The sequence below is a fragment of the Anabrus simplex genome, chromosome 5 (assembly GCF_040414725.1).
Source record: "Anabrus simplex isolate iqAnaSimp1 chromosome 5, ASM4041472v1, whole genome shotgun sequence".
In the NCBI taxonomy this organism is placed as follows: Eukaryota; Metazoa; Arthropoda; class Insecta; order Orthoptera; family Tettigoniidae; genus Anabrus; species Anabrus simplex.
Window position 1 is genome coordinate 352923556 of NC_090269.1, and position 72089 is coordinate 352995644.

The 72089-nt window shown below is 40.5% G+C and overlaps 1 protein-coding gene across 1 annotated transcript; it reads right to left on the bottom strand.

The window, feature by feature from the left end:
• Nucleotides 1–17889: 17889 nt before the first annotated feature.
• Nucleotides 17890–46071, bottom strand: LOC136874900 (uncharacterized). The gene is made up of 3 exons (XM_067148603.2): nt 45924–46071; nt 28304–28493; nt 17890–18162 (listed from the first exon to the last, which is right to left on the bottom strand). The coding sequence occupies exons 1-3, from the start codon at nt 46041–46043 to the stop codon at nt 17936–17938; spliced, it is 537 nt and encodes a 178-aa protein (XP_067004704.2). The 5' UTR covers nt 46044–46071; the 3' UTR covers nt 17890–17935.
• Nucleotides 46072–72089: the final 26018 nt, after the last annotated feature.

Sequence of the window (72089 nt, forward strand, 5' to 3'; positions counted from 1 at the left end):
CCTATTTTATTCCATTGTTTGCAACTTACTTGGATTTTTTCCATAATTTTCTTAATGCTTTTATTATTATTTTCACTGTATATTATTTTAATTTACTTGCATTATTTTGAAATTATTTTCTAAATAACTATTTTATTTTGCAATTTTATTTTATTATTTTACAATTTACTTGTATTTTCTGCTAAAATTTTCTAAATAATGGTTTGATTTTGCATTTACTTCTATTCTTTTGAAACTTAATTATTTATCAATAATTTGTTAATTACTTGTATTATTTCGCAATAATTTGCTCAATACACACTTTATTTGCGATTTTCTTGTGTTATTTTATAATTTACTTGTACTTTTGTAAAATTTTCTAAATAATTATAGTATTTTGCAATTTACTTGTATTTTTGCAATAATTACCTCATTGTATTATTTTTATTTACATGTATTTTTCTAAATATGTGTATTCTTTTGCAATATATTGTATTATGTAACAATTGTTATGTAGCCATTTACTTGTATTACTTTGAAATTTACTTGTATTATTTAGTAATAATTTGATAAATGCTTGTATTATTTTGAATTTACTTGTATTGTTGAGCAATAATTTGCTAAATACTTGCACTCTTTAGCAGTTTACTTGTAATGTTTAGCAATAAGTTGATAAATGCTTGTATTATTTTGAATTTACTTGTATTGTTGAGCAATAATTTGCTAAATACTTGCACTCTTTAGCAGTTTACTTGTAATGTTTAGCAATAAGTTGATAAATGCTCGTATAATTTTAAAGTACTTGATCCCAGTGTCTGTCCGTTGTCAGATATAGTGTGGTTTGATCTTCGTGGGCACATAACTGTGCTAACAAGTAATATTGGACTACAGGAAAGCCGAATTTAATCCATGAGTAATCGCTTCATGACAAGAAATTACAGGTAAGATATTTTGAAGTTCATTAGAAGTTTTTTCATTTTGCTCCCTTGTTGCCGACCACAGCCTCAGCCTCGCCTCAGCTGCGGCTCTGAGTTAATGGGATGACTTTTCCCATGTTCAAAGCATCCATAGCTGCCTCGGTGGATGAGTAGTGGAATGTCTGACTCACAATTCCAGGTTTGTGGGTTCGATCCCAACTTGTGAAGGCGTTTTATGAAGGATGGCCAAAATCTTGGCAGTCCATGTCATTGTTGTCGTCGTGCTGAAATCTCTGGTGTTGTACTCAGTGTATCCAGTCCAAATTCATTGAACACAGCCATAATGCCCCTTCAATTGAATTCTGCTTTCATTGCCAGATGGCAGAACAATCTAAATGGCAAAAGTGATTTGCTGGCCATCTAGATGGCACCGCTTCAGAGGATCTGCTTCATGGTATCTGAGGCCGTGAAGTTATTATTATTATTATTATTATTATTATTATTATTATTATTATTATTAATCTGTTTTTAATCCGTTACCCTCCAGGGTTCGTTTTTCCCTCGGACTGAGCGAGGGATCCCTCATCAAGGGCAGTGTCCTGGAGCGTGAGCCTTTCAGTCGGGGTTGTACAACTGAGAAAGGGAACAGTACCTCGCACAGGCTGAACAGCGGCCTTCTGGAGAGGGATGGGGAGATTGGAAGGGATAGACAAGGAAGAGGGAAGTAAGGTGTCGTGGCCATAAGTTAGTACTGCGCGTTCCCGCGTCCAGGTCGAGCCGCATGAGATCCAAATTTCTCAAAATTTATGGGCTATGGGTTCCGCATTCAAGAAAAGATCGCCGGCTTATGCTTGCAGGAAAGACCTTATCTACGTAGTGGACGTCTCCTACCCGTAATTTGATAAGTTTCCGCATTTGGCTCATGAAAATATAAAATAACCATCACTTACATCTAATACTTATTCTAAGAAGTCATTGAAAGAAAGTTTTACAATACAATATGTATTTGAAAATGAAAATAAAACTTGAGGAGAATAATTAAATGTTGAATTCTTCTTCGAGAAAGTAGATAAGAAATAACTGACTTGATGTCATATAAATTAAACAAAAAAACATATATAATATCTCGAAAATATCTTGGAAATATTAGATTGAATGACTGTCAGATATAGATAATAGTACCATATTATGACATAGATAAGCACTTAAATTAATTAAGACTTACTAAGAAAACAATTTGAGTAATTTTTAGGCATTATATTTTGATCTTGGCAGACTGATATGTAATAGCAACTTCTGGCTCGGTGAGGAAAGCAACTGGAAACTACCTCACTCCTCATTTCCCTAGTACGCCTCTTCAGTGATGCCTAGGCCATTTATGACAGCTGATGGCGGAGCTGTTGAGGGTCCAACCAGCCTTCGGGCTGAGGACTAAACATACATACATACATACATACATATTTTGATCATATTTTTTCTGAAGGATATAATAACTGAATGGGTTATCTTTCTCTACAAGAAGAAAGCGCTAAGAATGTTGAAAGAATGTTAGAAAAGTGTAATACATGTTGAATATTTTTATGGTTTCTGAACACATTTTCTCATGAATAACCTGTTGTCCGTAAATGAACATGAACAGTTACAATCAAGCGAAATCGTTGCACTGTGATGGAATTAGCAAGTGAACGACGAAAATACAAGAATGCTAGAAATGAAGAGGGCAGAAAAGAATACAGGCGATTAAAGAATCAAGTGGATAGAAAGCGCAAGGTTGCTAAGGAAGAATGGCTGAAGGAGAAGTGCAAGGATGTCGAAGGTTGTATGGTCCTGGGAAAGGTAGATGCTGCATACAGGAAAATCAAGGAAACCTTTGGAGAAAGGAAATCTAGGTGTATGAATATTAAGAGCTCAGATGGAAAGCCGCTTCTAGGGAAAGAAGACAAAGCAGAAAGATGGCAGAAGCATATCCAACAGTTGTATCAAGGTAAAGATGTAGATAATTTGGCTCTGGAACATGAAGAGGCTGTTGATGCTGATGAAATGGGAGACCCAATTTTGAGGTCAGAGTTTGACTGAGCTGTGAGTGACCTAAATAGGAACAAGGCACCTGGAATTGATGACATTCCCTCTGAATTACTGACTGCCTTAGGAGAAACAAGCACGGCAAGGTTATTTCATTTGGTGTGCAAGATGTATGAGACAGGAGAAGTCCCATCTGATTTTCGGCAGAATGTTGTTATACCTATTCCCAAGAAAGTCGGTGCTGACAGGTGTGAAAACTACCGCACCATTAGTTTAGTATCTCATGTCTGAAAAATTTTAACACGTATTATTTACAGAAGAATGGAAAAACAAGTTGAAGCTGAGTTGGGAGAAGATCTATTTGGCTTCAGAAGAAATGTAGGAACACGTGAAGCAATCCTGACTTTACGTCTGATCTTAGAGGATCGAATCAAGAAGGACAAGCCCACGTACATGGCATTCGTAGATCTAGAAAAGGCATTCGATAATTTTGATTGGACCAAGCTATTTATGATGCTGAAGATGATAGGGATCAGATACCGAGAACGAAGAATTATCTACAATCTGTAGAAAAATCAGTCTGCAGTGATAAGAATCGAGGGCTTTGAAAAAGAAGCAGCAATCCAGAAAGGAGTGAGGCAACGCTGCAGTTTGTCCCCTCTCCTTTTTAATGTTTACATAGAACAGGCAGTAAAGGAAATCAAAGAGAAATTTGGAAAGGGAATCACAGTCCACGGAGAGGAAATTAAAACCTTGAGATTTGCCGATGATATTGTTATTTTATCTGAGACTGCAGAAGATCTCGAGAAGTTGCAGAATGGTATGAATGAAGTCTTGGGTAAGGAGTACAAGATGAAAATAAATAAGTCCAAAACAAAAGTAATGGAGTGCAGTCGAACGAAGGCAGGTGACGTAGGAAATATTAGAATAGGAAAGGAAGTCTTAAAGGAAGTAGATGAATATTGTTACTTGGGTAGTAAAATAACTAACGATGGCAGAAGTAAGGAGGACATAAAATGCAGACTAGCACAAGCAGGGAAGAGCTTTCTTAAGAAAATAAATTTGCTCACTTCAAACATTGATATCGGAATTAGAAAGATGTTTTTGAAGACTTTCGTGTGGAGCGTGGCTTTGTATGGAAGTGAAACATGGACGATAACTAGCTCAGAAAGAAAGAGAATAGAAGCTTTTGAAATGTGGTGTTACAGAAGAATGCTGAAGGTGAGATGGATAGATCGAATCACGAATGAAGAGATACTGAATTGAATTGGTGAGAGGAGATCGATTTGGCTAAATTTGACGAGAAGAAGAGATAGAATGATAGGACACATCTTAAGACACCCAGGACTTGTTCAGTTGGTTTTTGAATGAAGTGTAGGTGGTAAGAACGGTAGGGGTAGACCAAGGTATGAATATGACAAGCAGATTATAGCAGGTGTAGGATGCAATAGTTACGTAGAAATGAAAAGGTTAGCAGAGGATTGGGTGGTATGGAGAGCTGCATCAAACCAGTCTATGGACTGATGACTCAAACAACAACAACGAAGACTCTATCGATTATTAACTATCTTCAATTGTGAAGAAAAATTACCAGTGATATTGGATAAAGCAGTAAAATAAGCTTCCTAACTGTGCTAACCTGGGTGAGAATTCTTGTGGTTAGAAGAAACACATGAAAATAGGCTATGTAACCGTACAACAGGGTTACAGATTCCATTCTGTATTTATTATTATTATTATTATTATTATTATTATTATTATTATTATTATTATTATTATTATTATTAACCCGATTCATTAGATTTTATATATTCTGTTTCTCATCATTTAGACTGTAATAATTAGGTATCACGTATATTATTGTATTTAATTATAGGTTAAGTGAAATTTATTTGTAATTATTCTGTATTGTAGTAAGTGAGATTTGTTGGTTTCATATTGTCATGCTGTGGCTTGTAACTCTGGCTGGATGAGCTGGCATAGTATTTTGCAATCGAGGCTATGTTTAACTGTGCAAGTAGATTTTCCGGTGACGCATTCAGCTTAGTCATTCTCAAGCCGCTTGGGTACGCTTAGACAACACTTGACTGATGACATCAGTGCGTGGGCACGTGATTGCGACCAAGTGTCAGTATTCGCCAGCTACTGTATGTTGAAGTGGAAGGGATGGACAGTGAGTAGGGAGATGAGTCGTCATCGCGAGGTGATATAAGTCGAGGCGACGGTGGGGAGAGGTATTCTGTTCTTATTCAGTTCATAGTACTCAGTTCATAGTATTCAGATCATATTGTGCAGATCATATGAAACAGTCAGATGTATCAAATGGAAGAAGTGGTCTTAGTGTGATGATCAGAGCTAAGAGTTGTGTTTTCAAGAGGTCTGGTAATAATCGAGGAGGTCTACAAGTGGTGGTTGTATCCGAGCAGAGACGGGTACTATGCTGATAAAGAAACATCATCTTCTTGTGAGGATGGACTTCACAAGATGTTTCAATAATATTTTCCAATTATTTATAATATATTGAGTGGACGTAATTACATTGGAGCTCCCTACACGCGTACATGGTATGTAGGCCAACTCCTTATTATATAAGAAGATAACAGCAGACGGCTCCCGACTTCAGCTCACAGGTTTTCCCAAGAATTTCAAGTTCAACAGCGGTGTATGCAGACAACAGGTAATTAAAGCATCAGACATGTTATGCAGTCATAACATGAAGAAGAGTGTAATCAGCGGCGATATCACATCTCACTTCAAGTTTATGCCAATAGCTTTTTTTTGTTTAGATTAAATTTTCCTTTTCTTAGTACCGCAAATCTCACGATATATTTCTTTTGTTAAATTAAAAGACGTCAATGATTGTTCATTGTGACGTAAATTATAGTCATAAACTCAGTTTTATTTTAATTATAATAAGTGATTCCAGTTCCATGTACAATACTCAATTGTGGAAATGCAACAGTAATTTAATATTTTCCTGATCCATATCCCTGTATATTGCCAGATATGTGAGTTTATCACCTCACGCCTTGAGATAATTGATATAAGAGATATGCTCTACCGAATTTTGTTGTTTTTCTTAAAAAAGCAACTGGCGCTCAAACAAATGTTATTTATATTGTGTGGAAGATATGAAGGTATAAGAGTAGTGGTTGGAGTAGCCACAGCTATTTCTATGTTATCCCTCTTATTAGGAATTATTCGACGATCTATCTACTGAATATGAATATAAGAACGTTACCGATATCGTATTCTACGCTATGTGTGGCTTATTCAGGGATCAAGGGTCGATTGAAAACAAATTGTAATCATCCATCATCTCAAAAATACGCAAATTGAAACAATATCATCGCTAAAATAAACAAAAACTTCACCTGCAATGAAACAATAAATATCACCAAAAATTATTCATCATAATCTCTTACCATTACTCGCATACAAAACCATCACTTCACATTATTCATCTCATATAACATTCTACATTACCTTAAACACATCAATTCATTTCAACCTGACGTATATTATTATGCCATCATTGACCATTCACCTGATCATTCCGTTGTATTCTCAATCTTGAATAAATTCATAAATATCACCACATTTTACTATTAAGCCCTCAAAATCTTATATACGATCTCATTTCCACTCAATTTCATGTCACATGTTCTTCTACAAACCTCGTGACTACCACAACGTCGTATATCATTCACCTAAAGGAGAAACTTTACCTCTTTTCACTTAATATTGACAGCATTACGAACGGAATACCTAATTATCACTGGTTAACTGCCTTCTATATATGGATTTGACGGTTATGTCAGATTATTACCTACCAACCTCTAACCTATTTATAAAAGTCGTCTTCTCATATGCTATTACTCCTACGATATTAATTAAGATAGCTCTTTCAAAAGAAATGAATTTCATTTACAATAATAACTCCAATGACTTATCTATCTCTGTATTACCTCGCTGTCATCACATGTCTCGGTGGATAGACATGCAGGCTTGATTCACGGCATTTCCCTCATCTATTTGGGAACTCCTGGGACAGTCCCGGTCGGTTATCGATCATCATGGGTTGGATCCCGTCATCTCGTATCGCCATAATCTAGGTAGCTGTCCTCCTCTTCCTAAGTGCATGATGTTCTTGGTCTCTTGCGCAATCCAAACGGAACAATACGTCAGCATGGTTAATTTCGTCATCTTACACGTATAGCCTCCTATAATCTATATATCATATGGGAATACTGCTTCTTAAAAATTATCTTTGGGTTACTCTAAAACTTGTAATGTATCTACGAATATTTCAATTGAGTTCTGGTAGTAAACGTTTTTCTTTTCTCTTTCGCTATGCTGATATCACTGCTATGTGGCCTCTCAAAGTCAATTATACCGGCTAACACGTCGTTTTATAAAGATATCGTGACGTAGTAGTGCGGAAGTCTTTTTTACTCTGTAGGGACAGTTTCAGTTTTCGAAGTGAAATATTATTCAGCGTCGATATCTCGCAAAATAATTCGTGGGCAGTAACCCTTATCTATCTAATGTCTTAAACTTTGTCTAGACGATATTGTTCTTCCTCTCGAGTAGTTCTGGATGAGGTTCTCCTTCTGTACCTTTAGTGCGAATCGAATGTTATATTCCAATAATAAATTCGAACAATCTTCTTGCGTCTTTCTTTACCACCGCCTTCTATGCTCCTTTCTCATCAAGTAGCTGACGAAAACAGTACTCCTTTGACATGTAGGAATATTCTGACGCTTTATCTCATTGATTATCTCATTGATAAGTATACCAGGCAAAGTATTCACTGGCATCTTGGAAAGGAGGGTGCGATCAGTCGTTGAGAGGAAGTTGGATGAAAACCAGTGTGGTTTCAGACCACAGAGAGGCTGTCAGGATCAGATTTTCAGTATGCGCCAGGTAATTGAAAAATGCTACGAGAGGAATAGGCAGTTGTGTTTATGTTTCGTAGATCTAGAGAAAGCATATGACAGGGTACCGAGGGAAAAGATGTTCGCTATACTGAGGGACTATGGAATTAAAGGTAGATTATTAAAATCAATCAAAGGCATTTATGTTGACAATTGGGCTTCAGTGAGAATTGATGGTAGAATGAGTTCTTGGTTCAGGGTACTTACAGGAGTTAGACAAGGCTGTAATCTTTCACCTTTGCTGTTTGTAGTTTACATGGATCATATGCTGAAAGGTATAAAATGGCAGGGAGGGATTCACTTAGGTGGAAATGTAGTAAGCAGTTTGGCCTATGCTGACGACTTGGTCTTAATGGAAGACTGTGCCGAAAGCCTGCAGTCTAACATCTTGGAACTTGAAAATAAGTGCAATGAGTATGGTATGAAAATTAGCCTCTCGAAGACTAAATTAATGTCAGTAGGTAAGAAATTCAACAGAATTGAATGTCAGATTGGTGATACAAAGCTAGAACAGGTCGATAATTTCAACTATTTAGGTTGTGTGTTTTCCCAGGATGGTAATATGGTAAGAGAGGTTGAATCAAGGTGTAGTAAAGCTAATGCAGTGAGCTCGCAGTTGCGATCAGCAGTATTCTGTAAGAAGGAAGTCAGCTCTCAGACGAAACTATCTTTACATCGGTCTGTTTTCAGACCAACTTTGCTTTACGGGAGCGAAAGCTGGGTGGACTCAGGATATCTTATTCATAAGTTAGAAGTAACAGACATGAAAGTAGCAAGAATGATTGCTGGTACAAACAGGTGGGAACAATGACAGGAGGGAACTCGGAATGAGGAGATAAAGGCTAATTTAGGAATGAACTCGATGGATGAAGCTGTACGCATAAACCGGCTTCGGTGGTGGGGTCATGTGAGGCGAATGGAGGAGGATAGGTTACCTAGGAGAATAATGGACTGTGTTATGGAGGGTAAGAGAAGTAGAGGGAGACCAAGACGAAGATGGTTAGACTCTGTTTCTAACGATTTAAAGATAAGAGGTATAGAACTGAATGGGGCCACAACACTAGTTGCAAATCGAGGATTGTGGCGACGTTTAGTAAATTCTCAGAGGCTTGCAGACTGAACGCTGAAAGGCATAACAGTCTATAATGATAATGTATGTATGTATGTATGTATGTATGTATGTATGTATGTATGTATGTATGTATGTATGTATGTATGTATGTATGTATGTATGTATGTATGTATGTATGTTTACCAATGACGTTCTCATGGCTCAAACTCCATATTTGTTCCAATTAGAGCTGCTTGGGAACAGTGAAATGGCACAGTACTATCTCAGCATTTGACGGGAAAATGAGTGGAAACCAAGGAGAACAACTTCGAGAATAGCCGAGGTAGGAATCGAACCCTCATCCACTCAGTTGACCTCTCGAGGCTCAGTGAACCCTGTTTCAGCCCTCATAGCACTTTGGAAATTTTGTAGCAGAGCCGAGAATCGAGCGCAGGCCTCTAGGGGAGGCAGCTAATCACACTAACCACTACACCACAGAGGCGAACTATTATTATCTTAAAATGTTACTATCAACGAATATAGCACTTTTTTATAAATGGTAATAAATAAAATTTTTGAGCGCCCATGTACGCATCCACAAAATAAGCACAGACTGCATGTTACGGTAACCATGTTACCACTCCGATAACACAGTAGAATTTGCCTGCTGCCATTTCTTGATGGATACAGTACTTTTGTACCCATCTCTTGGCACAGGCCAGAGTAAAGTGTAGCTTTCACCGAAGTCGCAGTCTTATCCATGGCTGTGACAATATGGAAGCTGCTGGGGTGTGGGTGATGCTGAGTAATGACATTCAGAGCACGACTAGTGCATCTGAGTGTTATGAAAGTTGTTGCTCATAGGGTCAGTCGTGCTGCAATAGCACGTTATGACCCAGTGAGGAAAGCAATGGCAAACTACCTCACTCCTCGTCTTGCCTAGTACGCCTCATTTTGGTGCTGCCATTGGTTTTTGCGGTTTCCTTATAATCGCATAACCTTTGGTGGTGCTATTTGAGGATCCAAACAGCCTCTGGGCTGATGACCTAACAGACAACACAGTAGAAATGAGGATAATTTCCAAGAGAGTGTCTAACAATGGTAAAATCGCCATGCCGCCGTCAAGTATCAATAAGAATAAAGTTCGATCCAAAGTGTTCGCGAGGGTATGTTTACCTGCTTGCACTTCCCGCTTAAAACAATAATCACCATCATCATCGATGTCTTCGAGAGCTAATTAGGTCATCAGGTTACAGTGGCAACGTCTGGTAACGTCAGGTTCATGGCTAGGCGCACACCGCGAGCACTTAATGGATCGCATGGCCTTTCAGCGTCCAGTTAGACACCGGTACTTTTCTGCTCAAAGCGAACATGTACAGGTATTGCCGACTATCGAACAAGTCGAATCTGACAGTCAGGAGAACTAATTGGGAGATAGATTACATACTTCCCGACAGACGGTCCGATTGTTCAGTATGACCTGTGTTCTTGGAACCTGCACAATGGCTCCTACTCTTTCGAAAGTTGTAAAATGTTGAGTTGCTCCCTGTCCCTATATTGGTATTGTGGTCACGCCGACTCCCACGCAGACACCTGTGCCCTTTGTAACAACACAGTATTGTAAAATAATCTCTGATGTCTTCACCTGCTTGTCATGCCACTGGAAAAGCAAACATTTACGACACTGATCAGTACCATTCGCTTGTCAAAGAATGACTGGGGCGTCAGTAGTCGAGTTTTTGGTCCAATCACGCTACAGACAGTACAACATGTAGGAAGAGGGTATTGTTTGTTTTAATCTGCACCGAAACTGTGCCGGCTGCCGAAGCCTGTCGCACTCCTCTCGGGCAATGATTAACGACTGACAGATGAAATTAAATGATATTGGGAAGTGTTGCTGGAATTAAAGATTACAGGGAAAACTGGACTACCCAGAGAAAAACCTGCCCCGGCTCCGCTTTGTCCAGCACAAACCTCACGTGGAGTGACCGGGATTTGAACTACGGAACCCAGTGGTGAGAGGTAGTACGCTAAAGCCTGAGCGATGAAGGCACGGCAACTTTAATATCATATAGCATAATTCAAAAATAAAATAGAAGAGAAATAAAGAAGCGCGTCGTTACCCAGAATTTTTTTTGCTAGGGGCTTTACGTCGCACCGACACTGATAGGTCTTATGACGACGATGGGATTGGAAAGGCCTAGGAGTTGGAAGGAATCGACCGTGGCCTTAATTAAGGTACAGCCCCAGCATTTGCCTGGTGTGAAAATGGGAAACCACCGAAAACCATCTTCAGTGCTGCCGATAGTGGGATTCGAACCTACTATCTCCCGGATGCAAGCTCACAGCCGCACGCCTCTACGCGCACGGCCAACTCGCCCGGTTTACCCAGATTTTAACACCTGTGAGTTCTAGGAATTTGAACAGGGAAGGAACCTCCTGAAATGAATAAATAATGGTGTGTGACGTCCGAAGAGAGCTGGCGCAGGTCTTTTGAGTGTCCGTGAGAATTTCTCTCCACCCCTGACCCCTATAATAAATTCAAATGCTGAATAAGGCACACATTCTCAGCCCGCTAGTCGTTGGAATTAGCCGACGTATGTTAAAATCCCTGACTCGGCCGTGAATGCTGAGTGGCACAGACTGTTGAGGCGCTGGCCTTCTCATTGCAACTTGGCAGGTTTGATCGTGGCTCAGTCCGGTAACATTTGAAGGTGCTAAAATATGCCATCCCCGTGTCGGTAAATTTACCGGGGCTTAAAAGAACTCACGCAGGACAAAATTCCAACACCTTGTAGTCTGCGAAAACCGTAACAATTGTTAGTGAGACGTCAATTGTGGGGCATTACTTGTAAAGGAATGAAACTTTTCGGATATGCTATAGGGGTCTATCAGATACCCCGGAAACAAAACCCCGCCCCTCCCACACACACTGAGGGTCACCACATTAGTCATCCCTCTGTACCACGTCCGACATCTCAGAAGAATATTACTATTATATTTATACAATATGTAAGAAGGGCTACCAAATCACTTTCGAAATGTATGATTTGCAAGGTAAATTTAGAGTAGATGATATTTTGGGACGCAAGTTGCGAGCGTCAATATTTCGTCCTAAAATCGTAAACAACTTGTGAAGTTCAAGCATGGAACGCAAAGTAGCTCCTACCGTAGGTGGGAAGAGTCGCCTGCTGGTCGTAAGAGGCGACAAAAGGAGTGAGCCCTAGGGGCAGTCAACTTGGGAGCGTGGGTGAGTGACCACTTACTTGTGTCAGCTCCTCACTTTCTTTCAGTCCGGCTCCATGGCTAAATAGTTAGCGTGCTGGCCTTTGGTTACAGCGGTCCCGGGTTCGATTCACGGCAGGGTCGGGTATTTTAACCACCATTGGTTAATTCCGCTGAAGCGGGGTCTGGGTGAATGTATCACCTCCATCATCATTTCATCCTCATTACGACGCGCAGGTCACCTACGGGTGTCAAATCAAAAGACCTGCACCTGGCGAGCCGAACTTGTCCTCGGACACTCCCAGCTCTAAAAGCCGTACGCCATTTCATTTCAATTTCTTTTCTGACCTTCGTTGGTGAACTCTTGTTCCCTTCAGACCGTGACGGTAGGGCGATGCGGTCGACGGTTTGGGCTTTCCAACAGGTCCCACCATCGATATGTTTCGACAACAAACCTACAGACTACACAATTCGTCGGATTTGGGTGACTGATCGGCTCCAAAAGTTGGATAAAGTATAGGACTTAGAGTCACGATCCCAGTTGGATTCCCAGCCTGCAGCTATTGACTTGTGCGGGAACAATGAATTGTTTTGTACCTTTTCTTCTTCTCCTTCTCTTCTTCTTCCTCTTCTTTGTCGGGTGTCATCACCTCATAACAATTTGGCAACCAGCATGTAGTTAGAGTCCTTACTTTATGATTCGGAATTGCCATATCACAAAAGTCGAACCATTATCCTAGGCTCCACGTCGCTGTTATCCGCCCATGTCCAAGTTTTCTTTTTGCCTTCCTTTCCATGATCGGTCGTTTACGGCTGTATTTGACATGTCGAATGAAGTGACCTGAATAGTCTGCTTTCCTACGTTTTTGCGAGGATTAAGACCTCACACGATTTCCCGGCTCGACGGAGTGCTTACATGTTGGTTAAGTGATCTTCTCATTGAACCTTGACCATTGTCAGATACATCTGCATTTCAGGGCCTGCAGACGTTTCCTTGACGAATCATTTAGTGCCCATCACTAGATACTGTAAGACAGCACTGTAGTACGTGACACTTCACGACAACACATAACAGTTCTTCAGTCGTCGAAGCTAATTACCACTGTCGGCAGCCCTGAAGATTGAACAAATTCTTCTTCGGGCCTGCTTTGGGGCCATGCACCAGATTCAAGAGAACAAGCAGTGAGGAGTCGGGTTTTTTTCTTGAAGACTACTAGTTGACTTCTGCAGAAGCGAGTAGAGATGACTCGTAACAGGAGTATTCCAAGCAGCTTGAATACTTCTTTTGCCAGTATCAGGGGGAACTGCGCTGCTAAGCTTGACCACCAAGATGTGCTCTCTTGTACGGCAGCATCAGGGTCCAGGCATCCACCAGGTAGAAGGAGAGCCTCGACAAGACGAAGAGAATTGTGGAAAGACGATAAAAATGACGGAATCGCCAAATCCGTAGCACGACGAATGCCGAAACCACCAAAACGAGAAAAGAAGCCAGTAACCAAACATTGTCGCTCAAAGAGCAATATTGAGGATTGTTTCGATGCCAGTTTTTAAAACAAAATCGAATTCCTCCGATAGTCAGGTCTCACGCCAAGACGGAGAACAGCGCCGGAAGTACATCAATCGCGGGATGGAGAACGAACCGCGGAGCAAAAGAAAGAGTGAATATGCCGAAAGGAGTGAAATAAACAAGTTAAATTTTGAATTCTTCTCAGCCTATATCTCGCACAGAGTTTCACAGGATAGCGCTGCACCAAGCAGAGAAGTATTCGATGTTGTTAAAAGCCGAATTCCAGGGGCAGAAGTGTTAATCTTCACGTATATAGGTCTTATTGGCTTCGATGGGACACGAAAGGCCTAGGAATAGGAAGGAAGCGGCCGTGGCCTTAATTAGCGTACAACCTCAGCATATGCCTGGTGTGAAAATGGGAAACCACGGAAAACCATCTTCGAACCCACTATCTCTCGGATGCGAGCTCACAGCTGCGCGCAAACTTCACGTATAGTATCTCAGTGTTTTCCCGATGAACGCCAAACAAACCCACCTCACACTTAGAAAACTGAAGGTGTAGACCAATGTTTGAAGCTTGTGTGCGAATGTTATCCACAGATGAAAGGACGAAGTCAGTTCATGCGCAATGGTACCATCATGAAAATACCAAATGTTTAACTCGTATTTCCCACGTATTCTTAAGTAACTGCCTATATATGTCGGATTACAATTTGGTTCTTGGCATTTGAGTTTATCAATCAATCAATCAATCAATCAATCAATCAATCAATCAATCAATCAATCAATCAATCAATCAATCAATCAATCAATCAATCAATCAATCAATCAATCACTCAATCGTGAGCTCCATTTGGGGCCGTCGCCCAGATGGTAGATTCTCTATCTGTTGTTTTCTCAGCCTTTTCTTGTATGATTATAAAGAATTTAGAAATTTATTGAACATCTCCCTTGGTAAGTTATTCCAATCACTAACTCTCCTACCAATAAACAAATATTTTCCCCAATTTGTCCTCTGAATTCTAACTTTATATTCATATTGTGATCTTCCCTACTTTTAAAAACACCACTGAAGCTTATTCGTCTACTGATGTCATTCCACGCCATCTCTCCACTGACAGCTCGGAATGTACGGTATCACTTAGTCGAGCAGCTCGTCTCCTTCCTCCAAATTCTTCCCAGCCCAAATTTTGTAACATTTTCGTAACTCTACTCTTAGTCCGAAATCACCCATCTGCTTTTCATTGGATTGGTATGGCAGGAGAGGCGGTGGTGAAACATTTATCGACAAAAACCAGAATTCAGTTCCAAACCACTCTGCAGTGCTCATATGAAGTGAGGGCGTAGGAGTCTGCCAAATAAGTCAGCTAAGGGTAACATGATGGCAAGCATAATTGACAGGCAGACAAATTTTTGTGGAAAATGGAAGGGTATGTATAGGTACCTTAAGGCAGGAACAAGTTCCAAGAATGACATTACAGGAATCATTAATGGACAAGGGGAATGTGTATGCGAGGATCTTCAAAAGGCAGAAGTATTCAGTCAGCAGTATGCAAATATTGTTGGTTACAAGTATAATGTCCAGACAGAGGAGGTGATTAATACTAAAGAAGTATTAAAATATACCTATGATAACGATGACAATTACAGTAAGATACTAGGAAAGCACTTGGAATTGATAAGGTTCCGGGGGGGGGGGGGGGTGATATACTAAAGACAATGGTTTGGGATGTAGTATTCATATCTCAAGTAATTACCGGATTATTGTTTGCATGAAGGAGCTATACCATATGAATCGAGAGTTGCTATAGTAGCCCCTGCGTATAAAGGAAAGGGTGATAGATATAAAGCTGAAAATTACAGGCCAGTCAGTTTGACATGCATTGGATGTAAGCTTTGGGGAAGAATTCTTTCTGATTATGTTAGACAAGTTTGCGAAATTAATAACTCGTTCGATAGAAGGCAGTTCGGGTTTAGGAAAGGTTATTTCACTGAAGCTCAACTTGTAGGATTCCAGCAAGTTATAGCAAATATTTTGGATTCAGGAGGTCAAATGGTCTGTATCGCGATAGACCTATCTAAGGCATTTGATAGGGTAGATCTTAGAATACTGCTGGCTATAATGAGTGCAATTGGACTAGAAAAAAGTGTGACTGAACGGGTGACGATATTTCTAGAAAATAGAACTCAGAGAATTAGAGTAGGAGAAGCTTTATCTGACCCTGTAATAATTAAGAGGGGAATTCCTCAAGGCAGTATTAATGGACCTTTATATTTTCTGATATATATAAATGATATGAGTAAAGGAGTGGAATCAGAGGTAAGGCTTTTTGCGGATGATGTTATTCCTTATAGAGTATTAAATAAGTTACAAGATTGTGAGCAACTGCAACGTGACCTCGATAATGTTGTGAGATGGACAGCAGGCAATGGTATGTTGATAAACTATGATAAAAGTCAGGTTGTGGGTTTCACAAATAGGAGAAGCCCTCTCAGTTTTAATTACTGCGTTGATGGCGTGAAAGTTCCTTATGGAGATCATTGTAAGTACCTAGGTGTTAATATGAGGAAATCTTCAATGGGATAATAATATAAATGTGATTGTAAATAAAGGGTACAGATCTCTGCACATGGTTATGATGGTGTTTAGGGGTAAGTCATTATGGTTTCAGTGTATGGCAACCTCATGAGGATTACTTGATTCATGAACTGGAAAAAATCCAAAGAAAAGCAGCTCGATTTGTTCTGGGTGATTTCCGACAAAAGAGTAGCGTAACAAAAATGTTGCAAAGTTTGGGTTGGGAAGATTTGAGAGAAAGGAGACGAGTTGCTAGACTAAGTGGTATGTTCCGAGCTGTTAGTGGAGAGATAGACGAATAAGTTTGAGTGGTGTTTTTAAATGTAGGAAAGATCACAATATGAAGATACAGTTGGAATTCAAGAGGAAAAACGGGGACTAATATTCGTTTACAGGAAGGGGATTTGGGGATTAGAATAGTTTAACAAGGGAGATGATCAATAAATTTGCAATTTCTTTGAAATAATTTAAGAAACTTTAGGAAAACATCAGATAGGGATTCTGCAACCTAGCGGCTGCCCTAAATGCAGACCAGTATTGATTGATTGATTGATTGATTGATTGATTGATTGATTGATTGATTGATTGATTGATTAACGGTGATTCATCCACCAAACTGTGGCCTTGAACAGACCCAGTGGTGTTATTCAGCAGGAGTAGGCTATGCGCCGATACCGGGAATCGTACTCTACCTGCATCATAATAATGACGAGGATGGTTACCATCATAATCATTATCACCTTGGAGACCCAGGGGCTCTTAATTTGGGGAGCGTAGTTTGGCGACCTGGAATTACTCTACTTTCCTCTGCCAGGCTCCTGCCTTGGTCAACTAACCAATTGATCTACAGTGACTTAAATCATATTATTTAATTCTTAGGATGAAATCTAAGCTACATGTTTTCAACTACATCCTCTGGTGTCCGATTTGCCATTATGTTCTGTACTTTACATCTCTCCGATAATTACGTACTCTTTGAACTGAACAGTCCGACTCGTTGGCTGAATGGTCAGCGTACTGGCCTTCGGTTCGGAGGGTCCCGGGTTCGATTCCCGGCCGGGTCGGGGATTTTAACCTTAATTGGTTAATTCCAGTGGCCCGAGGGCTGGGTGTTTGTGCTGTCCCCAACATCCCTGCAACTCACACACCACACATAACACTATCCTCCACCACAACAACACGCAGTTACCTACACATGGCAGATGCCACCCACCCTCATCGGAGGGTCTGCCTTACAAGGGCTGCACTCGGCTAGAAATAGCCACACGAAGTTATATATATGAACTGAACAGGACATACCACATTCAGTGCGGCCGTGCAAATTAAGTCATCATTTCCTCGCCGGTTAGCGCGGGGTCTGACAGAACACACTATAAGTCGACATCCCTTATGGCAGGAGGTTACCTCCCTCAGGAATTACAGAAGGAATGAGAGGAAAGGTATATTATGTGTACAGTCTTAATGTCACAAAATATGGAACCTGCAATGAAGTAGATACAAAACACCCCGCACCATTGGCTCCCGAAACAGCCTACCACAATCTGAATATATGTATATATAGTTTCGTATAAATAAATAACTCATTCTTCGTCGGATATTCTCCTGAAAACTGTATACAATTAATTTTGTCTTAAATACAATTTTTTTTAGATTCCGGAAGGAAAGAAAGTAGATTCTTTTTTATATCAACTGTATTTTTGCTTCTTGCAGATTGGTACATTAGGCAGACGAACAGGTAGCCTGAGATTCCCACACAAACTGATGATCACCTGACATTCCTGCCAGCTCCAAGGCCAGACGAAATTCTTCTGTCTTCTCCAAGCTGACCGGTAGCTGTTTGCTTAGGAGTATTGAGGCAGGTTCCGCGTGATGTGCCTCACAACCGCATAGCGCCATGGTAGTACGATCTTCTGATAAGTAGATCACCTGCAATGTGCGGTTGCTATCTGAAACACCACAGGAAACAGAATTGAAGAGTATCAGGTTCGTCCTCACACAAGCTAATATAATTATTTTATTTGATCTGAAAGTGTACTTTACAAAGTAAAATCTGTCATATATGGAAGGAGCTGCAACGTTATGTCTCCAAAGTTCAATGATTAGGGCGGTCCATTAAATTGGCTATAAATGTACACAAACGTGTAAAAATTTCACATTCTCGAAAAAAGAAACAAGTCTCATGACGGGGAAAACGTAAGCAAAGCATGATGTTTTATTTATCCTGGAAAATTTGTGGATATATTCTCTTTCCTAATATGAACCATCCAACCGAGTACACAAATCCCAAAATTATTCTTCGTGGCTCACACAGGTGCGAGACGGCACGTGAATAGCGAAGACGGCTGTAATTTCTCCAGTAAGGGAGGGCGAAGTGAAGCTGGAAGATGATTGGCTGCTTTCAAGGACAACTCTAGTTGCCAGGGCAGTGCTTACTTCCAAGTGCACTTGAATTGCCTCCGTGTATTCCGGATGTCGTCCTCTCTACTAAAAACTCTCTGAACTTTACCACTTCCACGAAGTTCTATGTACTTTAACCACATATCTTTATACTGATTTCTAGTGCCAACTGATGTATCGAGGTGTAATTAACTTGAGTGGGAATGTTCATATTTTAAGGTTTGATAACCTGGTCGCTCTCAGTTGTTTCTTGTTATTTTGGAGCTGTCACCACCGTCTTAAACTTTGATCCGTAAATCAAAATTCTGTCCGTCAGCGTAATGATCACCGATCAGACAGGTGGATTACGTCATTCTTCTAGAACTGTCAGTCAGTCTCATATAAATATTGTGAATTTTGGACCTAATGTGGCAATTCCCATCAGGACAGTAAGAGTCCTACATTAAAGTAGAAAGACTCCTTCGGGAGCCGTTGCTGATGCTAGAGGTAAAGCAGATCATTAACTGAGTGAAATTAATCAACGTGTAATCAATGGAAGATTCCCGCATTCCCCTTTAGCATGTAACGCTTAGACCGACCTGCGTTTACCTTGTACGTGGTCTGCAGACATAGTGTTTATACCCCTCGTGGGGATTTTGTAAAATGTGAGGATGCATGAGCGTGTACCCTCGTTTCTCCTATTCACTTTGTTTTCTGGTAATTAAGCTTTAATTTTAAATTTTTCTACCCTCCTTTCGGACATTATTCTTTAGTCACTAAGTAGTATGGCTTATCCATTGCGTCATCAGGTCCTATGCTCTGTTAGATTTAGTCTTTAGCATTAAACTAGGAGTGCTTGAATGGATTCAGCCTCCATTTTGTGTTTTGTTTTCGACCTTTTTTATTTAACGTTGTTTTCTTTTCTCGGCCCTGTAGTATAGTTTCGGTCCCTGGATCTTTTGATCCATCTGTCGAATACGGCTTCTCTATGAAATAAGTGTAGCGAGTATAAAAGCTGGTTAAGGTTTTAACAGTAGAAAGTGTATTCTGCTTAAGGTAATTAGTGGTGTTTGACACAAGGACAATAATGTAACTTCCTGGTCCATAAAGTGCAATTGTACCGAGCTACTTAGCCGTATGGTTAGGGGCGCGTAGGCGTAAAGTTGCATTTGGGAGACAATGAGTTCGAAGATGGTTTTCCGTGCGTCCCAATCTTCACACCAGGCAAATGCTGGGGTTGTACCTCAATTAAGGCCACGGACGCTTCGCTCTCACTCCTGGCCCTGTTCTCTCCCATAGTCGTCATAAGGCCTATTCGTGCTGATGTGACGTAAAGCCAATTGTAAAAAATGCAATTGTAAAGTGTAATATGTAAACTCTCGAGACCTTTTAGATATAAAGATGACCTTAGAAGGTTCGATTTCTCTCTTAGTAACTTTGTTCTAGAAGCTACAGCTTCTTCTTTGAACTGCATACAATTCCATTTTCCCTCTGCTGTGAGAGTTTATTTGTAAAAAAAAGCGTGTAACAGGCACATTCTAAATTTATAAAACCTATTGGTCTGATTTCCTCTGAAAGACTTGTATGAAATTTAAGTCCTCTCTTCCCTGTTTGCAAATTCACTGAGCTTCTAAGCTTCCCTGTTATTCCTTGTTAATGTTCCCCTCTTGTTAAATCTTCTGTTATTGTTATTTTGAAGAGATCATCGGATAAGAAAATAAAGGAAATAAATCTCAGTAGATATTATTATCAAAATTTAAAATTTATTCATGCTTTGTCCTGCCATTCACTCCCACGCTTCTTTCCCTCTCTGCTCCAAGGGAATATTCGTAATATGCGGTAGCAGAGCGAGGTTGTATGGGGTGGACGAAACCCCTTTGGCTGTTTTTTGGAAAATGATTAATTCAAAACATTTCAATTTTAACTGGGTTTCAAAATGTTCGTACTTTCTCTGCATTTCATCATGTCAAACCCTCGGGACTTTTAGCTCCTTGGTATCGCCGTAAGGAGGAACTTATTTAAGAGCTGTTAAATAGGAAGGTGCAATGTGGTGGCACGGTCTCTACGGATGTGTCATACCTTAAAGATTTTTTGTATTTTCCTGTGTATGTCCCTGTTCATGGGGGGAAGGAAGTTAAAGAGATTGTCCAAAATCGGCTCTGATGTAGCTGAACTTACTTCACTAATTAGGTTTTTGAAGGTGGCGGGCCATCAGCTATTGAAGTTAAATCTCTACAGGTACGAATGTTTCTCTTTTATTATAGAATTGGTGTTGTAGTGTCTCCTAAAGTCAGCGATGAACACTCTATAACTGCTGAATGTTTGTGCTAGACCATCTCTATGTTACCTGATATAATTAATTGGTGATGAACTGGGTCTGTTATTGGGAGGAGTAGTAGTTCTACCTGTGGCTATTGTGGAAGAGAAACGCAAGTCCTCTGACCGTATTCTGTCATCCGTACAACAACGCGCTACGGCCCCATCTGAACAGCACGCAGTGAGCCTTTCCCTTGTCCCGACAAATAATAACCAGATTTTTCATCAGTTATCCATCAAATGAACCCCCAAACCTCTAACTGTTGCGCCGGTATTTCTCAATGTTTTAGAATTCTACCCCATCCGCTTGCTATTCTTTTGAAAGGTATTTCCAAGTTTACGGTTATTCCAACTAGGAATGTCATTTCCATTTTATGTTTTCTATTTGAGTTTCAGTATCATGCTCTTGTATTTATGGTATCTCACTCTCAAATTTTATAAATTGTACATCAGTGCACAGTTGGTTTTCTTTCTGATGAAATAGAGAAATTCATCTCTTACAGAAGTACTATAGAAATCTTCAAGGCCCATCTTCTGGCACATTTTATTCCTCAAAGTTTCTGACGTCCCTAGTTCAGAAATTTATCTCTCAGAGTCCAAAAAGACTGGATGAAAACCTGGCAGATTTCTTCCAAGATATTAATTTTTACGTCAGGGCATTTGTACTTAAGTATTCCGAAGGGCAGATGATTCAAACCTTTATTGGAGGGATTTCACCTCCCTACTGTTCTTATTTTGGTTTCATTTCCAAGCCCTACAATTTTGACGAACTTGAGGCGAAGTCTGTCGCTACGGAGGGAGTCAAATATGCCAACACGCTGAGAACTGCGTTCTACCCACCACCTTCTCTTCTGTATCTTGGCCTCCACTGAGCAAAACGTTCACCCTTCGTAAATATTATGCTTATGGGTCTGTGAATCATTTAAGGAACTAGTCTTCGAAAGCAGGAACTTCTGCCTATCCGGACTGTCCCAAGTGCGGTCTTTTTGTGCATTTTGCTACAGGCTGTAATGTTTCAAAATCTACTTAATCTTGCAATAGGGTAACCTAGGCTACCAGGCTGTCTTTTTTCTTATTATTATTCTTCCTTCCCAAACAAATATAAGTCAAGTGAAACCATTCCATGTGTTGACGTTGTGCTATCAAAACTTAAAGCTAAGTGCCGTAGTGAATTTCTTGGTCCGAAAAGTGCTTGAAAATACCTTCTGAATACAATCAATTTATTGTATTTCTCAAGGTTGAGAATAGCAAAACCATAACTGCCTTATTCGGTTCCGGATGTTTAGTGTCAGTGGTATTCTAAGCTGAAGACTGGATGTAATTTTTCTAAGTATGCTCCTTCCTCTTTATATGTGTATTGGCCGACACTTCTTTTTAGGAAATTTTGAGCTTCATTTTTAGGAAAATTAGAATTTCAAAATTCACGTGGAAATTCAGATTGTATGTAACTAAATATATGTCGCGCCCCATTGTTCTGGGTGCTACTTTCCTGTACAATTCAGGTTTTGTGTTAGATCATCAGAAACTATTCTGCTTCGCCAAATTCGTCCGTATTGTGGCACTTCGACTTTACTTTTACATTGTAATTCTGCGTCATTTTCTGTTGGTTCACCTCTTCAGTAAGAAATTATGTTAGATCTTAGTAATTTATCTGAGAATCAGGCTAATGGGTTTATGTCAGTTTTCTATATTTTTCTCGTCCGGCGCTATGGCTAAATGGTTAGCGTGCTGGCCTTTGGTCACAGGGGTCCCGGGTTCGATTCCCGGCAGTGTAAGGAATTTTAACCATCATTGGTTAATTTCGCCGGCACTGGGGCTGGGTGTATGTGTCGTCTTCATTATCATTTCATCCTCATCACGTCCCCTACGGGCTTCAAATCGAAAGACGTGCACCTGGCGAGCCAAATATGTCCTTGGACACTCCCGCCACTAAAAGCCATACGCCATTTCATTTCTATTTTTCTCAGATAAGCTAGGAGTCACTGACATAACGGAATACTACAAGATCGATGTTACTGATTCTGTACCAGTAAGGTTTCCTCCTCATCGTTTGGTACCTCCCAAGATGAAATCTCTGAGGGAAGTCATTAATAAAATTTTCTTAGTGCCAAAACCACAAAGTGATTGTGGATTATGGGGCGCTGAATAAAAAAGTCGTCTTACAATCAGTACCCTTCCCTGACTTGCATTCTTGCTTCCCTCGGTTCCGGGAAGCTAAATTATTCACCACGTTAGATCTTAATCAAGCCTACTGTCAGATGCTGCTAAAAACATCTCTTTGAAAGAACTGGCAGCCCATAAATGTTCACAGTGAATTGCCCGTGTAATGATTTGACAAACAAAAACTGAGGCAGAATATTATTTCACCCGGAGAAGTAAAATGAATGAATCTATTAACGAATTAGAAAAGTAGTGTGAAATACATTAAACGTTCTTTCCTCTTAAGAATATTAATATCAAGCTCATGTCTGTGTAGAAAGTTGGATCCATGTTGATAATTAATTAAATGTCTGCAATCATAAAATCCGAGGTGATACAACACTGAAAGGCCTTAGCCAGAAAACGGCTTTTGCTCGTCCCAAATTGCTGCATATTACGAGAGACGCATGGTCAGCGTGAAAAAACTACTAGACTTCCATTTCTGCCTTTCTAGACGGGGGCCTCTACGTCACCCTCAGATAGCACCTCAATTGTCTCTCGTAGATTGAGCGGAAATTGGAAAAAGCACTCCGCGAGTATGAGTGCTTTCGATATGATAATTAATTTTATGTTCTCTCTTCCACAACGTGACTCAGTTCACCGAAACTATACCTGGTGCTTCGGACACACAGTTTCCACTGTAGGGTTTTTCACTGAAATGTATAAAACATGTACATGTAACAACGCGGAAGCGGAGAAGTTCCCGAATGTTGCAGGGACTTTAGATGAACTGGGAACTAAATTTGCTGAAACGACACGAAAAAACTCCGCCTATTGTTTACAGCACAAACACCTCCACCACGTAAACATGAAGTGTACTAAAATTCATAGCAATGGAATGACCACGTTATACGAAAAACGAATTTGTGGGCATGCTGCTGATATTCGGAGAGCGTCATCGCACTGAACGTGCATCTGCGCCTTTTACCTGCGTATATTAAGACAGACTTCATCCATATCGTAGAGCATGGAATTATTGAACATAATCTGCACTTGCAGATATTCAAACGGCTCACAGCCCAGAGCTTACAGCAGATAGCAAACACATCCAGTGGAATTTTACGAGTTGCTTCACGAACAAGTGAATTGCACACACCTGGACATAAATCACATTTTTATTTAAATATCCAAATTTGCTAAATTAGTGTCTTATGCTGCTTTTATTCCCATTTACGTCTGATGACGAGCGCAATTAATTATTTTTCAATAAGTATCCTCTGGTAAGGACACTTTTCGTAGGCAGCCCTACGCACGGACTGACGCACGGAGTGGCGCCCCTGCCTATGTAAGTCCCAGAGCGCAATGGCCCAGTGTGAGTCACATCTGGTAAAGGTCTCGGCTTAGGATTACGAGTGAAGACCTCAACGGACTCTTCAACGGAGCAGATGGCCTTCGGAAAGGTGGAGATTGCGGTAGATGCAGCAATGTACTTGGAGGTTAATACGAGTACAACCTGCTGCCTTGCTGGTTGATAGGGGACTATAAAAGACTAAAGGAGAAAACCATTACAGAAATATCCCCTCTCTCCTTAATTGGCTCTTTGTTCTTGAGTTGGGAAACTCGCTTTAAAGGCGGAGGAACCATAAAGGTGGCCAGCGGCACAAGGATGCCGAACGCACTGGACAACGACCACATTAAAGGCCTGATGGCAAGTCCTAGTAATCATTATGGCTATGCTCATTACGAAATTATCATCATCCGAAGTAAGTTCCTCAATCGGATCTCCGGCATGTACTGTTGTGAGTACAGGCATGAAGAAAATCAAGTGTCAAGACAAATTAAAATCGCAACCTGGAATGTGAGAACAGTGGTTCAAGGAGGAAAAATACATAATACGATTAAATAAATGGCTAGGATCGAGATAGAGATACTTGGTGCTAGTGAGATACGATGGCCGAATACGGTAGATGTTTACATAAATGAACATAGAGTGCAATAATCGCGTAGAACTGATGGAACGCATGCACATGGAGTCGGTGTAATACTTTCAGCGGAAGTAGCAAGGTGTCTCAAAAGTTTCACACCCGTATCAACCAGAGTAATGATGTTACAGCTGAGTTTTAGGCCTATTGATATGAACATAATACAAATGCATACATCTACAATGGACAAGAAAGATGAAAAGGCAGAAGAATTCTACGAAAGCATAAATGGAATTTTTTAAAACCTTAACAAACATGACCTGGCAATTGTGTTGGAAGATTTGAATGCGGAAATGGGGGAAGGTAAGACATCAGACATAGTAGGACCATTTGGACTAGAAGAGTGGATTTCCAGAGGGGAAGTTCTCGAAAATTTGCTATGTCAAATGACTTAGTGATTATGAACACTTGGTTTAAACTCCCACCTAGAAACTTATATACATGGAAGCCTCTAATGGACAAACCGGAAAATGTGTGAGGAACCAGGTTGATTTCATGTTGATAAATAAACGATTCAGGAACAGTTGCACCGCAGTAAAAACCTTCCCGGGTGCAGACGTCAACTTAGGTCACACACTACTTGTTGGTGTTTTCAAAAGCAAAATGAAGAAAGTGAAGAGGAAGAACAAGCAAAACTATAATTTAAGGAAAATGAAAGACCGAATAGTGAAACAGAACATGCAAGTAGAACTTAACTTGAAAATTATCACAGAGAAAAATATCACCAGTAATAATGTCAAATTAAAATGGACTAAACTACAAAACGCTGTACAGCATATAAAAGAGAAACACACGAAACCAGAGGGGAAAGGAAAAAGTCATGGATGACGGATGTAACATTGAACGTAATGGAGAAAAGAAGAGTTAATAAAGGAAAATCTGCAGAAACAGAAGGATAAATGCGAACATCAGAAGAAATACCAGGGAGGCAAAAGAAAAAGAAAAATTGGAGCAATGTGGGGAGATTGATTTATATCAAAGTAGGTATGACAGCTTCAATGTACACGAGAAAATAAGAGAAGTAACAGGGAAATACAGGAATGGCACCTGTGGAAAGTTAACAGATGAAACCAGGAACTTGATGGTGGATTTAGAAGACAAGAAGAAGACGTCAAAAATATATAGATTTATTTCATGACAATAGATTTGCTTTTACACAAAGTATAATTGAAATAAGTGGCAGAGATACACTAGAAGAAGTTTAAACAGCCATCAATCAGATTAAGAACGGAATGGCAGTGGGACCAGATAAAGTAGAAGCTGAGTTCTTAAAACTGATGGATGAAAATAATGTCAAGTGATTGACCAAAATCTTCAACCAAATTTATGTATCCGGGAATTTTCCATCGGAATGGCTCAAGTCAGGGTTCAGCACCTCGCCAAAAAGGTAAATGCACAACAATGTTCAGATTACCGCATGATAAGCTTGATGAGTCGTATCTTGAAAGTGTTTTTGAGAATGATGCACAGAAGAATACACAGACTGTGCGAAGATCAGATAGCCCCTAATCAGTGTGGATTTGTTAACGCAGTGGGTACGGGAGAGGCCTTGTTCAGTGTACAGGCACTGCTTCAGAAATGTAGAGATTTAAATAAGAATGTATTTTATTGTCTAATAGACTACCAGAAAGCCTTTGACCGTAAAACATGAAAAGTTGATAATTATGATAAATATTGGAATGGTGGGAAAAGATCTGCGAATCAAGACGCTGTACTGGAATTAAACAGCGGTGTTGCGTGTTGAAGGAGAACACACTGAAGCAGTCAATATCGTCAGAGGAGTGAGGTAGTGATGTACCTTGTCACCTGTAATATTTAATTTGTGTTCAGAATACATATTTAGAGAAGACTTGGAAGATATAGAAGAAGGAATTTTGATAAATGAAGTGAGATTAAACAACATCCGATATGCCGATGAGACGATTGTATTTGCTGATACGATCCAAGCACTAAAATCACTAATGGATAGAACTGTAACATTCAGCAGCCAATACGGGCTTGAAAGAAACACCGCAAAGACAAAACTCATGGTTATACAGTAAGAAAAATATAGCCAGATTAAGCTTGTTATAAATCAAAAGAGTGTAGAAAGGGTAAAACAATATTCATACCTGGAACCATAATAAATGAAGACTGGGATAACTCACAAGAAGTCAAGCTACTCATTGGAAAAGCAAGAAGTGTGATCTAGAAAATGAATAATGCGTTTAAAAGCTGCAATCTAACAATAGGAACTAAAATCAGACATTTGCGCTGCTATGTATTTTCTGTTCTTTTATATGGTATAGAGACTTGGATACTAAGTAAAAAGACAGAGAAGAAGCTGCAGACCTTTGAAACACGGCTTTATATGCGGATACTCAGAATATCTTGAACCCAGAGAATGACAAACGTGGTGATAATTGAAAGGATGAACACAACGCCTCATTTGATCAAGATAGTGAAATGCCCAAAGCTATAGTATCAGGAACATATCATGTGCAATACAGATAGATACGACCTACTCCAAAAAGTATATCAGTGGAAAAGCAACAGTAAAAGAGGTCCTGGAAGAAGACGAATATCTTGGCTTGACAATCTTAGAGGCTGGTGCAATATGTCATCAGTTTAACTGTTCCCTGCTGGCACAAACAAGACAAAAACAGCCATCATGATCACTAACATCCGAAACAGATAGGTACCCAGAAAATAAGAAGGTACTCTGGACACCGGAGTGTTTATTTGGGAATGATGACTAAACTAATCCCGAGAGATAAGTTGGTTTGCATACGACGTTGTAAAAGTTATCATCAAACACCTGATTTAACCCCCACAAACTTCCCTATGTTGATATTTTCGCCATGAATATTACGAAGAACAGCTGGCAAATAGAGCTGACCTTGTATATAAACTTCCTGCAGCAATTCTTACACTTGAAATGTTAACAAGAGCATAATGAGTGGATTGTAATTTTATGCGGAACACTTTGTAAATTTATTGTGACGGAATGTTCAAAATTATTCATACATAATAAGATTTTCCTTTCACTTTCATTTCCATACAGATGCACCTCCTGGATGTGGCGTACAAACACACAGTGGCATTGTTCCTGTAAGGGGCGGCAACCCAACACACTTTGAGTATTTTACTTAAGTTTCTGGTGGGTCACGAATGATGGATAACGTTTGTACACTCCTCACCCCCGTCACGGATAGCCGACGGACAAATCTCACTATCCCCAGGATATAAGTCTCTAAATCTCGAGGTTATGATGATGATTTACATGCATACTTACCTGGAATTTGCCAAGTCCCAGCATTCTCTGTGTTTACTATTGTGAATGTCTGGGCATGCTTTATTCCATTGTAAATTATTGATGCCTCTAAGGTAGTTTCATCGACTTTATTAACGGACATACGGTAACATTGGGTTTCGTTCCAGTAGCCTTCCTTGCTTGATTTTCCGAGGAACCAATCACCGTACAGCTGAAAAGATAAAACCGATTATTGTACTTCAAAGAAAATTAAACAGTCATTATTGGCTATAAGAAGAAAGGATACTAGAGACGTTTCATAATGTTCCAGAACTGAGTCACTGTTTTACACTTTAATACAGAATGTGCAACTGTCTAGCTGCTCCATATCATCCTTCACATGCTAGCTGATACTTCATAAAATAGAGGATATGTCATTCATCAGGAAGTTTCTGGAATCGATATACAAGTGAGAACAAAGCGAATCGATATCATAGCCTTTAAATGTGACTCAGAGACAGGCTATATACTACAAGCGAACTGTAATATTTGACTCACACCAGCCACAGGAGGTTTACAATGAAATCAGGCTATCTACGAACCTACAGTGTACTACTATGAAAAGAAGCAGAACCTAGAACATATCGAAGTGACTGGATTAATTCTGGTTCCTATTGAAACAATGCCAAGCCGTTTCTAGAGACCTGCAAAACGATTGGCATCTCAAATAATGCCATCAAAGAACGACAACAATTTATTTAAAGCGCACGATGTGCAATGAATTATTAAACTAGTAATTTAATGCATAGTACAGGCTACTGAATATATACAAAGTACAAAGTAGGGCCTAATGCATTAAAGAAGAAAAGCTTCATCCAGTCCTTTACCAGGTGGTAGTGTCTCGACAATGATGTGACATTATAGCTATGTTTATGCAATTAATAAAATAAGCAGTTGATCGCGTATCGCCGGAAATTCGAGCAATTTGTTGTCCAAACTCTTTGATAAAATTGAGGCCTTCATTACCCAGGTACCACTCGTTCAATGGCTACTGGCACGAAGAAGAATGTTTCCAACAAATCACTGTAATTTCTTGTCTTAGCATTTTCCCTATTCGCGGCTGCACCTCCAGCACTCAATGACTAAACGGGAAGATTGAACTGAGCGAACGTGTTTGGCACAGGTAAAATCCCACAAGGGAGATTTACCCCTTTTCCATGGCACAAGTGCCATTCCGTCTGGCCTTTCACCGTCTGAACGGTAGCAGCTAGTGGGCTCTGGTACGGAAGGAACTTCTGCTGAAATCAGAGCCCGCAAAATGACATCGTTTATAGAAGATCTGAGGCCACATTACGAAATAATTTACATCCTATGTATCAGTGTCTTATTGTTCTTAAACTATTCCACTCTTACGCTATCTTCTATCAGGAATTAGAGCACTCCAGGCCTGACAGCTAGTCAGTTGAATAAGCTTTTTTTCCACTCGAGCGCCAGTAATATCATGCATTGGACAATAATACACGTCATTTTAATTTATGAAAGGATAATCGTATTATTGCGGCGTGCTACAAGCAAATCTAAAGTTTACCTACTTAAATTCAAACGACCATTGGAGACCAACCGCCACTTCGAAAAGACCGGCCAGAGAGAGCCTGGGAAAGCACCGCCTGTAGCGGAAACCGCTCTTCTCTATAAAGCCGAGGGAGCCGTACCCCAGGGGCTCTGAACTTTGGAGCGTGGGTTGGCGACCACGGGGCCCTCAGCTGAGTCCTGGCATTGCTTCCACTTACTTGTGCCAGGCTCCTCACTTTCATCTATCCTATCCGACCTCCCTTGGTCAACTCTTGTTCTTTTCCGACCCCGACGCTATTAGGTTTGCGAGGGCTAGGGAGTCTTTCATTTTCATGCCCTTCGTGGCCCTTGTCTTCCTTTGGCCGATATCTTCATTTTTCGAAGTGTCGGACCCCTTCCATTTTTTCCCTCTGATTAGTGTTGTATAGAGGATGGTTGCCTAGTTGTACTTCCTCTTAAAACAATAATCACCACCACCACCGAGGGAGCCGTGTCTGGAGATTGACAGTCCAGTGCGCAGTGCGCTTTGTACGCGAGTAACTTCTAGACCACTTGCCTAATCTGAGTAAATAGAACAAAGTCACGGTAACTTATTACTAGAATGTAACTAGCTCACCCAAGCACTGACTGTGTATTGCAAGTTACTGAACTATATCGAGTTCGCGAATTTTAGTGCGGTTCGCGCAACATATCTGCCATATGAGCTTGGCTGTGACCGGTTTCTGACCGTAAATAGGCACTACTTTTAACGGAACTAATTTATAAGTAGGAGATTTGCAAATTGATCTCGCCTAGGTCACAGCATTGAGCGGAATTACGTACGAGGCAGTGAAGCAGAGTAATCATTTTGTAGCAGCTACTTTCCTGGACAAGCATAGCTCAAGAGAGAAGCAGAGGGAAGCAGTGATGGCATTCCAGGAAATCGAGTGCATCATCACGGTGTAAATTCCACCACGAGCCCCAGACGGAAGCCGGAGGCAATGTAAGACGCCCTAATATCACAGAGTCATATCACAGAAAGCTCATAACATTGAACAACAATGACATTACGTTGACCATTGTTTGTTGTGATGTCTTCTGTTGCCAGTCATGTCCGATAGATCGGATTACTGCTGTGTACCGAGTATTTTTTTAATTTGCTTTACGTCACACTGACACAGATATATATTATGGCGACGATGGGATAGGAAAGGGCTAGGAGTGGAAAGGAAGCGGCACTGGCGTTAATTACGGTACAGACACAGCATTTGCCTGGTGTGAAATTGGGAGACCGCGGGAAACCATCTTCAGGGCTGTCGACAGTGGTTTTCGAACCCACTACCTCCCGGATGAAAACTCACAGCTTTGCGCCCCGAAGCGCAAGGCCAACTCGCCCGGTCGTTCCGAGTATAACAGCCGCTGCCTGAATATTGGCGGGAAATAGCTGGGAAGTTAGATAACTTTCTTCTTAAGGATGCCATTCCTCTGGTTCATAAATTTTCTGATACTACTGGTAGGCCTACGTAACAAACTGGTTCATCATAGCAGTCGAGCTATTCAATCCCTACGCTGAGGCACTGATTGGAATACCCAGTGTGTATATTTAACGGAACAATGGCAGAGGAGTGTTCACGGCTCTCTGCGGCCTGGTCATTCCAGCTCTGGAACTTTGGACTGTTAGATCGGCATGGTAGTTCTGTTCGTTAAAAGTGAGAAAATGTGCGGTTTTTCTTTCATTTGAGCGAGTATATTATATGTTATATGGCTTTTAATCCCTACATTCCTACTGACGTTTTTGTAATGGCCTGAGTTAACTGTAGTTAGTAAAACCACAAAGACAGTATTTCTGAGAATCCCGTAGCGAAGCACGGGTACATCAGCTAGTTTGTTATATAGTCACGTTCCCGAAAATTTATTGGTGCGTAAAATAATTGTTGTTCCACAGGTTTCTTGTGTTTGGTGTCCACAAAAATCATAGGGAGTGGTAAATAAGACTTAAAACCAATAATAAGCAAACTGAATGGCACTTGGCCAACCTAGCGACGACGATGCATGGCTAGCGCAACGAACCCTCTCGTTGGTTATTATCGGCGTCATAGACCGGGGTCGCTATCTCGCCGTCAGATTGCTCCTCACTAATCGTTCTCACGTAGGCTGAACCCCCTCTTATGATGATAAAAATAACTGAACTGGGCGAGAATCGAAGCCGGGACTTTCGAATAGGAAGCCGAAACATGACTGCTAGATCGTTTCGCTAGCAGAAAAAACAAACATAATGTTGTTAATAATAATATTAATAATAATAACAGGAAGCGATTTGACCATGTGGATAGAGTCACTGAATTATGAGCTTTTATCCGGGAGATAGTGGGTTCGAATCCCACAGCCGACGGCCCTGAAGATTGTTTTCCGTGGTTTCCCATTTTCACACCAGGTAAATACCGAGTCTCTACCTGAAGTCCACGGCCACTACCATTCCAGTCCTTGCCCTATCCCATCCCTTTGTCGTCGAAAACCTCCGATGTTTAAGTGTGACATTAAGCAAGTAACAAATAATAATAATAATAATAATAATAATAATAATAATAATAATAATAATAATAATACTTGTTTATGGCCCTATTAATCTAATTCTTGCTTGATAAGCCCGTTACAGGTATTTGAATGTTGTTATGACAACGAATTTTCGTCATTACGTGTCACTGCAGTGACCAATTTACCAACGTGAACCGGGAAACTCTAAATCTACAATAATGGTAGTCTAAGTATAAATTTGTATGACGATAAGTGTAAAAGTTAAAATAGCATGAATAAATGAAGCACTTACAGTGAACATAGAAACAAAATTTTCACTCAGAGAGCCTAATTTTCTTCAAGGTCCCTACAAAAATCGAAAATTCAATAATATCCCCGAGGGGGCCGAACTGGGAGAGACAAGTTCGAAATTGGCTCTCAAGAGCAAAATAGCCTAAGTATGGATTGTTGATGAACGTTTTATATTTTAAAATGTCCTATTTTTAAAATGCTCAACGGCCAGGGTATCGTTACGTGCCAGCCATGTTTTAGCCGTTTTGGTACTTCCTAGAAGGGACTAGCCAGTCACACACGACCGGGGCGCTCCCAGCCAGATATAAGACCTCAGAACCGTTCCGAGAATGTGGCGTGACGTCAGCATCGGGAGGCAAGTTTGAAGTTTCTTCAGTAATAAAAATCAATGAGTTTGGCCATGTGACGGTGTAATTAGAAGTGTTTTAATTCGTTTAATTGTGTCAACTGTTAATTCCATTGTCTGAAATGGTACTGAAGTGTTGTGCACCCGACTGTAAAGGGAATTACGATAGTCATAACAAAGTTATGTTAAGTTACGTTTCCGAAATATGATGTTATGCAACAAAGATGTTACGTACTATTCCACGACAAGTCCACCTACCAATTACTCAGTGGTGAGTAACTATTATATCATGTAAGCTCCTTGTTCGGAATGGAGGGAGATGTTGAAGATGACAGCGATGGTTGCACCAGTACGTACTCTGCCGGGACGTTCTACCAGCACAGGCCACTGCAGACACTGCAGTGAGTATGAAACCTTACCACATGTGCTGGGGAGTTGCCCTCAAGGAGAACTGCTTAGGATCAAACGCCATAACATCATCAGAAACCTAATTGCTAATGCTCTTCGTCTCAAAAATCTAGAAGTGTACGAAGAAGTCCACTGCCTCGCCGAAGGAGGCAGCACTCGCAGGATTGATATTATAGCGATTGACAGACGGAGGAACGAAGCAGAAATTATTGATCCTACGGTACGCTTTGAATCTTCAGCCTCTCAGCCGACCGACGTAGACAATGAGAAAAAGGATATCTATAATCCAACCATCCCTTTCTTTCTTGAGTCGTATAACCTTAAAAAAATTACGGTGACTGGACTTTTCTTTGGCGCGAGGGGAACAATTCCCAAATCTTTCGTCACATGGCGACAAAAATATAAACTAGCGAGAAGCCTACAAGATGAGATAGTCGTCTCACTCATCAAGTACTCCGTTTCGATTCTTCGTCACCATTTATATGGAGTTCATGCCATTTAACATGGTTAATTGTAACCTATCATTTTTTTAAACATTAATCTTTTCATCTTCCCTCAAAATTGTTATTGTGTATTATTCTGTGTCTTATGGCAAATCTAGGGTGTCCTGGATCAGACTAAATAAATAAAAATAAAAATATTATTATTATTATTATTATTATTAAACGTACTATACGCATTAAACCATATGGAACAGCTGTTACTATGTAGGCCTATTTACTCTGTAAATGCATGAAATTGGCTCACAGTGGTATATTATTTTATAGGTATGGCACATATATTTCAAATTTGGTGATATTTTGTGGTACGATTCAAACACACGAAAAACATAAACTCCTCCTCTTCGAAGACCACGACTTTTAAAGAATGCATTGCCATGTACCGTTCCCAATTGCTCATTATATTTATCATCCACTTCTGGCAGGACCCGACAAGAAAGTAGAATAGAGAGAGAAGCAATAAACAGAACAATTGAAGATGGTATCAGCAGCCATGCCTCACACACAGACAAAAATTTCAGTCCGCAATGTTTTACAATTTAAAATAAAAATTAACATGTTGATGTTACCTGAAGGTTGATTTATGTGACGAAAGAAACGCAAGCATTTTATTTTCTGTATATGGACACATCAAAGCAACCACACTGCATAGCATATGCAATCATGGGAGAGGACATGACCTCAAAAGTTTGTTCTAAAGGGGTTTAATTACAGTATCAATTTTCTAATATATACTGTATGTAGGCAACTTTACCAATATTTAAACTGAATTATGTTTGTGAATTCCTATTGTCTTTGTTAGCAATTCGGCCTAGAGAAAGTTAACATTGTAAAATGCCGTCGTGATTTGAAAATGTGTGCTGTTTATTTTTAACGATAGAGTCGCTCAAATATGGTAATAACGACAATATAACTCAATGTTTCTTAAAATTAACCGTTATTTCTTGGTCAATAAATTATTCGATAGGCAAAAGGTATTAAAATAATGTTTGTGTGTGACAATTCTCCGCACATCCTTGCATTGCGTCCGCCTCCTTAGAGTGACGTCACCGCGCTGTTGTGAGGCCTTATTATGTAGGAAGTGTTGGTCTGGAGTGCGTGTATTGTTCGCTTGGTCTGGTTTTCTCGTACGTGTCTGCGAGGTGCAGCGAAAATGCTCCGTCTCTATATGATTTTTCACGAGAGTTTAATCCTGATGTAAACAAGCCATGTCCACGCCTCAGCCAAAGAAAGAGTTGTGATTCGCTGAGCGTGTAGTACCGACCTCCGCCCCGTCAACGTCTCGTGTTCGGACATACAGTGCTGCGCATATCACCTAAAATAGACGAGGAACAGTTTTTGAGCTGTATTAAACTAAATGGAGGGGTTTGAAGGGTGATCTACTGCTGAAGATTAGGGTCTACATTATTTATTTATTTATTTATTTATTTATTTCTGAATATTAAAGAAAGCTATCGTAGGCTAGAGCACAAAATTACACACGTAGGAAGGTTTATCTTAGGACAGCTGTTTGAAATGTCACGCAGATATTTCCGTCTCCACAATACAATATCCTCCCTATCCATTAACACAGGTTTACGTTCTCTTTTAACAAACTGGAACCCTATGTCCTTTAAAAGTCTGTACAATGTAGTTAAACTGAAGGTGGCTACTTTGCTCTACGTCGCACCGACACAGATATGTCTTACGGCGACGATGGGATAGGAAAGGCCTAGGAATTGGAAGGAAGTGGCCGTGGCCTTAATTAAGGTACAGCCCCGGCATTTGCCTGGTGTGAAAATGGGAAACCACGGAAAACCATCTTCAGGGCTGCCGACAGTGGGGATCGAACCCACTATCTCCCGATTACTGGATACTGGCCGCACAAGCGACTGCAGCTATCGAGCTGAAGGTGGGTAAAGTTTTATCTTTATTCACACTGTCTAATACTTTGCGTAAAGTAGGTGGTTTATTCCGAAAAAAGAATTCATGCATTTTCCTTCTAATACCACTTTTGACGATATCGTCGTACTTCTCGACTCTTTGAGGTCGTTTACGTTCCTTTCCCGGCGTTGTTAATTTCCCTGTCTTTCTAAACTGAGTCCGCATGTTATGAACCGAAATAGCCGACACACCTCACAACTCTGCACTTAGTTTCTCTACCTCTTTTACGACTATAGTCCGTTTTGGTTGAAAGCGTCCTGCGCGAGAAATAGTTGCGCATGCAGTGGTGGGAGCTATCGTCCCCCCACTCCTACAGCAGGTCCAGTCGCCAGGCTAGCGCTGAAGTGAAAACGTCTCTCAAGCGGCGCGTGTTGTTACGTGCGGGCTAAGTTGAAATTACTGAAGTGACGAGCATGGCTTCTAGGTCCTCTTCTAAATCTGGGAGACCACTGCGAGGCTAGGCACGTGAAAGTGTTTATACCATGAGTGAACATATGAAACATATCATCCAGATCTCAATCACACCGAGTCGGTTTGGGGAGATATCAAAGGAGAGGTCCGTGATAAGAATATATCTCACCGGGCGAGTTGGCCGTGCGCGTAGAGGCCCGTGGCTGTGAGCTTGCATCCGGGAGATAGTAGGTTCGAATCCCACTATCGGCAGCCCTGAAGATGGTTTTCCGTGGTTTCCCATTTTCACACCAGGCAAATGCTGGGGCTGTACCTTAATTAATGCCACGGCCGCTTCCTTCCAACTCCTAGGCCTTTCCTATCCCATCGTCGCCATAAGACCTATCTGTGTCGGTGCGACGTAAAGCCCCTAGCAAAAAAAAAGAATATATCTCAATTAATAGTAATACAGCATAATTAGTTTTTTAGCATAAAAATGTGTGCCATAGCATCTCTAATGCCTTCACTGTTCATAAATGAGGCGCTCCTATTCCCAGTATAAATAAAAATGCTTATTCTGTACGAAATATTTCTCTGTCTTATAGATCACTCGTGACTTGACAGCAGACACACTCGACAAAAAGGAAGCTCTTTGCGGATATTGCTTGCACAGTATTCGCAAGACAAACGGAAAAAATGTTGCGACCACGTAAAAGACACTGAGCAGGAATACTGGGAGCGTGACAACACCATGCATAAGGAATTAGAATTAGACCAGTCCGACATCAACCTCGGTGAAACTTCAGATGACACTGATTCAGACGAGAGTGAAGATTATTCTGAATAATTTGTAAATACGATCCCTGAACTCCGAATATTAAACAAACGTGATCATAGAACACGTAAGAAGTCCGATAATATTTTTGCTCTGATTTTATGAGACAGATTTATATTGTCTATTGTTCCGGAGCATTTTGTTGCTGTTTTCGTTGTTTTTGTTGCTGCTGTTGCTGTAGGAGACCTGTTCTCTCAGTCATAACAATAGCAGGTTATTCAAGAGTATTATATATTATTATATTTCTTCTGATGGACAAGAAAAGTAGACATTGTTAATGTTATTATGAAAGTAGCTGAAGTATTTCTGCTAATGCTTCTTCTCTTCATTTTCGCGACAAATTTGCATTAATTAATCTCTTTTATACGTATTTCACTAGAAATCACGTTAAGTAGATTATATCTCCAGGCTGTCAGTGGAAACAACTTCCTCCTATTCGTTAGGCGATTGATGAACTGATAGCGCGTACCGATGCGCCTTTCCTTGGTATACAGTACAGTACAGTTTCAAACGAACTTCCTTTATTCGCAGTATTACCAGTTGCAAGTTACTGTCTTATGTTCAATTGATTTTCTATCAAATGGTTTGTGATAGTACATATATCACACCCCCGAATTATATGTAGAAGTTAGAGATATTATTGTCAGTATTCGATTTATTATTATTATTATTATTATTATCAGTATTATTATTATTATTATCAGTATTTCATTTGTATATTTTGCCTTTTATATTGGTAAGCTGGAAGATATCCACATATGTAGGTATGAGTAATTTGTTTTGCACGAGTGGGAAAACATTGCTTTAATAACTCTGGTAATTTGAATGAGTCATCTGGCTACCCCAGTGTCTGTTGTGATGTACTTGTGTCAGGGAATTCCATTTGTCATGTATATATCCCAGCCTGATGAGATGAGCTTGTTGTTGTACCAGGAAAGTTTGGTGATTCATGAAAACTCCCCAGAGTTTGTTATTGTCTTGGGAGGAAGAAGTAGTTCAGGGCTTGGTCTTGATTTGAGATCACTCATGATTGGCTGGCAAGCACCAATCCAGACGTCTCATCTGAGAGGAGGGGGATGTTGATGTCTATAAAGGTTGGTCATACGGCGGCAACCAGAAGATTGTATAGGAGATTGTATGAGAAACATTGTAAGGGTGATTGTGAAGGTGATTGTATAGGAACGAGAAGGAAGATAACTACAACTACAACTGACGGACTGTACGGGAAGGAAGTGGTGCTGAGACACGGTACTGGATTGACATGGCTGCAATGGACTGGACTTCAAACGTTCGTGGAGCGTAGTCGTGTTATGTTTGTGGAAAGTGGCTGATTGTGGAGAGTGCTTGCGCATTAAGTATTGCAGCACTTGTGGCGGCCTAGCATTATATGTTGGTGAAAGCTATCTCAGACTTTCCATAAATTTATATGTTGAGGATCGACAGACGTGTGTATATATCTTTACAAGTGTTAAAATATGTGAACACAGTAGTACAAGGTACAGTATCTGTGTGAAGTGATAACTGCCGATTATGAGAATCGGTAAGTCGAATTGATATAGAGACAGTGAAGGGTATTTATCTTCATACATGTACATTGTTCATCGGACTATCTGCAAATGGTAGCTTAGTTCTCACTTTCGTTTTCCCACGATTTTCATTATTATTGTTGTTGTTGTTGTAAATATGGAGTCTTCCAGCAATATTTTATGTGTGTATTATATGTATAATGTTGTATGTTGATGAGGTGCTCATGCACGGAATTTGTTCAGAATATAGTTAGCTAATTTAGAATCAGTGTTATTGATAAACCTAGGTGCAGTTCCTACCGTATTAGTCGTTTTCAGGAGGTTAGGTAAGGCCTGCAGCAGATGTACCAGTACGCAGCATTATGTACACGCCCTGGGATATAAAGTCTATCATGCTCTTATCTAAATTCGAGGGATCCATTCTGGTGAACTCTGGCGCCCATACTACGGACATTTCGGTTAATTATGCTTATTAATTTTATTAAGTTTTTGAGTAATTTTATTTATATATTTTTATTTATCAGTAGTCATCAACTTATTACAATTGGCTCCCCAACGTGTGGCTGAATGATTGGTACATCTGTTAGGCTTATAAGCGTAGGTGCACTTGTCAGGTGTGGTTGGAATTCTGCGAACTATGTCAGTGAAGTGTTTTATATGTACGTGATATGTATGTTGGAGTATGAAGAAATGTTGTAGCGAGTCGAGTATTATAAGACTGAGAAGTAGAGAGGTTGTTAAAGTTGTTGGTACTATGAATCAGGATAAGAGAAATCAAAAGAATTCCACCACATTGAGTTTATCTAATTTAAGTGAGAATAGCGAAATGGCTGATAGTAGGAAAGATCAATCGGCAACGATAGGTGAGGAACCGAGTAACCCGTCTCAAACTCAGAATGTAGGGGATCAAGGGGCGACCTTAACTCTTAGTATGCTTCAATCACTATTTAATCAGTTCAGTAAAGAGTTGAAGGGTGAATTTAACAGTAAGAGTGACGTATTGTCCAGTAAAATCGATAATAATAATGTTGAATTGTCCAGTAAAATTGATAATAATAATGTTGAATTGTCCAGTAAAATCGATAATAATAATGTTGAACTGTCCAGTAAAATCGATAATAATAATATTGAATTGTCCAGTAAGATTGATAGTCAGAGTAAAGAGTTGAAGAGTGAACTGAGTTTTTTAAGTAATGAAATATACAGTATTAATAGTGAATTAAATTCAGTTAGTACGGAATTGTCCAGTAAGATTGAGAATCAAAGTAAGGAGTTAAATTTAGTGAGTGTTGAATTGTCTAGTAAAATTGATAGTTTAAGTAGTGCTGTGAATGGTAGAATAGATGAATTGAACCAGAAGTTTGACCATCAAAGCAGAGAAATTCAGGAAGTCAATAATAAGGTTGAATCTCAATGCTTGGAATTGACTGAGAAAATTGAATGCCGATTTAATGTAGTTAGGAAAGAATTTGTTGAAAACAGCAAGGAATGTGATAAGAGAATAAAAATAGTGGAAGATAAAGTCGAGGAAATAGATAGAATTAAATCCAATCAGAACGTTTTAGCGAAGCGTATAGATGAGAAGGATGAGAAATTGGAGAAAGACCTGAAGTCGGTAAAAGATGACCTCAAGTCAGTAGAAGGAAATGCCAGAATGGTAGTTGAAGAAGGAATTAAAGCATGTCATGTAAAGTTAAGGCAGGAGATCAGTCAAATCCAAGTAGGTAGCAGCATATGTAATAGGTACGTATCTTGTACGAAGGACTCTGAATTACCCAAATTTAATGGTCGGCAGTTTAATCCGATGGAATTCTTGAAAACGGTGGAGAAACGGTTTTCCAAGAATCTTGACGATGGTTTGATCGAGTGGAGTATGGTTGATGAGATGTTGGATATTGCATTTGTTGGAGAAGCGAGATCCTGGTTTCAAGTTTATAGACAGGGTATTTCGAGTTTGGAGGAATTTAGGGAGAAATTTAGTTCTAAATTTTGGAGTGAAGCTATTCAGGGAAGGGAAAGAGATCGCGTGCTATTTGGCAAATATAGACCTCAGGAAGGTGTGTCTATGACGGAATATTTCTTGGCGCATGTTCTGATCAGCCAGAATATTGAAGGTCTAGCATCGGAGAGAGATACAGTCCGCCAGATGTTGAGGCATTTTCCTGAGAAGGTCGGATTAGCTGCATGTATGCAGAATATTGTTACGATTAAGGAATTAGAGCAGCTGTTAGAGAGGTTTGATGCTTTAGAAGGGCAGGGGAGGACTAGGCAAAGTGAAGGTAGAAATTACGGGGATAATGGGAGACAAGGTAATCAGGTAGCGGGAGATAGGAATAATCAGAATTTCAGTCATTCTAGGCAAGGGAATCAGGGTGGTAATTCCGGAAGGGGAAACAGACACTCTAATCAAGGAGGTAATCACCAGGAATATTATGGCAGAAGACCTAATCAAGGGGAATCGGAAAGTAGGGGGCGTACGGATGAAAGACCTCCAGATCAAGTGCCGAGACATGATAATAGTGAACAGTCCACGTCAAGTAATTTAAACCGGAATCGGACTTCTTAGTTGGGTCAGATAGGCAGTCCGATACCGAAATTCCTATTCACGCGATGAAACAGGTAAGTTACGAGGTAGACGTGAAAGAGGAATTATTGTATGACCAAGTGTTTTGTGTTCAGGGAGATTTTGAGAATAGGGGGCGTGATGAAGGTAAGAAAGCTGTGTCGGATGACTTACTTTGTACTAGTGGTGATGGTAATAGCGGTGTTGCGATCGATAATCTTGTGGAAGTTTCTGAAATTGAAAGTGGAGTTTTTTGCGAAGTTGATGAAGGTTGTTTTGTGAGTGAAGAGTGTTTACGAAGTATACATCATGAGGATGTTTTTGTTGATTTAAGTCTACGTGAGGAGAGTAAAGTTAGGTCCATTATGTGTGAAAATGGTGACTTTGAGATTAATGAAACTTCTGATAAGAAAGTCGAAAGTAGCAGTGTTGTTGGCATGAAAGTGGTGCAAGTAGGAGCTGATATGGAAGGTGGTGAAGATGGATTAATTGTTGGGTCATTAAGTGGTAATGATAGCAACATTATAGTGAATTATGGTAAGAATTACAATAATAGAGTGAGCGTGTGTGAGAATGGAAGTGTGCGTGAGATGAAAGAAAGTCTATCCAAGCGTATGTGTAATGTTTTATTTAATGCTGAGAGTTGTGTGAACGATTTGAATGACGTGCTGAATGATATCGATGTGGAATGTATGAAAAAGTATGTGATCTGTTTGCTTGCATTAATTATGGTTTTGTGGAAGAGTAAACATAGTAAGATTCCCGAATATTTCAGAAAGAGGGATTTCCTTTTTATGAATGTTCCGAATGAAAGTTTGTATGATTCTTGTGTGACTGGATGGTATGAATGTTTGTGTGTGAGATAGAGTGGATTCTAGACGTAATTAGATTTTATTGTGGTACGCATTCTTCGCTTATCGATGCTGATGTTAAGTTTATGTATAGTTTTTTCATTTATATCAGGGTCCGTATACTGTGGACAGTAGAATAGGCAAGTGTGCTTATAGGCTCCTAACCGCTGAAAATAAGGTCCTTGGGACATTTAATATCTATAGCCTTCGCAGATATAAGAGATAGGATCTGCACCTTGGAGGTATATATTATCAATTTTAATGTACATGTACAGTAGCAAGAAGGGATTGTGTTCGATGGTATATGAAACAATCAGAGTTGTGTGTATATAGCCATATTATTATTATTATTGTTTGGACAAATTGTATTTCGTGTGTGCGAATACAATGCAGTAGACGCAATGTATATATCATTATTACTGTAAATTATGTGTTCAGTTATGTCATTATAAGGTTATGTAAGAAGTTCTGTTTTATGGTGAATCATAATATATGATATCATCGATTCACCAAGGGGGCGTTATGTGATAGTACATATATCACACCCCCGAATTATATGTAGAAGTTAGAGATATTATTGTCAGTATTCGATTTATTATTATTATTATTATTATTATTATCAGTATTATTATTATTATTATCAGTATTTCATTTGTATATTTTGCCTTTTATATTGGTAAGCTGGAAGATATCCACATATGTAGGTATGAGTAATTTGTTTTGCACGAGTGGGAAAACATTGCTTTAATAACTCTGGTAATTTGAATGAGTCATCTGGCTACCCCAGTGTCTGTTGTGATGTACTTGTGTCAGGGAATTCCATTTGTCATGTATATATCCCAGCCTGATGAGATGAGCTTGTTGTTGTACCAGGAAAGTTTGGTGATTCATGAAAACTCCCCAGAGTTTGTTATTGTCTTGGGAGGAAGAAGTAGTTCAGGGCTTGGTCTTGATTTGAGATCACTCATGATTGGCTGGCAAGCACCAATCCAGACGTCTCATCTGAGAGGAGGGGGATGTTGATGTCTATAAAGGTTGGTCATACGGCGGCAACCAGAAGATTGTATAGGAGATTGTATGAGAAACATTGTAAGGGTGATTGTGAAGGTGATTGTATAGGAACGAGAAGGAAGATAACTACAACTACAACTGACGGACTGTACGGGAAGGAAGTGGTGCTGAGACACGGTACTGGATTGACATGGCTGCAATGGACTGGACTTCAAACGTTCGTGGAGCGTAGTCGTGTTATGTTTGTGGAAAGTGGCTGATTGTGGAGAGTGCTTGCGCATTAAGTATTGCAGCACTTGTGGCGGCCTAGCATTATATGTTGGTGAAAGCTATCTCAGACTTTCCATAAATTTATATGTTGAGGATCGACAGACGTGTGTATATATCTTTACAAGTGTTAAAATATGTGAACACAGTAGTACAAGGTACAGTATCTGTGTGAAGTGATAACTGCCGATTATGAGAATCGGTAAGTCGAATTGATATAGAGACAGTGAAGGGTATTTATCTTCATACATGTACATTGTTCATCGGACTATCTGCAAATGGTAGCTTAGTTCTCACTTTCGTTTTCCCACGATTTTCATTATTATTGTTGTTGTTGTTGTAAATATGGAGTCTTCCAGCAATATTTTATGTGTGTATTATATGTATAATGTTGTATGTTGATGAGGTGCTCATGCACGGAATTTGTTCAGAATATAGTTAGCTAATTTAGAATCAGTGTTATTGATAAACCTAGGTGCAGTTCCTACCGTATTAGTCGTTTTCAGGAGGTTAGGTAAGGCCTGCAGCAGATGTACCAGTACGCAGCATTATGTACACGCCCTGGGATATAAAGTCTATCATGCTCTTATCTAAATTCGAGGGATCCATTCTGGTGAACTCTGGCGCCCATACTACGGACATTTCGGTTAATTATGCTTATTAATTTTATTAAGTTTTTGAGTAATTTTATTTATATATTTTATTCATGATTTTATTTGTTATTATCAGTAGTCATCAAATAGTTACAGGTTCAAACCTTTCAATTTTATATAACAGATTTCATATTCGTAAGAATGTATAATAAGAATGTATAAGAATAAATTAAAGGCTACAGAGTGCCAAAATATTCACCTCCACTTTTACTATACACTGAGATTTATTTCAATTGGTCGAAAGCATCATCCGATATGAATTCTTTTAGGCATGACCCTCTGATTTCTTGACGTCACCAACATTTACGACGAAAGTTACGAAGTATTTCCGTACTGGAATAGAACTGAAATTTTAGAATGTTATGCTCAAAGGCCTGTGTAGTTAATTGACAAGGTTTTAAGGCAGACAATCGAAAGATAAGACTCGATTTGTACAATGTACGGTACTATTTTATTTTCACTAGTTTATCATATTAAGTAATTCCTACACCTTTGAGTTAGTGTGATGTATGTACACCGATGAGCCATTGCATAATGACCACCCCGACCCGGGAACGTATCGCGCCTAAGCTTTCCACACTATTTCAGTCAGTTCCCAGGGCTACGTCCGCTGCCTGAACTCGACTGTGTCAGCTGGAGGAAAGGTTCAAGTTCTTCCCCCACCACCAGCGCGAACGCTCCCATAGTTCCTCGCACACGAGGCTAGGCCACACCTCCGGTCGTCCAGAAAGACGCTTACTACGAAGATGGACTATAAACCTGGATTCTGTTTACTTATTTTATTAAAAGCATTCACAACGCACTGCCTACGGACACTTCTGAGCGGTTTTCCTCTTTTGTGCTTCACTACACGCGATGGTCCCACGTCTTGCTCCATTTCTCTCACTATGAATACTGACACTAACAGCTGCTGCAAGATGCAACAGCTTATCTCCACACTGTACAGCTTGGGACTTTCCCTCACTATGAGAAGACTTCCTGCATTACACCACGCCTTCTGCCTTCATATCTCGTTCTTTAATCACTGTTTTATTTAAAAAAAAAACTATAGATATATACCGGTATATATGACAACCATATTTTAATTTGATTACGTACTCTTTCAGACTATCTAAATGTAATAAACTGAGATAAAATGAAATTAATGCGACGTACTAATTTTCTTCGAGCTCGCATACAGTCGAGTTAGTGCGACGGATGCTTCTCCAATCAACTACGTCTATGTCCACGTGCAAAGCCAAGGTGCTCCGCCTATTTGTTTACATCAGGATTAAACTCTCGTGAAAAATCATATAGCTGCATCGAAAATATTTCGGTACACAACACCCGAGCTATAGAAAGGAGGCTAGCCGCGAACAGTCAGTTAGTGTTGGACTTGAAGTTGGAGTCGATGGTGTCCCACCGGAATCAGCGTTTCGTCGGGCACCGAACGGAATACTACGTGTACTGCCTTAGAGTACTGTGCGTGTACCTGTGTGGACTGAGGACCGTCGCAAAGTCAGCGACTGGAGCCGCTGTCGTGAGTGAAATTGGAAGTGTCAATGGTATGAGGAGTATTGTAACGTTGTTCAACACTGTTGAGCTGTTGCTGTTTAGCTGTTCACTGTATTTGACTGAGTGAATTACTGGTCTGTCTATGGAGTCGAACCAAGGAAGAGTCATCTTGAGGTGTGTGGCCAATAGCCTTGTGTTCAAAGATAGCGGTCTGCATGATGCTGCTGTGTGGTATGACTGGACTTGTGAACCCAAGTGCAAGGCCTCTCTATCAGGATTACCGTCTCTCAGGTAAAGAGAACAGAGATTTGTAAATAGCCAGTAATTATTAAGTGCGGTCATTCATGGTTGGATATAACTGTGTATGTGTGTGTTCATTTTCTGATACAGAAATAAATTAGAGCGATGAAACAGTCGGTGTTTAATTCCAAACAGCATGGTTAAAAATGTATGGATTTATTCTAAAAGAAGCCACAACCCATTCAGAAAGTAAAAACAAGGAGATAAAAGGACCTTACCTGATTGATGTCAATATTACTTTGTGCTCGCGGCTCTGTGCATGTCGCAGTTGGAGCACTGAGAGCGCCTGTGCAGAGCAGACCTAACAGGAACAACTGAACGTAGGAGCACTGAGACATTATGAGCGACTGAGTCCAGTTACCAGCTCTCTCTTCTTTAAATGGCCTAGTATGTGATACAGTGGGCATCTCCTAGGTCATCAGATTAAATCAAGGGCACTGTTACTCTGACACTTATTCTTAGAACGATACGAAACTTGCCAGGCGATAGTTTTCCTGTTGGCAATAAGTTGTGCTTTTGGTGGGAGTACGCTTCGTCCTTTTATCCAGGTGTTGGATGCGCTTGTGAACGGTTGGCTGTTGAGAGAGCTCTTGTATTATTGTAGTGAAAAGTAGTTAAAACCTATTAAAATTTAAATTTTGTGTGTGAGTGTTCCATTTAGTGCTATTTATATATTGGTATTTAGTGCTTGTTGGTAGAAATCGGGAGTAGTATTATTTATTTGAATTTTATAACAAGTAATTCAATTGGTGTTCACTAGATTACGTTTTCTAGGTTAAGTAGGCTAGCTAGGTGTACTTTATTTCGAATTTAGGTTTAGGAAATACTTTAGGTAATAATATTAACTTAAAACAATATTTTTAAATATCTGTAGGTTCGTTGGTATAATACAAAGGCAGATTATCATAAGGAGTTGTAACTCATTGTAATTTCTGCCGCTACTTTTCCGATATTTCGTACAGATATCTGTTCAAACTATCACGAAGGTAATAATTTATTACATTAAATAACACGATAAGCCTGTAACATCGATTTAAAGATAATTTAAAGAGAATTCACTGTAATTTCACTGGATAATTACGGTACTTAACAGTTTTTTGGATTGTTGCTACATGCACATGATAGTTGTGCAAATAATTACAAAGTCAGCTGATTCATTATTCCCATAATTAGTAGCCTTAGTTCCCTGAATACTTTGTACTTTCCACCTTCGTTTATTCATCGAGTAAAAGTTAATAATCAAATTCCTGTGTCCCAATAATATTGCATTTCAAGACCCCGGCGTGGTTTTGACAGAAATTATAGTAGACAACCTCTTATTCTCAGCACTTAAGGACACTTTTATTCTCCGTCCCGCGTAGTAGGGAAAATAATACTAATCCACCAGCGGTAGAAGTTCATATAACCGTACAGTATATTTAGATAGTGCCGTATCTTGCCTGCTATATTCGTGTGTTATCTTTCGTGTGGTATCTATTAGAGCGTAGTTCTAATAATAATTTGTCCAAGCATTTAGCTTTGTTGGTAATCTTTGAGTACAGTAGTTCTTGCAAATTTTATTTCTGTTTGTGCTTAGTAGTGACATACGGTAAGGGTATTGTAACTAGGATACGTCTGAAAGTAGTTTAAAAATTACTGTAGTGTACTGTACAGTAGTATACGAGTAGCCTAATATCCTATCAGAATTTAGTGTGCTTATTTGATTATTGTAAAATATTTGTGTAGCACTGGTGTAGTAGAGGTATCCGTAGAAACTCTTACAAAAATTCTGTTGTTGTAATTAGGATAGGCTTAATTGCAGTCTGGAATTGTGTAGTTCTTGTATATTTCTTTAGATATTCAGTAATTAACAGCAGTTTTTATCGTGTTAGGGTTTGTAGGATAAAAAATAGAGTAGTATTGTAGTGTAATCGTATATTAATTACCTTATTGTTGTGTGATCTTTGAGTACTATCCCAGACAATATATCCCTCCGTTCATTTATTTTCTGCAAATAAGTTATTTTATTTTTATTTTCATTTTTCCGTAAAGAATTGCTAAGGAGCGCAAGTGTACTTATTGTGGGTGTGGCGAGGCATTGAGGGGTATGAGGGAGGAGTTGGAAAGTTTGAGGGAGATAATTAGGATTCTCACAGAAGACAGGAAGGAAGATAGGACTCCCTCAAACAATGTACAGGTTGCAGTAGGTGTACAAGAGGGAGGGGAAGGAAAGGGGGAAGTTGTAGAAGACAGGTGGTCTAATGCTCTAAGGGGAAGGAGATTGCAGGCTAAGGGCTCTATTCAGGATCAGAATTCAGGACCGGTGTCAGTGCGAAATCGGTACGAGTCACTCCAGGTAGAACAACAGAGGGAAGATGAGGGACAGGAAACTGTTGCTGAGATGTGTGGAAGTAGGAGGAAGGGAAAAGGTAGGAAAGGGAAATGTAGAATAGAGGATAGGAAAAGACTGGTGGAACAGGGTCGTGGGAAGGAGAAAAGGAAGGAGGAAGTAGCTTCTGCAGCTATCAGGAAAGATAGGGCTGACCAGGAGGGGAGGGGATCAAATGAGGTGGGTAGGGTTGAGGCTCTGGTCATGGGGGATTCCATCGTTAGACACGTGGGGAAAGTGTGTGGAGGAAAGGGAACCAGGGTAGAATGTTATCCAGGAATTAGGTTGAGGCAGATGTTGAGGAAGGCAGAAGAGAGGGAGGAGGGGAAGGAGAAGGTGGTAGTGTTTCACGTTGGTACCAACAACGTAAGGCAAGCTAATATAAGTACCAACATAGTTGGAGATGTGTGGGATCTGGTAAATGCAGCACGGGTGAAGTTTAAGAAAGCGGAGATTGTTATTAGTGGAATACTGTGTAGAAGGGATTCTGACTGGAGGGTGATTGGGGATTTAAATGAGACTATGGTGTGGGTATGTGGAAAACTGGGAGTGAAATTTCTAGATCCTAATGTGTGGGTAGGAGATAGGGATCTGCACTCGGATGGCCTTCATTTAAACCGCAGTGGTACGTATAAGTTAGGAAATTTGTTTGGAAGGGTAATAGGGAGGTACATTCAGGGAAACGGGATGGCCTAGGGAGCGGTGATAAGGGAACAGGGAACTGGAAATCAAGTAGGGATGACATAAAATTGTTAGTGTTGAACTGTAGAAGTATTGTAAAGAAAGGAATAGAATTAATTTACTAGATATATAATTACCAGATATTGTAATAGGAGTTGAATCATGGCTGATAAATGATATAATGGATGCAGACATTTTCTCACGGAACTAGAGTGTGTATAGTAGAGATAGGATAGGAATGGTGGAAGGGGGAGTATTCATTTTGGTGAAAGAAGGATTTGTAAGCTGCGAAAAAGTTAAAGATGAGAAATATGAAATTCTAGGTGTAAGGTTCATTTCTAAAGATAATAGGCAACTTGATATATTTGGAGTGTGCAGACCGGAAAAGGGTAGCACTGACATGGATGCAGAATTATTTGATAAGATAATCAGCTATGTAGAAAACGACAAGGAAAGAAATGTGATTGTAGCGGGAGATCTGAATTTACCAGATGTCAATTGGGAAGGAAATGCGAACGTCAGGAAGCATGACCAACAGTGGGAAGGACAGCTGATTTAGAAAGTGATGGAACCAACCAGAGGGAAAAATATCCTGGATGTGGTGCTGATAAAACCAGATGAGCTCTATAGAGAAACTGAAGTAAGAGATGGTATTAGTGATCATGAAGTTGTTTTTGTCGTAGTCAAAATAAATGTGATAGAAAGGAAGGTCTTAAAAAGAGGATTATTACGCAGTACCATATGGCTGATAAAGCAGGCATGAGGCAGTTTCAAAAAAGTAACTATGATTGGTGTGAAACGGTAAACAAAAATGTAAACAGACTCTGGGATGGGTTTAAAGAAATTGTTGAGGAATGCGAAAACAGGTTTGTACCTTTAAGGGAGGTAAGGAATGTTAAAGACCCACCTTATTATAATAGAGAAATAAAGAGACTAAGAAGGAGGTGCAGACTGGAAAGAAATAGAGTTAGAAATGGCTGTGGAAGTAAGGAGAAATTGAAGGAACTTACTAGAAAATTGAATGTAGCAAAGAAGACAGCTAAGGATAACATGATGGCAAGCATAATTGGCAGTCATACAAATTTCAGTAAAAAATGGAAGGGTATGTATAAGTATTTTAAGGCAGAAACAGGTTCCAAGAAGGACATTCCAGGAATAATTAATGAAAAAGGGGAGTGTGTATGTGAGGATCTTCAAAAGGCAGAAGTATTCAGTCAGCAGTATGTAAAGATTGTTGGTTACCAGGATAATGTCCAGATAGAGGAGACTAAGGCTAAAGAAGTATTAAAATTTACATCTGATAACAATGACATTTACAATAAGATACAAAAGTTGAAAACTAGAAAAGCGGCTGGAATTGATAAGATTTCTGGGGATATACTAAAGACAATAGATTAGGATATAGTACCATATTTGAAGCACTTATTTGATTTTTGTTTGGTCGGAGGAGCTATACCAGATGAATGGAGAGTTGCTATAGTAGCCCCTGTGTATAAAGGAAAGGGTGATAGACAAAAAGCTGAAAATTACAGGTCAGTAAGTTTGACATGAATTGTATGTAAGCTTTGGGAAGGCATTCTTTATGAGTATATTAGACATGTTTGTAAAATTAATAACTGGTTCGATAGGAGGCAGTTCGGTTTTAGGAAAGGTTATTCCACTGAAGCTCAACTTGTAGGATTCCAGCAAGATATAGCAGATATCTTGGATTCTGGAGGTCAAATGGACTGTATCGCGATTGACCTGTCTAAAGCATTTGATAGGGTGGAATTTGGGAGACTACTGGCAAAAGTGAGTGCAATTGGACTAGACAAAAGAGTGACTGAATTGGTTGCTATATTTCTAGAAAATAGATCTCAGAGAATTAAGGCCACCACACACAGAAAGCTAAACTAAGCTACGCTACGCTAAGCAATGGCAAGCTGTGTTGTGCTATGGCACGAACAGAAAGCTAAGCTAAACTACGCTAGGCAGCAGTTTTATTGTCTTGCTGTTGTAAATAATCAATTACTCTCTCTGCACTACTGCTCGGTGGCATTATTTTTCTTTTTTTCGAAGGGGTTCGACTGAGTGAGATTTTGTATGTGTGGGGGCGGACGGAACAGATGATGAATCAGATATATGTGATAAGGAGTGTAGGTCATCACATTCCGCACTCTCAGTCATGTGGGTGGCTACTTCAATTATCACTTGACGTCGATATGTTTCCTGCCTGTCAATGTTTAAATGTGTGCTGTAAGGAAAATTAAGCTATTAAAATACACATCCAAACGTATATTAAGAAATGACACATGGGGACCTGTTTATGGAAAGTGAACATATTGCACTGTCCTGGTCCTTGTGCTTCAAACTCAATTATTCATGTTGTTCATTTCATTAGTGAAATGTTGTCTTAGCTGCAAAAAACATAAGAAATCCAGACGTTCATATTGTCTTATAGCCTAGAATGAATTACATGCGTTTTAAATTATAATATACTCAACATGTAAATTCACTTATAACATCGATTTTTAACATTTTTAAAAATATGTTAGTCATGTCTGTCTGTCTGTTAGGTCATCAGCCCAGAGGCTGGTTGGATCCTCAAACAGCGTCACCAAAGGCTATGCAGTTATTGGGAAACCACAAAAACCAATGGCAGTACCTAAATGAGGCGTACTAGGCAAGATGAGGAGTGAGGTAGTTTGCCATTGCTTTCCTCACTGGACCAGACAGTGCTATTGTAGCACAACGAACCCTATGAGCAACACCTCTCATGACACTCAGACACACTGGTTGTGCTCTGAATGTCATTAATCAGTACCACCCATACTCCAGCAGCTTCCATATTGTCACAGCCATGAGTGAGACTGGGACTTCAGTGGAAGCTACACTTTGCTCTGGCCTGTGCCAAGAGATGGATGCAAAAGTACTGTATCCATACTGCGTAAAAATGATAGTTCACCTTCTTGTAGAAATATAAGGCAGAAGGAATTCCATTTGTATGTGGAATCTCTTCATTTTCCCCTTCCTGTCCACTTTTACTCTCTTTTTGTCTCATTAGTTCTTCGCTAAAACAGTATCTCAGTCTTTTTCATAAGTTTAAGTTCTTTACCTAAAACAATATATGCTACTATTTTACCTTTCACGTTCTCAGTAACTGTTGATATATTTAAGAATATGGCATAGAATTGCAGAACAGAGCTTCAACTGTATCTGCTAAATTGTAAATAATGTGCGTAAAGCCAAGTGAAAAAACTAGAACAACTAGAACTGTCAAAATTGTGATTATATAGCTAATTTATAAATGATAGCCTACTTACAATCAATTAGAAGTACTGTACTTATTTCCTGCCAACAGTTTTCCTTTCTTATCAAGTCTCTGTAGTAATTTGATGACGTGTCATAAAGGCAGGGATACCTTTTCACCTCCTCAATTAGTCGTTCTTCTTTTGGCCAGTTACCCATCGCATTAAAATAACGAAGTACTACCGGAAGAGACTCACACGGCACGACTAAATACACACGACAGCCCGCCAGACCAACTGCTCAGAAATGAAAAGCGCATGCTTCAGGCAAACTACAGCCAAGAAAATCGCCTGCCTAGCGATCTGTCTGCCTTAGCTTAGCTTAGAATGGCATAGTATAGCTTAGCTTAGCTTAGCTTTCTGTGTGTGGTGGCCTTTAGAGTAGGTGAAGTTTTATCTGACCCTCTAATAATTAAGAGGGGAATTCCTCAAGGCAGTATTTTCAGACCTTTTTGTTTTCTTATATATATAAATGATATGAGTAAAGGAGTGGAATCAGAGGTAAGGTTTTGCGGATGATCTTATTCTCTTTAGAGTAATAAATGCGTTACAAGATTGTGAGCAACTGCAACGTGACCTTGAAAATGTTGTGAGATGGACAGCAGGCAATGGTATGTTGATAAACGGTGTTAAAAGTCAGGTTGTGAGTTTCACAAATAGGAAAAGTCCTCTCAGTTTTAATTACTGCGTTGATGTAGTGAATGTTCCCTTTGGGGATCATTGTAAGTATCTAGGTGTTAATATAAGGAATGATCTTCATTGGGGTAATCTCATAAATGGGATTGTAAATAACGGGTACAGATCTCTGCACATGGTTATTAGGGTATTTAGGGGTTGTAGTAAAGATGTAAAGGAGGGGGCATAGAAGTCTCTGGTAAAAACCCAACTAGAGTATGGTTCCAGTGTATGGGATCCTCAGCAGGATTGCCTGATTCAAGAACTGGAAAAAATCCAAAGAAAAGCAGCTCGATTTGTTCTGGGTGATTTCCGACAAAAGAGTAGCGTTACAAAAATGTTGCAAAGTTTGGGCTGGGTAGAATTTAGAGAAAGAAGGAGAGCTGCTCGACTGAGTGGTATGTTCCGAGCTGTCAGCGGAGAGATGGCGTGGAATGACACTAGTAGACGAATAAGTTTGAGTGGTGTTTATAAAAGTATGAAAGATCACAATATGACGATAAAGTTTGAATTCAAGAGGACAAATTGGGGCAAATATGCATATACAGGAAGGGGAGTTAGGGACTGGAATAACTTACAAAGGGAGATGTTCAATAAACTTTCAATTTCTTTGAAATCATTTAGGAAAAGGCTAGGAAAACAACTGATAGGGAATCAGCCACCTGGGTGACTGCCCTAAATGCAGATAAGTATTTATTTATTTATTTATTTATTTATTTATTTATTTATTTATTTATTTATGTATCTATTGATTGATTGATTGATTGATTGATTGATTGATTGATTGATTGATTGATTGATTGATTGATTGATTGATTGATTGATTGATTGATTGATTGATTGATTGATTGATTGATTGATTGATTGATTGATTGATTGATAATTAAATACGAAAATAATCACTCAAAAAACCTGAACTGCAATCCAAATAATGAACTCCATGGTGTCGTAGTCAGTGCGACATTGTGAACAACATAAGAGATGAACTTAAACCGTAGACTTAGACGGTCATTAAATGACATTATAGTATTTTGGGGACATTAGGTCGTGTTACAAGTATTGAAGGCTGACGCGTTTTCATCTTGCTACCAAGATTGTCTTTAGAGCGATAAGAATAAAGAATGAAACCAGTTGCGACTCCACAGTAACTACACTCAAGATAGAAATATCCTGTTTAGAAATGTAGTTCATTGTAAGGCCTCTGGAGTCAGGGAGAAAGATGTTGAAGACTTAACTATGGGGGGCAGCCATGATCTACTCAGTATATAACCATCAACTTTGTTAAAATTATTCGGGTGTTTAGCAATTTCTATCGCCTCAACAGCTTTCTCCTTGATTCTGGAGGTCCTGAAATGAACTACACTTCTAACAGGGTCTTTGCATCTTGAGTCTAGTTACCATTGAGTGACAATTGTTATTTACTGGTTTCATTCTTTATTCCTTTTGCTCTGAAGACGATGTTGGTAGTAAGACCAAACGCGCCAGCCTACAGACAACACCACCCAATATCCACAAAATAGTATAATGTTAAGTGATGAAGTTTACACCCCAAATGTGAAGTATACGAGGGATATCGCCGTAGTCCATACGTTATCTCCCCACCTCTCTCACCCCAAATTCGATGTTGAACACGAAGGTCATTCTGAAAGAAAATATGGCGAACGCTTTCCTGCCATTATTCAGGAAGTTGGAAACAATAGGTTCTTTGATGATCGATAGTGGCATGCATCGCACATCTCGTACCGGTACGCAGAATGTCCGGGCCTGTCTGAGCAATCTCCTCGTAATTTATTACGTCGTTTGTCTCGGGAGACATGTTATTCCTCTTTTAGATGTCAAATGAGTCTCACGCCCTAATCGAAAGTTTCTTTGATGAGCGAATAATTTCACAGACATTGTGGCCTCCCGGATTGCCAGACTTCACACGTCCAGAATTTTCTTGTGGGGCTGCTTTAAAGATCGAGGGTATCGCGATCGGCCAAGAACAATTGACGATCTGAAGACGAATATTGTGACCGAAATCAACAGTATTGTTCCAGGGGTACGTCAGCAAGCTACCGGAAACATGTAACAACGAGCATGTCAGATGGAGATCATTTTCAGCATCTACTCTGACGGTAGGAAATTCTCCCACAGATACTGTATATTTAGGAACTTATTGGATATTTGTGGCTATCACTAAATTGAAATGAGACAGTACTAAACTCCACCCGTTTTATATGAGTCACTCGTTTTTGCTCTTTGGGGGCACCGCCCCAAACTCCCCAATTCCTCTGCATTAAAAGTGGTCATCTGGAAAATTACTGTGACGAAACGGTTCGTTGTACCGAGAAACGGATTGCGCCACCCGACGGCCCATTTATTCATCTACACATTTGATCCTATTTAATTTTCTCGTATATTCTCCTTTTATAGCAAAGACGTTCCGACCTGGTGCAAATTACGTACGTTTTTTATAAGATGAGAAATTATTTTCCTCGCCTAATGGACAGCTATAGTCTTGAAACCTGGTAGGCTTATCGTAATTGAAACGATCTACATTTTCGTTCTTTGTCGTTTTGTCGTATCTGCATCGGGTACACCGTAGACTGGTTTATAATCTTAGATTAGTCTGACATTTGAGTACATTGTCCACATATTCCTTTCGTTGTTCCATTCTTACACGGCAGCTAGAATCATGCATCTTGTTCACTACGTTCCAATGAGCCTGCTTAATTTCATGATTCTATCAGTATTATAAGTGTGCAAAACAGAAAACTTAATTGTGGAAAACGTACAAAATTGACGTAAAATCAGGAAATTCAGCTCCATCTAAGGCATAAGGGATCAAGATACGAATAAAGGTCACGGGACCAAAGTTATAGGTCTCTTCATGATGGATTCCGAATGGCTTGCCCATTTGGCGTTACCGTTTACGCACAAAATACCTCGAAACGATGGTCTGCACCGTCATGTAAATTGCCTCCACATTTCGATAATTTCTGGAAGTAAAAAGTTAAACACGGATATTTTTTGGAACTTTTCCATAGGTTACAGGCTAAATGCTAACACTTTGCCAAATTTCAAGTTTTTTCCTCATCTGGAACTGGTCAGTCTTTAATGTCAATCAGTCAGTCATTCAGTTGTACGGTTTTACATAATATATATGTATAAGGGTTGGAGATGTGCACGTTTATAAGTGCAGATCTTAATTTGGAATTTACTGTGGCTGAACGGCAGATTACATCGACAAACGCATTACGGCATCAGACGGCCTTCTTAGTGGCCTAAAGTTTTTATCCTAAGACATATTCTGGTATCTCGGCTATTTAAGGCATAGATAGAGGTAAATACTTTGTTCGAGGTCAAATTTCGTACGTTTCTACAAGTTGAGAAATTATTTCGCCAACTTAACAGACAGAAACTTGAAACTTGGCACACGCATCGATCACGAAACGATCTATAATTTTGGTTCTTTAGTGTTTTGTCGTATCACCATCGGTTACACCTTAAATTGCATTAGCAACTTAGATTAGGCTGAAATTTGAGTAGTGTTTCGACATATTCCTTCCGTTTTCCCATACCTTCATGGCAGCTAGAATGATGAAAGTCGGTTTACGTATGTCCAATGGACATAGAAAAGGGTCTGCTGAATGTCGTAATCCTACCTGTCTTATAAGTCTTTCAAGTAGTGAAATAATGTATGGAAAAGAAACGAAATCGACCCAACATCGGACAATGAAGTTGAATCTAAGGAAGGAGGAGTCGAGATACGACAAAGTCATAGGGCCAAAATTGTAGATCTCTTATTTCCAGGGATGCTGTCTATTTTTGATAGAAATTACCGTTTAGTCACAAAACACCTTGAAACGAAGGTCTGCACCGGCATGAAAATTGCCTCAATATTTCGATATTTTTCGCAGGTAAAAAGTTAAATAACATTGAAACCGTTTGGAATTTCTTCGTCGGTTACAGGGTAATAGCTATAATTTCGCCAAATATCAATTTTCTGGCACACCCGAAATTTGCGTCCTCCATTTTGTTTGGGAAATTTTCCTTGGGTTACAGCCTAATAGCTATCAGATTGCCGAATTTCAAGTTTCTAGCTCATTTGGAAGTGAGTAAACATTAAAATCAGTGAGTGAGTGAGTGAGTGAGTGAGTGAGTGAGACCGTCAGTTAGCCTTCTGGCTTTATATAATAGGGATATGGGTTGGAGATGTGCACATTTATAAGTGCAGAACTTCATTAGAAAATTTACTGTGGCGGAACGGTAGGTCGTATCGACAAACGAATTGCGGAATCAGACGGCTCTTTTAGTGGCGTACATTTATGATCCTAAGACATTTCCTCGTATCTCGGCCATTTATGGCATGGATAGAGGTAAATATTTCGATCTGGGTAAAATTTCGTACGTTTTCCACAAGTTGAGAAATTATTTCGCCAACTTAGCAGACAGCTACAGTCTTGAAACTTGGCAGGCGTATCGACCACAAAACGATCTGTAAGTATGGCTCTTTGACGTTTTGTCGTATCACCATCGGTTACACCTTAGGTTGCTTTAGAAACTTAGATTAGGCTGAAATTTGAGTAGTGTTTCGACATATTTCATCCGTTTTACCATACCTTCATGGCAGCTAGAATAATGAAAGTCGGTTTACAAATGACCAATGGATGTGGCAAGGGGCCTGCTGAATCTCGTGATCCTATCTGTCTTATAAGTGTTTCAAGCAGTGAAAAAAGAATGTATGGAAAAGAAACAAAATTGACCCAAAATCGGAAAATGAAGTTCAGTCTAAGGTAGAAGGAGTCGAGATACGATAAAAAGTAATAGGACCAAAGTTGTATCTCTCTTCATTCCAGAGACTTATAAAGTGCTATCCATTTTCTGATAAGAATCACCGTTTAGACGCAAAGTGTCTCGAAACGAAGGTCTGCACCGGCATGAAAATTGCCTCAATATTTCAATATTTTTCGGAGGTAAAAAGTTAAACATTGAAACGTTTTGGAATTTTTCCGTCGGTTACAAGGTAAGAGCGATAATTTCGCCAAATTTCAGTTTTCTGGCGCACCGAAATTTGAGCCAGCCATTTTGTTTGGGGGTAAATATTAAAAATTTAAATTTTTTGGAAATTTTTCCTTGGGTTACAGCCTAATAGCTACCAGACTGCCGAATTTCAAGTTTCTGGCTCATCTGGAAGTGGGTAAACATTAATGTCAGTGACTGAGTCAGTCAACCTTCTGGCTTTATATAATACGGATTCTGCATCTATCTCTAGTTTCACTCATTAAAACCTCATTGTTCGAACCGTTGAAACACCAGTTATAATCACTCCTCTAGCTCCCTCTGTGGAGTAGTGGTAGAGTGTGGACCTTCATATCCCAAGCTTAAGGGTTCAAACCCAGCAGATGGCTTTTTGAAGGGTGAAAGAAAGTCTATCTGAAACTCCATTTCGTGCCTTCTCTGTATGTAAAAATTTTCTGGTGACATGTTTGATGTTTATCCGACCAAATTAAATAAATCTCACCCAAAGGTCACCCAAGATAAATCTAGCTTACGCCACTATCAGGTAGAGTAATTGACGCGGAGGCAGCCTAGTTCGCGTGAAATTAAAAACGCCTGGACATGATAGCTGAGGATGATAGGATGATTATCTAGTATGGACGAGAAGAGGCTGACAAAACAGATTTTTAAAACACTTGACAGTAGACCTAAAGTTTCTGACGAATGGTTCAAGGAGGTAAGAAAGGATCTTGATCTTTGGGACCTTCAAAAGATGAATTTGAAAATTGCTCGTTCCCTGAATTGAATCAGGAAGACATCTTAAACCGAACAAAGTAAAGATCGATGATCGACAGCTTCAGAAGCTTCCATGACGAACGGAAACTGAAAAAGGGATGGACAGAGGAAAGAAGACAGGCTACCAGGGCTGCAGAGAAAGTTTCCAGCAATGTGTGATTGTTGTTCAACGTGGTCTGAAGTGGCCATAAACGAACGTATTATTATTATTATTATTATTATTATTATTATTATTATTATTATTATTATTATTATTATTATTATTATTATTATTATTATTATGAGCGGTCGTCAATGATCTGCACTTTGGGTTGTCGCCCAGGTAGCATATTCCCAAACAGTTGTTTACCTAACCTTTCCTTAAATGTTTTCAAGCACTTGGAAATTTATCGAACGTTTCCCTTGATCATTTATCCAATCCCTTCCTTCTTGTCTGATAAGTAGAGCCTTGATTTTTATGCATTAATAGGTAAGAATGCAAACTTACTGAAGCGAGTAGCAAGTATAGTCTACCTTCACAACGACCACGCTATGGGGTTTGCATAAACATTAGGGGTACGGCCCATCAGAATCCCTATAATCTATGTTACTCTTGCTACATTACGGAAGAGCGGGTGGTCTACACTTCCTGCTAACCAGCCGGAAGAGGTCGATGCAGGAAAAAGAAGAATTTATGAAGAAACGGTGGACTTCTACAAGCGAAAATATCAGCTCTCATCCATTTCTGTAATCGGATTGATGTTAGGTGCTCGAGGAACCATACCTACATTTTTTGTCAACTTCTGCAATACCTTTGGGCTGAATAGAGATTTTTTCTATAACATCGCGATTACCACACTCAAGAAGTCCATCATGATCTTCAAGAACCATGCTTGAATACCTCAAATAAATGTTTGACATACCTAACTTCATTGCCTACATTTAACATCAAAACGATCACATTGTCTATTGTATCCACATCCATTATTGTTGTGAAGGTACTCTTCGTCTTTGGGCAACCTGCAGCTGTTGCAGGAAGATTGTATAATGAGCATAATAATAATAATAATAATAATAATAATAATAATAATAATAATAATAATAATAATAATAAATTGCAGTCTGACCTGTTACTGCATAAAAAATCCGGGCTTTACTTATAAGTGAATACTTGGATCAATGTTTCCTCTTGAATTCCAACTTTTTCTTCATATTATGATCCTTCCTACTTTTAAAAGCTCCACTCAAGCTTATTCGTCTACTAAGGTCAAACCACGCGATCTCTCCGTTGACAACACGGAACATACCTCTTAGTCGAGCAGTTCGTCTCCTTACTCTTAAGCCTTTTCAGCCCAAAGTTTGCAGCATTTTCGTAAAAATACTTTTTTGTCGGAATTCACCAATAAGAAATCTTGCTCCTTTCCTTTAGATCCTTTTCAGTTCTTGTATCAAGTACTGTGGTCACGGTGTGGGTCTCATACACTGGAACCATACTCTAATTGGGGTCTTACCAGAGACTTATACGTTCTCTCCTTTAGGTCCTTACTACAACCCTTAAATGCCCTCATTACTACGTGAAGAGACCTATATCCTCTCCTTACATCTTAATGTGATTACCCCAATGAAGATCATTCCTTATATTAAGACTCAGGTATTTACAGTGATCCCCACGAGGTACTATCACCCCATCAACACAGTAATCAAAACTGAGAGAACTTTTCCACTTGGCGAAACTTACAGCCTGAATTTTCATCCCATTTACCATCATATCATCGTCCGCTGTCCATTATTGTCCAGGTCCCTCTGCAGATGCTCACAATCATGCAACTCCTTTACTACTCTATACGGCAGGGTCTCTCAGGGTGCATGCGCCGTGTAGTGCACGGGCGCAAGCTGCAGGAGACGATTTAAAACTATATTAAACTACGGTAAAAGTATATTAAACTACGATATACTGCGAAGAACATTGGTCACTATGCACGAGCAGTCATGTGATTGTACACATTAAAAATATTCACCACACTGCATTTTAAAAAAAACATTCACCACCATACTATAAGAAGGCTACTGACAACGTGTTGAGTTTCTCAAAAAACATTCATCACAATACTACGAGCAGACTGCTAACAATGTGTCTGAAGTGCGCCAAGCTTCTCACGTTCTCGGATATCTCCGCCAACATTCGGAGACTCAAAGCCACAGGACGGCTGCTTCTGAAATCGTACCCCTTCGGATTTCTCCGCCAACACTCGGAGACCCAAAGCCACAGGACGGCTGCTGTCTGTAAGGTCAAGTCGAATTCACTAGGTTGACCAGACTGCAAACCCCCACTCCACTTCCCCTACATCTGTCTCACCCGTTCGACCTGTGTTCGCCTTCTCCACCTTCCCCGTTGATCCTCCCCTCACTGCGAAATGTTTATACGCGGTGAGCGGTGACACTGTTGTATGGGACAATGTTACCGGTGTTAAAACACTCTTCTTTCAATTTGGTTTGAGGAGACAATTTATCTTCTCTAGCTCTTCTTTTCCTTTATCTTTGCAATGATACCAGTTATGGAACAAGGGACCGGCTGACAGCAATTTGAGAGACTTCTTTAAATTACAATCAGAAATAGGCCTACTCGCACGCAATCTAGTTTTCGTACAAGTCAAAGCAGGAAAAATACCTTTCACATATGCATGTGGAACCAAACATAGAAATAATCTTAGCTGCTTCTCGATGCAGCTTAGGAAAATCTTCCTTTGACAAATTCTCGTAGAATTTGAGCAAAGCCTTTGTATTGGAAAATAGATCTTTTTAATTAACTTATCACATAATTATTGTCCCACGCATTAAGCATTTGGCTTTATCGTCACGACTGACAAAGAAATACGAAAGTTCCCAGTTCGATTGAAATGGACTTTCGGAAGTCTTTGCTTTCTTCGAAACAGGTTGCTCCATTATTATGCTGTTGTCTTGCGCTTATCTATTTCACTGATAAACAAGCCGTCTATCACCGAACGCTTCGTCGCTCTCAGCGCATACACCATCCGAGTCAAGCCAAGTTGAGCCGAGTCGGAACGATGCACAGTGCATGGAGTCTCTGCACCTCGATTTGCACGCGTGAGATTTCGAGCGTTTGATAGGCCCTGCTATACGGTATAACATTATCCGCAAATACCTGTGATTCCAGATCTTTACTCATATCATTTATACATGTATGTGTATGTATGTTTGGTCCTCAGCCCGAAGGCTGGTTGGATCCTCAACAGCTCTGCCATCAGCTGTCATAGATGGCCTATGCATCATTGAAGAAGCGTACTAGGGAAATGAGGAGTGAGGTAGTTTCCCGTTGCTTTCCTCAGCAAGCCAGGAGTTGCGATTACATATCAGTCTGCCAAGCCCACTGAAATGCCTGCACTAACCGACCCTATGATCAACATTTTCACACCATTCATAGCAGGGACTGGCTGCATAAGGAATGGCGGTACTAGCATCGCTCGTACCTCAGCCACTTTCATATCGTCAAGGCCAAGGATAAGACTGAGACAGGTCAATGAAAGTAACAAAATTGCTCTAGACTATACAGAAGACATAGTGCACTGAAAACACTAGGTCCCGCCAGCAAAGGCTACATTTATACGTTATATATATTGTGCCCTTTTAATTATAGGTGCAATATATATATAAGAAACGCCCTTGATCGCGACTTGTAGTGTTTACAGTGCACTATGTCTTCTGGTATGGGCTATATCAAATTTGTTACTTTCATTGACCTGTCTCAGTCTCATCCTTGGCTTTGACAATATGAAAGTGACTGAGGTATGAGTGATGCTAGTAATACCATTCCTTATGCAGCCAGTCCCTGTTATGAATGTTGTGAAAATATCGCTCATAGGGTTGGCTGGTGCATGCATTTCAGTGGGCTTGGCAGACTGATATGTAATAGCAACGGCTGGCTCGGTGAAGAAAGCAACGGGAAACTACCTCACTCCTCATTTCCCTAGTACTCCTCTTCAGTGACACCTAGGCTATTTATGACAGCTGTTGACGAAGCTGCAGAGGATCAAACCAGCCTTCGGGCTGAATATCCAACAACAACATATATAAGAAAAGTAAAGGTCCAGTAATGCTGCCCTGTCGAACCCTATTTATTATTAGTAGTAGTAGTAGTAGTAGTAGTGGTGGTATTCCTCTTCTCGGAAACATATCCCTGAGCTAACACGGCAGATTTAAAACACCGCACTGTTGACTGTTGGTTATAAGCTGGCGGTAGTGGGCCAGCCCGTCTTGCTTCACGCTCACCAGTGCTAGACTGTGACGTCACAAGGTTGCCCTTGAAGCCATAGAAAGTTAACTAATTAGCACAATGTATGCTCTTATTCATGGTCATGGTCGAGGGAAAGTAGGATAGCTTTTCTGTCATTAAAAGTCAAGTTTGCTTATCACATCGTCTGCACTTGTGTGTGCTACATCTCTCTACTTGTAGATGGTATATTTGATACTGATCTCTATGTAACACAATCTGCCTCGGAATACTTTATACACGGAAATGAATGTCCAGCTCTTTGACTGAATGGTCAGTGTAGTCGCCTTCGTTCGGAGGGTATCGGGGTGTCGGGTTCGATTTCCGGCCGGGCCTGAGATTTTAATCTAAAATGGTTATTTGCCCTGGCTCGGGGTCTTGGATTTATACTGTCCCCAACATTCCTGCAACTCACACACAACACTATTCTTCACTACAAGAACAGTCAGGTTCCCAAACACAAACGATGCCACCCACCCTTATAGAAGGGCTGCACTAGATGAGCCGAACATGTCCTCGGACACTCCAGGTTCTAAAAGTCACACTATTTAAAAAATAATAATAACAGAAGCGAATAAGATATATATATATAGTCAGTTTACCATCCAGGATGGGTTTCACCCGGACTCAGCGAGGGATCCCACTTTTACCGCTTCAAGGGTAGTCTCCTGGAGCGTGAGACGTTTAGTCGGGGATACAACTGGGGAGGAGGAAGAGTACCTCTCTCTGGCGGCATCACTTGCTATGCTGAACATGGACTTTGTGGGGGACGGGAAGATTGGAAGGTATAGACAAGGAAGAAGAAAGGGCGCGGCCGTGGCCTCAAGTTTGGTACCATCCAGGCATTTGTCTGGAGGAGAAGTGGGGAAACTACGGAAAGCCACTTCAAGGATTGCAGAGGTGGGAATTGAACCGCACCTCTTTACTCAGTTGGCCTCCCGAGGCTGAGTGGAACTCGTTTCAGACCTGTTACCACTTTTCAAATTTCTTGGTGGAGCTGGGAATCGAACCCGGCTTCTGGCGATGGCAACTAATTACACTAACCACTACACCACAGAGGCGGAATAATAATAATAATAATAATAATAATAATAATAATAATAATAATAATAATAATAATAATAATAATGCAACCTGAAGGCTTGGCGTCGTCAGTGCGACGTTTCCCCTCGGCTATTGTTCTTGGCTTTCCATACCGGGGCCGCTAACTCACTGTCAGTTAGCTCCTCAGTTGCTCTCATGTAGGATGAATGTAGGCCCTACCTCCAACCAGACTTCAGATATAGGTGAATAACCCTAACCTAACAGGAAATCGAACTCGGGGTCTCTTTTTCCCTTTTCTGTTACTTGTTTAACGTCACGCCAACATATCGAAGTTTTTTCGGCAATGGAAGGATAGGAAGGTAGCGGCCATAGCCGTAATTAGAGTACAGCCCCAGCATTTTCCTGGTGTGAAAATCGGAAACCATGGGAAACAATCTTCAGGTCTACCGATAATGGGATTCGAACCCATTATCTCCCGACTGCAATCTCACAGCTGTTTTAACAAGCAGGAGAAATTGACATGCCTGTCTTCGTCCAGTGAAACGAGACCTAAAGAGAACCTGACGTCTACCGAAGGCTTTGCTTAGCTTGCTTAGGACCTAACAATAACTTTCTTGAGAAGTCAGGGGCTGCGTAGCAGAGGTAGTAGAGGGGTGCTGAGTTCACCTGGAACGACGATGGTCGATTCTCCGTTAGGAAGTCGGAATATTTAGGAAAGATATTTTCACTTCTGGAGGGGGTTTACTCATCCTACAACAACAATGAGAACGAGGTTAATTCCTGGGACATAGAGCTAACCACTCTACGCCACCAAGTGCCGAGGTTACGGATAGTGGAAGCCTCTGCCTTCCACTCCTCCAAGGGCCTTCATGGCCTGTACGGATATTTTACTTTTGCTCATAATAAGTCTAATTATCTTACAATCGTCAGTCCAATTATTGTCATTTGAAATAATATTGTTATTGGTTTTACGTTCAACTAACTCCTTTTACAGTTTTGTTAGTCGCCAAAGTGCCAGAATTTAGTCTCGCAGGGTTATTTTATGTGCAGGTGTATCTACCGACAGAAACCTGGCTTGTTTGGGCATCTTTAAATGTCACCGGAGTGAGCAGGGATTGAACCTGCCAACTTGGGGTCTGAAAGCCAGAGCTATACCGTTAAGCCACTTAGCCCGAGTGCCTTTGAAAAAGCCACATCAGGCAGTGCAAAGAAATTCACGCGTCCTCACCGAAAAAAGGAAAGCTTCAGACATCTGGCGTGTACCCTACGAATGACAGACAATATTATAATATTCTTCCCTAAGGAACAATAAGTTCTCCACGACTAGGTATACTGGACGGTGTTCGGACAATCTCTGCCCTATTTCCTTTGCTTTCATCAATGGTATCTGCATGTCATTTTCTGCGTCAAGTACTTTAAAGAAAGTTAATCGATGAGGCTTCAAATCCATTTCAAATGATCAAGGAATCGTAGATATTCTTTTTTTATCGTTACGCTTACAGCACAGCGCTCATCTGAGTAACCAGATCGTTTTGTGTGTCAGGTCCAGAGTTTCATGAAGACTTGGGTTACACGGAAATTTTATGTGAGGTTTTCTGCTTAACGAGCTGATAATAATGCTATTTATTTTACATCCGACTATTACGTTATTTGTAGTCTTAAATTACGGAATTATATCCCGCAGGAGTTCTGGAGATATAATAAAGACAATGGGTTGGGATATAGTACCATATCTGAAGTACTTATTTGATTATTGTTTGCATGAAGGAGCTATACCAAATGAATGGAGAGTTGCTATAGTAACCCCTGTGTATAAAGGAAAGGGTTATAGACATAAAGCCGAAAATTACAGGCCAGTAAGTTTGACATGCGTTGCATGTAAGCTTTGGGAAGGGATTCTTTCTGATTATATTAGACATGTTTGTGAAATTAATAACTGGTTCGATAGAAGGTAGTTCGGTTTTAGGAAAGGTTATTCCCCGTGGTGTAGGGGTAGCGTGCCTGCCTCTTACCCGGAGGCCCCGGGCTCGATTCCCGGCCAGGTCAGGGATTTTTACCTGGACCTGAGGGCTGGTTCGAGGTCCACTTAGCCTATGTGATTAGAATTGAGGAGCTATCTGACGGTGAGATAGCGGCCCCGATCTAGAAAGCCAAGAATAACGGCCGAGAGGATTCGTAGTGTTGACCACACGACACCTCGTAATCTGCAGGCCTTCAGGCTGAGCAGCGGCCGCTTGGTAGGCCAAGGCCCTTCAAGGGCTGTAGTGCCATGGGGGATTGGGGTATTGCACTGAAGCTCAACTTCTAGGATTCCAGCAAGATATAGCAGATATCCTGGATTGACCTATCTAAGGCATTTGGTAGGGTAGATAATGGGAGATTACTGGAAAAAATGAGTGAAATTGGACTAGACAAAAGTGAATGAATGGGTTGCTATATTTCTACAAAATAGATCTCAGGGAATTAGAGTAGACGAAGCCTCATCTGACCCTGTAATAATTAAGAGTGGAATTCCTCAAGGCAGTATTAATGGACCTTTATGTTTTCTTATATAAATGATATGAATAAAGAAGTGGAATCAGAGGTAAGGTTTTTTGCGGATGATGTTATTCTGTATAGAGTAATAAATAAGTTACAAGATTGTGAGCAACTGCAACGTGACCTTGGTAATGTTGTGAGATGGGCAGCAGGCAATGGTATGATGATAAACGGGGTTAAAAGTCAGGTTGTGAGTTTCACAAATAGGAAAAGTCCTCTCAGTTTTAATTACTGCGATGATGGGGTGAAAGTTCCTTTTGGGGATCATTGTAAGTCTTAACATAAGGAAAGATCTTCATTGGGGTAATCACATAAATGGGATTGTAAATAAAGAGTATAGATCTCTGCACATGGTTATGATGGTGTTTAGGGGTTGTAGTAAGAATGTAAAGAAGAGGGCATATAAGTCTCTGGTAACGCCCCAACTAGAGTATGGTTCCAGTGTATGGGACCCTCACCAGGATTACCTGATTCAAGAACTGGAAAAATCCAAAGAAAATCAGCTCGACTTCTTCTGGTTGATTTCCGACAAAAGAGTAGCGTTACAAAAATGTTGCAAAGTTTGGTCTGGGAAGACTTAGGAGAAAGGAGACGAACTGGTCGACTAAGTGGTATGTTCCGAGCTGTCGGCGGAGAGATGGCGTGGAATGACTTTAGTAGATGAATAAGTTTGAGTGGCGTCTTTAAAAGTAGGAAAGATCACAGTATGAAGATAAAGTTGGAATTCAAGAGGACAAATTGGGGTAAATATTCATTTATAGGAAGGGGAGTTAGGGATTGAACGTACCAAGGGAGATGTTCAATAAATTTCCTGTTTCTTTGAAATCATTTAAGAAAAGGCTAGGAAAGCAACAGATAGGGAATCTGCCACCTGGACGACTGCCCTAAATGTAGATCAGTACTGATTGATTGATTGATTCTTTTTGGTGTTGATACATTTACTGACATATAGCTGACGTATTTGCGCGTTCTGAAATACTACCGGACTCAAGTGGGATCGAATCAGCTAACTTAGACTCAGAAGACGAACGCTTCTACCAGCTGAGCCATTCAGACTGGCTACTCAAGTACTCTAGATAAGTGCTATCCTGTCTAGTACTCAGTAAAAGGCCCCGGCCGCTTCCTTCCCACTCCTAGCCCTTTCCTGTCCCATCGTCGCCGTAAGACCTATCTGTGTCGGTGCGACGTAAAACAACTAGTACTCAGTAAAATGATTCCGAAATAACTCATTTACTTCTAATCTCATAAGTATAAATTTTCACACATATCGTTTAAATTCTGCAGACATTACAACGTTCCTTTCAGAATATACGGTTTTCTTCACCACGAGGGAAATGGCAACCCAACTGCCTACAGGCTCAAAACAAGGTAATAAAATATTTCAAAAATGATGGAATCGTATCAACTATGGTGGAAGATATTGACATATTTTAGCATTTTGAACGCGAAATTACGAGCGGTCGCCCGAGTGTGGCAGCAGCCTAATCAGTTAGAAGCTAGCGGCTAGTGTGCCGTTTAGACACTATTTCTATAATCTTTTCATTACCCAGCCTGAAGAGGTGGAGCAGGCCACCTAAAGGATAATGCCTGCACTTTCCGGGCAGAGCACATACTCATTACGCACACCCACACAAGTTACATAAAGAAGGGGGCGAGGTATGACAACTTTTTTTTGGACATGAATATGTCTTATGACTGGGAGTCATCCTGAAAGAGAGGATAGTTGCCCAGTTGTACTTCCTTTTAAAACAATGATCACCACCACCACCATCATCTAAAAATTTGTGTAACGTGACCCGATAAAATGTGTGACGGAAGTGTAATCATAGCAACCATGCAGGCTGTGAAGTAAAGTATGGATGGATGGTCAGAAAGTGTTTCCTAGCAACCGTGCAGGCTATGTCTTATGGCTGGTTGCCATCTGAAATTAGCAGCCGTTGATGAACGGCCATGATCCGGACACATATGATCGTTTGATTTTCGCCAAGGGGAAAGCATCTCACATTCAGTTTGACATGTCATGTCGTTTACAATATATTACATAAAGGCTGACAGTAGGCTGACATTGTATAAAAGGCCAGTTTAGATATGTACTGCATGTTGATGAGTGACTGATACACTATCTATGAACATCTTTTATTCTTTGCCCTGAAGAGGTAAGGTGGGCCACCTAGAGGGTAACACCCTCACTCTGGTCAGAAGAAGAGGTCTGGTTGAAACGGTATGAAAACATGGGAGGCGGGAAACGAACGAAATAAATTGATTGTGATAGTGAGGAGGAGAAGGGTTAGTGAGAAGAGATAATTATTGATAGCGTATAGAGAGATGAGATTTGAATACTACGAAATTGAAACGATCGGTGGAATTAGAACACGGAAATATTTTTACCCTCCCCTTCCTTTAACTAATTTAGTAGACACGTCATTCGTATGCTTGGGGGTTAAAGATTGGTTAGGAGGTTGGTAAGCGTACGGGCTTAATGAAGGATCTCAACAAGTTTGAAGCGTGGGTTTTAAGGTCGAAGTAGGAAGCCTGAAAGTGGATATTCAGCGTTTGGTTTGCGGTGGCTTTAAGGTGTAAGACGACTGCAGTGACGAATGTTGTAGATGGATAAATGGTTATGGTCATAAACCTGATAATATCATCTACAGTGTGGAGGGGGGGGGGGGATGGGCAAGTAAACTAGTTGGGTTGGTGGGTGTATCTTTAATTCAGATGGGTGCAACTAATTGCTGTTGATTTGAAGGAGGTGCGGGACGAGCATACGTTGGGTATGTTTCTCCACAGATCTTCCAGTGTGGTGGCTGTTAGATTTTGGGGTACCTGGGGGTTGGGTGTTCCTGCGAGCAATGCCCGCATTTAGAGTTGCAGCTTTGCACTGAGCGGTGGTGTGCAAGTTGTAGGCGGAACATCATTCGCAGAAGATAGACTGTGGTGGCGGAGGGATGGTAGGCCAAGTGAAACTTCAACTTTATGATGATGATGATGTATGGACACGGCACTTGCCAGCACCTTGTTGACGTCACCTAACGTGGACAGAAATATTCGCACCATAAGGATGGGCCCAGGCGCGTTACTAATTAGGAAGGCCTTCTTGGATGGAACGGCCTTTGTATTAAGTTCAGCTTGGATGGTCTGCTAATTGATGGTGGGGTCCACTTCACGCACAGTGCAGATAAATAAGCTGTGCCCAGGTGGCGAAGGTGGGGGTCTATAAGTTGTGGTTGGGCCAGCGGTTTGAAGGGGGTACTGAAGCCCAATTGGGTTGCTCCTATTGACTGCGCGAGTTTCTTCGCCGCCACTTCCCCGTTGAGTTTATGAATCATCCCGATCGAAGTTTTGCTATCTCCTCGAGGCGCATGCTGAATTTCAGAAGGGTAGAGAAAATGGCGTGGGGTGAGCGGCATTCGGCGGAGGGGTTTTACTATATAGAAGAAATGAATGAGTTCCCACTGGCGAGCGGTGGATAGTACGGGGCTTGCTGTAAAGGCAGAGAGTTCTGGAGATTGGAAGATGGCAGTGGTAGTTAGAGTAGGGGTGGATCGGCTCACTGTCGATGGTGGTCGCTTCCAGATGTGTAGAGGTGGCTGCTGGAGTCACTGCAAGGCAGTGTGTCACTGGTTCTTCTGCTTCGGGGAGTTACGAAGTGGTATTGGGTGCGACTGTCTTTCCACTGTAGGGCAGGCCGTACAAGGAGATACCCAGCGATGTAGTTCGAGTCGGCGTAGGAGGACATTAGTGCGGAGTAATAAACCAAAGCGGGTGTTTCGGTGGCGGATTGAATGAGACCAGTGCTGAAGGTGCGGTTGGTAGTGGTGGTGGATTACTGGTAGCAGCTGGGACGTAGGGCGTAGGTGGATACATACTTGCTGGAATCGAAGGTGCCTAGAAGAAAGAGAAGCTTCTTCCAGATCGAAGGGGAGGGTGATGAAAGTTGGGGAAGAATCGGCACACAAACAGGTGCAGCAAACCCAGACCTCGTAGGAGAAACCTTTTTAAATTCATCAGAATAGTGCACCCAGTCATCTTTATATCTTCTTTGCTGTAATATCATACTTCAGTTGTCTTCAATAATACAATTAAGTATCTGTATTATTCTACTGAAGGCGGAGTTAATTATATATACTTCTTTCTTTGCTAGTGGTTTAACGTTGCACTGACACATCGAATATTTTCAGCGACACAAGGATGAGAAAGGGTTAGCATTGTGAAGGAAGTGGTCGTAGCCTTAATGAAGGTAAAGCCCCAGTATTTGCTTGGTGTGAAAATGGGAAACCACTGAAAACCATCTTCAGGGCTGTCGACGGTGGTATTTATACCCACTATCTCCGGAATTCAATATGGCGGCTATGCGACCCTAACCACACGGCCAATTCGCTTGGTACGATAATAATTTTTCAAGTTCCTTGACATAATTTAAGAAAATACCAAGTTAGCAACAGATATGACATCTGCCACCTGGGAGAGTACCCTAAATACAGATCAGTGGTGATTGATTGATTGATTCATTGATTCATTCATTCATTCATTCTTGCAGTAGCGGATGTGATTAGTGCAGTAGCTTAGCTCGGCTTTCAACTGTAATGGCCGGGATTCGAATTACCGGTCGATGAAATGAAATGGTGTATGGCTTTTAGTGCCGGGAGTGTCCGAGGACAAGTTCGGCTCGCCAGATGCAAGTCTTTTGATTTGACTCCCGTAGGCGACCTGCGTGTCGTGATGAGGATGAAATGATGATGAAGACGACACATGCACCCAGCCCCCGTGCCACCGAGCTCGATAGCTGCAGTCGCTTAAGTGCGGCCAGTATCCAGTATTCGGGAGATAGTAGGTTCGAATCCCACTGTCGGCAGCCCTGAAAATGGTTTTCCGTGGTTTCCCATTTTCACACCAGGCAAATGCTGGGGCTGTACCTTAATTAAGGCCACGGCCGCTTCCTTTCCACTCCAAGCCCTTTCCTGTCCCATCGTCGCCATAAGACATATCTGTGTCGGTGCGACGTAAAGCCAATAGCAAATAAAGCCCCCGTGCCAGAGAAATTAACAAATTAAGGTTAAAATTCCCGAACCTGCCGGGAATCGAACCCAGAACCCCTGTGACCAAAGGCCAGCACGCTAACCATTTAGCCATGGAGCCGGACACCGGTCGATAATAGGCTGCTGTACTCACCTTATGTTACATAGGGTGCCAGGAAGGGTATCCGGTCTTTAATCTCCAACCAAAATTCATAACACGGGGCATGTTGATTGCGCGGTTCAGGTTGAGTCACTGTAAACTTCCGTTTGAAAATTGGTGGACTCGAATCACACCGTCATGAAGATAGCTTCCTGTCGTTTATCAATTTCACATCAGACTCCGACGCTGCTTTTCTGGTTCTAGCTCTTTCCCATACCAGGGTCACCGAAAATACGTATATTATGTTACTGCGTGTCCGCCTCTGTGGTGTAGTGGTTAGCGTGATTAGCTGCCACCCCCCGGAGGCCCGGGTTCGATTCCCGGCTCTACCACGAAATTTGAAAAGTGGTACGAGGGCTGGAACGGGGTCCACTCAGCCTCGGGAGGTCAACTGAGTAGAGGTGGGTTCGATTCCCACCTCAGCCATCCTGGAAGTGGTTTTCCGTGGTTTCCCACTTCTCCTCCAGGCGAATGCCGGGATGGTACCTAACTTAAGGCCACGGCCGCTTCCTTCCCTCTTCCTTGCCTATCCCTTCCAATCTTCCCGTCCCTCCGCAAGGCCCCTGTTCAG

Excerpts from the sequence above, each read along its gene's own strand:
- LOC136874900 (XM_067148603.2), bottom strand. The coding sequence starts at position 46,043 with ATGTCTCAGTGCTCCTACGTTCAGTTGTTCCTGTTAGGTCTGCTCTGC. Across the intron at positions 28,494-45,923 it reads GTAATATTGACATCAATCAG|CTGTACGGTGATTGGTTCCT; the intron begins GTAAGGTCCTTT and ends TTATCTTTTCAG. Across the intron at positions 18,163-28,303 it reads TGGGACTTGGCAAATTCCAG|ATAGCAACCGCACATTGCAG; the intron begins GTAAGTATGCAT and ends GTGGTGTTTCAG.